The following is a 72,089-nucleotide window of genomic DNA, read 5'->3' as shown; positions in this document are numbered from 1 at the left end:
CGATCACACCTCATGTACATCACGAAGATGAGGCCATTCTTGGATTATCCTGATCTTTTCAGGATCCATCTGAATCCCTTCAAAAGAGATGACATGCCCAAGGTAATTTATTTTATGCATGAAAAATTCACTCTTTTTACCATTTACCAAGAGTTGATTGTAGTAATTGTAGAACAATTTCCAAGTGTTGATGATGCTCCTCTTCATTCTTGCTAAAGACAAGAATATCATCAAAGAAAGTACCGACATATTGTCGATGCTCTCTAAAGATGTGCTCCATCATTCGATTAAAGGTGGTTGGTGCATTGGTTAATCCGAAAGGAACCACCAAGAATTCATAAAGACCGTATGAAGTGCGGAAAGCAGTTTTGTGTACATCTTGTGGTATTACCCTAATTTGATGATAACCACTCTTTAGATCAATGCGGCTGAAAACCTTTGAGCCTCCTAGACAATCCAAAATGTCGTCAATTCTGGGAATAGGAAACTGATTCTTCACGGTGATTTTGTTGAGGGCTCGATAATCAATGCACATCCTGAATGTGCCATCTTTCTTTTGAACAAGAAGAACCGGTGAACAAAATGGTGAGCTACTTGGCCTAATTAGCCCACGGTTGAGTAGGTCTTCGACTTGCTTTCTGATTTCTTCTTGTTGAGGACGGCTCACACGGTATGGTGCTATATTAGGAGGAGAACTGCCCGGGATAATATCAATATGATGGTCTTCAGGCCTTTCTGGGGGAAGCTGATAAGGAAGATCTTCCAAAAAACAATCTTTATACTTTTCCAAGAGCTAAAGTTGCTCTTGGTTTTCAGCATTCATATTATCTTTTACATCAGTGACATAAAGCAGACAACATTGAACACAATCCTTAATTGCTCTAGAGACTTGCATATGGCTTACCATAGGTATGGTGTCTCCAGAATCTCCAGCTTGGATCTCGTACTTCTTGCCTTTGTTGGTGAGTTCTACCTTCTTTTTCTGAGAGAAGATGGTTGAATCTACTCTATGATTCCAGGGCATGCCAAGAACCACATCGCAACCATCAAGGTCTCCGATACAGAAGGTATCTTCGTCACTGTAGCCTTGAATTTGAAACTTGAGCTTGCCAATGTAGGGTATCACAGTCTTCACTGTGTCACCTTCATCAGCATTTAAAGCTTGGCGAACTTCTGCCGGAGTGTCCATCTCTTCATTCTTTAATCCAAGCTCTTTAGCTAATTGCAAGGAAATAATATTTTCATTCGCCCCAATATCTATCAAGAATAGTGCTTGCTTACCTTGCAACTGTCCCCAAGCTTTTAATAATTTGCGCGTCTCTGGAGTGTGAGTTGTGTTTGCAACTACATCACTGATAGCATTGATTTTCATTGGCGACTTAGGCTTGTTGTCAGAAACCTTGCTTTGTCCCTTGTTTGGACATTGCTTCGCTATGTGGCCTGTTTGTCCACATTTAAAGCACTTCCCTTCTTTCATGAAGCGTTGCTTTTCTTCTTCGGAAAATTGCTTTGCTTGTGGATATAGATTGGAGCGAAATTGAGGAGCATTAGGAGATGCATAGGGCTTCATCTTCTTTTGATTTGATGGTGGCTGCTTTTGCCACTGTTTTTGTCCTTCATTTGGGGCTGAATACTCCTCATCATCAGCTACTCTCTTCTTATCATTCTTTTGGAATGATTTGTTGCCATTGTGCTCCATTTCCCATGTCTCAGCATGGTCAATGAGTTCCCTGAGACTAGAACAATGATAATGATTAAGAGCAGTACGAAGTTTAAAATGCAAACCTCCTTGAAACTTCCTAAGCTTTTCCGAACTGCTGATCTTCTTGAAATGTTGGACCTTCAAAAGTAGCTCCCAAAATCTCTTGGTATAGTCACCAAGTGACTCATTTTTCCTTTGCCAAAGCCGATCCCATTCCATTTTTACATCTCTTTTGAAATGAACAGGAAGAAATTGGCTTTGTATCAGGCGAACAAAGGACCGCCATGATTTTGGGGCAGCATGATCATATTCCAACCCCGTCCACCAAGTATGGGCTAAGTCGGTTAAATGTAAAGCTGCAAACTTAATCTTTTCTTTTTCTTTATACTTGTCACGACCATACAAAATTTGAAATTGACGAATAAACTTCAGAAGAAGATCAGGATTTCGGGAACCATCATACATACTAAACTTGATCTTCTTTTCAAGTTGAGATAGTGACTTAGTCTTCTTCTTCTTCTTATGCCTTCGTCCATGCTCGGATATTGAGGTTGAAGATGATGAAGTGCTTGATGGGGATGAAGATGGAGACGAGGGTGAAGAATGTCGACGCCTTTGACGATGATGAGGTCTTCCACGAGAAGGGTGTGACTCTTCATTACTAGAAGAGGATCCATCAGAATAGGCGCCAGATGACTTTGAAGAAGAGGATGAGCTTCGACGCGATCTCTTTCTTGAAGTAGAATGGGACTGCCTCTTAGAAGTAGTTGGACTTCTTGATCGGCTCCTTTCATTGGTATGGCTTTGTTTCCTTGAAGTAGATGGGCTTCTTTCCTTGAATTCTTTGGGATTCTCAACTTTTTCTAGTTTGAGAAGTTGCTCACGAATTTGCTGATTCTCCTCTCTAAGACTTTGAATGGCTTGAAGGATAGCACTCGATTGATCCATTGAGACTAAAGAAAAAAAATATGCTCAAGCACTCAATGCAAGGGCTGAAAACAAACAAACTTATAGTTGTAAGCACTAGTAGTGTTGGGGGTGAGGACCGAGCCAAAGCTCTGATACCACTGTAAACGCCCCGAACAACGTAGTATGCTTAACAATTATGATATTTGCTTGTTTTCGAGATTTAATATAAAAGAGAATGAACACTTAAAGCTGAAAATGAAAATTACTCACAAAATTACAGCCATGAAAATGTAAAAGTAATGGAGACAAGATTGAGGGTTGAAGATGGGCAACCCCCCCGAAGGAATGTATTTCTGCTCAACCCAAGTCCCTTAGGGAAGAGCTCAGTTACAATCAACCTGAGAGTGAGAAGAAGTAATTCTCACTCTCACAAGATCATGCAAAGATGTACAAACACACATGCATTATCTATTATGCAATGATAAGAACTGATTTCTTTACAGTATGAGAGAAGAAAAAGGGGAATTCAGCCTTTCTCTATCGTTGATCAGCAGTACATGGATAGAGCTTGCTTCTTGTAGCTAAAATGGAAGAAAGAGCTCAAGAAGGAGGTGCTATAATGAATTTACAGGCTTGCTGTCTTGTAAAACAACAGTGATAGAAGAGGGAATATGGAGGAATTTGATAATGGAGAAGTGGGGGATGATGATGGGGATGGATGGGGCCAGTTTCTGGCTATCTGTGGGTGCTGTACATGAGTTTACAGCAAAGAAAAATTATGTTGAATGAAGAAAAACGAGCTCTTATTTATAGGAGAGGGGAGAGCTAGTACAAAAGGGGAAAGTAGAGTAGCACAAGACAAGTGTCCAGCCACATGTCATGAGATGTGACAAGTGGTGGGACACTTGGAAACTTGTGTGACAAGTGTCTTGACACTTGTCTCTTCTCTATGGCCTTCCTTTTTGGGGTTGAATACTGTCAAGAATAGAAACAACCAAATTTAGTAAGCACAGTCAAAGTACAGAACTTACTATTTTTAGAATGACATCCCTATTTTTTAGGACTAGTATTTTTAGGCTAATTCGAGGCTCCTAAAATTTAGGGACCTCCTAAAATTTAGGGATCTCCTAAAATTTAGGGACCCCCCAATATGGGTATCATATGAAAGCTTTTTCCATGTACATCGCAAAAATGGTATCCGAATCTTCATGTGACTTTCCTATGCAAAGAAATGTGCATTTCAAGCTTTCAGCCCACACATGCACATTATACAAGCATTTCATGATCATGCCATCTTGTTGATTGTAACTGTCTGTTCTGGTGGATCTAGCCCACACTTCAAGGCATTAATCCTTTCTGTGTGCGAGTCTAACCCTGATATGCGTGAGTTCTAGTCACAGGCGCCCAATCGGGTCATATAGGTGGAAGTGTGAACTATCTTTTCTCTAACCCACCGTGTGGGTCCACCATAACCTGTGACCACTCATCAGTGGCCAGCTCCAATGCACTTTTCTTTATATCTAATTAGTGCAAAGGAAATAAATTTAATAAATCATTATATAGACAAATTAATGAAAAAGGATACAAATTCTGTTTCTATAGAGTTGTGACAAATGGGTAATTTTTACATGATTATGAGCAATGGATGACATGATAATAGCATTGGAAGATAGTTATCGAGATGGTGGTCGAGTGACTGGCTAGTCAATGACATGATATAAGAGATTATGTGGATAAATTTGGATTCAAAGATCACTATAAATTACTATTTGTTTATTGAATATTTTCTAATTTTGGCTAATTTAGTGGTAATTCGACACAACCAAGCGTGTTGGATAAGTATTGCAATAAACTAGCTAGGTTGGAGCATAACTAGCTAATCTATTATAAGCTAACCATGCTTTTTATGTGTGAATATATGTGTCCAAAATGATTTTGCAGCCAAAGAAGGTCAAGACCTACTATACTTGGAGTTTTGGAGGGAATTATGCACGAAGAATATGTGGTAATATTGCATTGGGTACTTGTAGTGTGATCATAGAGCTTGACTAGCTCATATCTTACCAACATTCCTTAGATTGTTTGGGGATTAAAAGAGCCATATTGATTGAGGAGTTGTGTGGCCATGATGTACGAGTTTCTAGACTAAATATTTACTGTTTTTTTTCTTGATGCTCATGGGTTTTTAATAGGAAAGAACTCAAAATTATGTAATCTTTTAATTGAAATATTTAGTGTTTCTATGAGTTTTGCTATTCCATACATCCACTAAGTCAAGGGCTATTAAGTTGGAGGCTACCTTGAGTCCTCAAGTCGCCACCCCAAGTATTGAATTTGTTGAATCACCCCGAGTCCACCCTTTGCATGCCACTTAGAGCATACAAAGGGTGTGGACTTACAAGCGCAAGGACATTGTATGCTCCTATGTGCAATTTATGTATTTGTATGTCAGTACCTTGCAAGGCCTAGAGGGCTTGCTTATGATTTTGTAAACCTTAAAATAGATTTAATAGAATAGGAGTTGGAAAATAGTAGGACAAAAGCAAGATATTCATGCAAAGAAAGAAAGAGCCTCAAAAGGGGATGCATTTTAACGATTTCTGAGCACAAAAATGTTACTACAAATCCATAAAACATGCATGGGGGAGATGCTCACCCATGCATGGGGGGAGATTGTGCTCAATCTTGTGTTGTGCATGCTCTTTGTATTTTCTTCTCTCTTGCAATTAGGCGTTCTTTCAATTTTCTTGTTAATAACTAATAATTCTTAGTGTATGACGAAGGTCCTCAACACATAGGCATGCTCACACACATAGGTGTACACTCACAAACATAGGCACACACTCGTTGACATAGCACACTCCTGCACACAAACCTAGGCATGCATACATAGGCTGTGTGAGAAGGAAATTGGAAAAATTAAAATGTTACTTTCGTAGCCTAAAAAGTTGTGCCCAGGCATTGTTGCTGACCAATATAGCAGGTCTTACACGTGGTGAATTGGAAGTGAACATCACTGGGCAAGCATCTCACGGATGGCAGAGAAAGGTTCGTGGTTGTGAACCAGATTGCGCACTCCAGCACATGTGAACGAGTGGGTTGGATATGGAGTTTGCGAACCCCACCGTGGTGTGGTGGGAACAGGTCCGCAATAATCTTGTTTCTTACTCGCGTGGTTTTGCTGAGTTGAATGGGGTGGTGGACACCGGATATTGGGTGGGAGACATCGCTAGAAAATCGCTCGGTGGCCAAATGTTCAGCCTTTTCCGGGCATGCATGGACGACGTTGCGCAGAGATCCCACATGCGCAAAGGGCCAGTGAAGCGTGCTAGAGAAGGAAAATGGTAGGGTATATGAGGCCTTCTCGTGGCCACGGTGTCTCAGGAAGCTGCGTGTTGGGCACAGAGCGAACTACTCTTTCGCCTTTTACTAAAGAATACCGTGTGCCCGGCACAGACAAGCAGCATATCCCAATTTTTGGAGTGCCCCCTCGCTAGTTCTGGGGGGGACGTTACAACGTCGAATGCTAAAGTAGTTGCTCTCCTTCGAACACCAGCAGCGCCCGCGCGCTCTCCTCGCAATTGTGCTTCTGGCGGGAATTTACGGAGCCGGCGTCCTCACAGCCCGCTCCGTGAGGCCTTGTGGAAGGCCTGGACGCCAATTCTACGCTCTCCGGCTGGTTGCGATTAACATCTCTTGACGCGCACGCGCCGACCAGCGCGCTCCCCTGAGGCTGTGCAATCGAAAACACCTCGTTGAATCGGAAACACCTCGCCTACAAAGGCCTTTCTTCTAGCCACACCACCCTCGATTGTGGACAAGGGTTGAAGAAAGCCTTAGTTTGACAACCAAACCGCTGGTAATTGAGAAACTTCATAGGTGACGTAGTATGAAAAGCACGTGCATTAGAGAAAATGGCACCCGAACATGCTTGATCGTCGAAAATTCTCAAAGTAATGCGTAGCATACAATAGCAAGAATGTGCAACATACAAACTTTTAAGGTGACCCTAGTACTGTTATATTTGGTCAAAGCGGTAGAAAATTGAAGTTCCTTTTGGGGTATACTTCAACAAAAAAAATTATGGAATGTAAAGTTGAAGGCCTGTGAAGGAGGAGGAGGAGTTCGATCTCCATAGGCAATTCTACAATGAACCCCGGTAAACAAGGAAGGAAAAAAAGTTGAAAATAAGAGTAAGTTAAGTAATAGAACTTGGCCATTATGATGCGCAACAAATGCCACCAACCTATATTATAGTTACATTAAGTAGGACGTGAGAATTCGCCGTGAAAATCTCATGTAGGGGTTAGTGCTTTTCACCACCAAGATAAATCCACGGAGGGGTTAAGCATACTCATTGATAGGAACGCGGAGACGTGAAGAGTGTTAAAACTAAAGCGTTCCTACGCTATTTTATGTTTTACCTGGCTTTGAGGATGTTATGAAAGAGACGTTTCTTGGCATGCAATTCAAGGTACAAATGCGACTCCAACATGGACTATGGATAACAAAGAGGTCATTTGAACTTGCCAAGGGCTATGGTTTTAGTATAACCTTGAGAACTAGAAACCACATCAACCAAGTGCAAGAGTAGAGCACTAAGAAAGCTCCCCATAGCTTTCAACCTAGTTCTTCAAGTAGCAAGGTGACAAAGACTACAATGCTTCCAACATTGCAAGACTATTTGTCAAGGAAATCTTTAGACTCCATGGGTTGCCAAAAAAGATTGTTAGTGTCGAGTCTCTTTATCACTTCTTGATTTTGGAAGAGACAATTTGAGGCCCTTAGAAATGCAACTATACTTCAGTACAACTTACATCCCAGAATTGATGGTTAGACAAAGCAGGTCGATCAAGTCATTGAAGACAGTATATACTAAGGGCATATTGTTGGACAAAACCTAAGTGATGGATGCAATATCTACCCTTAGTAGAGTTTACCAACAATTCCTCTTATCATCAAAGTATCAAGATGACCCCTTTCTAGGGTTTTTACTGGCAAGAGTGCCTTACCATGCTTAACTTCTTTGATCCAATCCTAACTGTGGAAGCCTCCAAGAAGAGTTTGGTCGAGTAGGTTAAAGCAATAAGGCAAGATGTTCAAGTAGCTAAGGATTACCAAAAGGCCTATGTTTATCTTGGAAGACTATAGCTATGGGAGTTCTGTTCATAATATAGAGAGCAATATGAACAACTTCAAACCAAAAAAAAAAAAAAAAGCATATTCTTTCCAATCGTCAATGCCCGTGCAACTTCTACAATATATATATTTTTCCTTTCTACAACCCCATTTTGCTATGGGATATACCTGCAAGTAAACTATTCCTTTATCCCATGAGACCTCAAAAAATCACTAAACTCATTAGAGAATACTCTCCCTCTCCATCTGATCTCAAGTACTTAACTTTCAAACCTGTTTTTGTTTCAACAATAGCTTTGAAAGTTTTGAAGTGCTCAAATACATCACTCTTCTCCTTCATAAAATATATCCACAATTTCGTTGAACAATTATCAATTAAAATAACAAAATATTTGTTGCCACTAATAGAGATATTTTGTGTACATCCCCAAACATCTGTATATACAACACCAAGTATATTTCTGCTCACATCTCTATCATAAGAAAAAGGTTGTCTTGCATGCTTACCAAATTAACATGCTTCACATACTTTATGAAATTTTGCAACTCTAAAAGCAGGCAACCATGTAACCAATCATTTAGATTGCATTAATTTCAGTCTTTGTGCATTTGCATGTCCAATATGTTTGTGCCATATTTCAATGTCTACAACTACTCCTTTTCCTTTTGCATACATGGCAGCATTCATGCTAGCATCTAAGGTGAACATGCGGCCAACTCTACTTCCTTTTGTGACCAACTTGCACTTTCATCTGCAGTCGCAGGGTCACTCAACTTTGGCTCCTTTTCTTCACCTGAAATGAACCCATAAATGTCTTTTTCAATAAGGAAGTTTATCATACAAAACTTTCATGATGGATAATTATTCTTGTCCAGCTTCTCAATGATGGGGTTTCCATTCTTCTCTCTTATTGTCACATTTAATACAAAACAGCAAGCAAGTCTTCTACAACCTTTCACAACAATTACACAATAATACACCAGGCAACCCTTTTCATTGATGACTACTCAATGACACATATAATCTATAACATGTTTGTAGATAAAACTTGTGTTTGATTCCTCAAAAACACCTCAAAACTTATGGATTTGAAATCTGTAACCTATATACCCACTTTTGATTGACACACTTGAAATTGTAGCATTTCTTGAAATTGTTGTTCATAACCTTGCGGGTCTAAAACAAGGCCCAAAATGGTCTTAGATGGCCAAAAAAGCAGCAACTTGAGAGAATGATATGAGATTTAGCAAAGGAACATACAAAAGAGCTTTAGAGGATGTAGATGCATGGTGAGAATGAAGCCCATAATTTGAGGAAGATCTCTTGTAAAGCAAGAATTACAAATAAGTAAAAGTATCATAGATTCTGTAACTATCCAATCAAGATAGTTGGAAGGAAAATGCCATAACTTGGGATATTCATGTCCAAATCGAGCAAGTAGCTATCATTAGAAATTAGATACCATGTAGAAGCTTTTGCATCCATAAAGATGACATTTTGACTAAGTTAACACACTTTGATTTGTGGCATAAATTTATTATAACAAGCTAACCTATTCAAAAATTCACTATTCTTCATGTAAAAACCAAGGAAAAGAATCAAGATATGAGGATGGTTGCCAAGTAGACTCTTCAAGAGGTAAACCCTACCATTTAATAAGATATTCGATCAACGCTCAGTTTCTCAAAACTCTTTCTTACTTTCCAATGACTTTTTTAGGCTCACAGATGATAAGACCATCTTCATCCATGGAGGTAATTCTTCCAAGACTTGAAATGGTTGGACCCACATACTTGTTTAATTAAGAAATATAAAAGATATCATGAATTTGAATTGAAGAAGGAAACTCAAGCTTGTAAGAAATTTCTCCAACTCTCTTAAGGATTTGATAAGGCCATAAATTGACTTGATCTCACAACCTAACCTCTAAGGCTTGAATCCTTGCATTCCAAGGAGTAGATTGAGTATCACATTGACTAAGTTTGAGGCTAGTATTGCAATGAGGATTAGTAGGATCCATCAATGTTATAACTTTGCACAACCAAAAAAAAAAACATGCAAGCATGGGCTTTTTGTTGCAAGATTTGCCATGGCTCAAGGCTTCAAAGTGATGTTTAAGCACTCTAGAATGAAGCTTCATCAAGTTTAGCTCTTGTCTTCATGCGTGAGAGAGTAGATTTGAATATTTCCCTTCTTCCATGGTTGGTTATTTCAGGATAGCAGCAATATCTCTTAGATTGAAGACTTTACAAGCATCGAATACTTGATTCCCAGATATTCGAGCTTCTTTGAGCCACATTGAAGGCTAGACTTCTCCATTGAAGCATTGTTCTCCTCTATTATTGTTGTTATCACAGGGAAGCCGTGGTTTATGAACTGAATCTTCATGTATTCTTACTCCATTGAAGGAGCTTTTATTCAAGAAGCATATCTTTAGTATCTCAAAGCATAATGTGATAATAATTGTTGCAATCTTTCAAGAATGGTGGTATTCTTACAATCTTGAAGACCCTAGATAGTAGTAGGGCCTAAAATCTCTTCCATTTTAATCAATTCAGAGGGCCTTTCATCATCCATTTTCTTCAAGAATTGTACTTTAGGATTGAGGACAATCTCTTCAGTGGCATTGAACCTTCAAAAGCTTGTAGAGAAGAAAAGTGTGAAGGCTTGGTTCCAAAAGTAAAGGTCCTCTTAGTTGTCTCTAACTTTTGTTCCCCTCTCTTTTATCCAATAGAACTCCAAAGTAGCTTCACATTTGATGACAACCTACTAAATCAGTGAAGCCACTACCATTCTTGTGCCAATAAACTTTTTCAATGGCTCCAAATGTAACCATGGTTAGCTGTAGAAGTTTGCCCTTGCCAAACTGGATACAGCAACCAAGATTGTAACTATAATTACCCATCCTAATCATTAACACCATATCTAGAGCTTAAAAACTACCCATTGGTTGGATCTAACTATTGCTCTAATACCAAAGTAATAAATCTAGTTTCTCACAACAAATAGATACATGAAATATTCAAGGAATTTGGAATGCCAGCATCAAGATAATCATAGCCAAGATCAAATTAATATGCTGAAGCATTACATCAAAGAAAAATAAATATGATAGCAAGATATCCACTTGTTACAATGGTGGAGCAAGGTACTCACCCCTTCGCTAAGGTGGGAAATCCAAAAGTTAGGAGTCCTCAAGATAAATTTGATTGATGTTAAAAAGATAATGTGCATTGTTACATCTCAGTCTTTTATACTCTTTGCTAAACCTATGCTTCATTGCAATATAATCAAGCAAGTTTCTCACAACAAAGAAATACATGAAATATTCAAGAAATTTGGAATGCCATGATCAAGATAACCATAGTCAAGATCAAATTAATATGCTAAAGCATTACATCAAAGGAAAATAGGTATGAAAGTAAGATATCCACCTCCTACAATGGTGGAGCAAGGTACTCACCCCTTAGCTATGGTGGGAGGTACAAAACTTAGGAGTCCCTAATATAAAATTGATTAATGTCAAAAAGATAATAAGAATTGTTACATCTCAGTATTTATACTCTTTCCTAAACCTATGCTTCACTACAAGCCTACCTGGCCTAAAGAAACTTTGTCCTCAAAGCTTGGAAATAATATTAGATTTTACAAGGGAATAATATACAAAATAGCTTTAGAGGATGTAGATCCATGTTGAGAATGAAGCCCATAATCTGAAGAAGGTCTTGCGTGAAGCAAGAATTACAAAGAAGTGAAAGTACTACAGACTGCTACAATTGTCCAATCAAGGTGGTCGAAAGGAAAATGCCATAACTTGGGATATTCATGTCCAAATCGAGCAAGTGAGCTATCATTAGAAAATAGGCATCATATAGAAGCTTTTCCATCCATAAAGATGAAATTTTGACCTAATTAGAGCAATTGAATTTGCAATAGAAACTTAATACAACAAGTTGCCCTGTTCAAAAATTCATTGTCCTTCATGTAGAAGCCAAGGAAAGGAATCAAGATATGAAGAGACTCTTCAAGAGATAAACCCTGTCATTTAATAAGATATTCCATTAATGCTCAAGTCCTCAAAACTTTCTTTCGCTTTTCAATTACTTTTTAGGCTCGTAAATGATAAGACCATCTTCATCCATTGAATAAGATATTCCATTAATGCTCAATTCCTCAAAACTTTCTCTCGCTTTTCAATGACTTTTAGGCTTGTAGATGATAAGACCATCTTCATCCATGGGAGCCATTTCTTCCAAGACTTGAGTGGCTAGACCTACATACTTCTTTAATTGAGAAACATGAAAGATATCGTGAATGTGTATTGAAGAAGGAATCTCAAGCTTATAAGCAAACTCTCTAACTCTCTTGATGATTTGATAAGGACTATAAAACTGATGAGCTAGCTTGTTATGGCCTTTTTTTAATTATGCATACTTAGACGTAGAAACCTTGAGAAAAACCCAATCACCTTCTTTGAATTTTAATGGTCTTCTCTTCTCATCCTCATAAGCCTTCGTGACATCTTGGGCTTTGAGGATATTTTTCTTACATTGACTCATCAAAGCTTTCATATTCTCAAGTTCAGCCTTAGCTTGTGGATTCACTTCATCATTGAAAAGAGTCTAGGGAATTTGCACCTTATACCCATAGAGAGCTTCAAATGGTGACATGCCAATACACATATGATGAGTGTTATTATAGCAAAATTCAGTCAAATGTAACCATTGGTCCCAAGAAGCTTGAGTATAATGGCAAAACTGGCAAAAATAGACTTCTAGCCACTTTTGACGTGCTCCGTTTGCCCATCCATTTGGGGGTGATATGCTATGCTAGGAGTCAATTTAGTAACCATAGAAGAGAATAGACTCCGCCAAAAATTCCCATAAATTTAGTGTCATGATCGGATATTATTTCAATGGCATCTTATGAAACTTGAACGTACTCTCTATAAACTAATCAACTACTTGTTTAGCAAAAACTTGGACCTTACTTGGGATGAAATGGGCTGATTTTGTGAGCCAGTCAACAACCATATAAACGATATTCCATCCATGCTTCATTGTACACAATTACATGATAAAATCCATACTTATATTACTCCACTTTGCTTAAGAAATAGGTAATGGTTGAAACAATCCATGGGGTAGAAGCCTGGAGCCTTTATTTGTTGATGTAATAAACATTGCATGACATAATCTTTAACATCCTATTACCAAATGCCCTTTCAATAAAAGCTTCTATAGACACTGTCAAATGTCTTGAATAGCCCATGGTGAATTGCCAAAGGTGAGGAATGCATTTATTTTGCAAGATATGATGCTTGAAGGATATTTGGGGCATCAAATAAACCCTTTCTTTATACCATAATAGCCTATTATGACATGAAAATTTAGGATACTCTTTACCTCTTCTTTGTTGGAATGCTCTCATCATAATGGCTACATTTTCATCAAGCAACTACTCTTCTTATATGTCATGGATCTAATCTATATATAGTTTAGAGATGGAAGAATTGACAAAGCATCCACCACAACATTATCTTTACCTACCATGAAACAAATATCAAAATCATAGCCTTGAAGTGGACAACCACCTTCATTACTTAGGAGATAAATTGGATTGAGAAAAGAAATATTTCAACATACAATGATTGCTCTTGACCTTGAAATGGTTGCCATAGATGTGATGATGCCACTTTATCATTGCATGAAGAATGGTGAGTATTTCTTAGTCATAGACATAGACTTGACATTCCTTATCATCCAATTTTTTGCTCTCATAAGTAATAACTCGATGATCTTGATATAAAATAGCCTCGACACCTCTTCCACTAGCATCCTTGCATGTAGTGGATTCCTTAGAAATATATAGACATACTAAAATTGGTACTAAAATTAGGAGTGATTTTAGCTCATTGAAGTTTTGGTCCACTATGGAATCCCCCAAAAAGCCTATTTCTTCAATCAATTAATCAATGAAGCCACAACATGTGCATAATTTTTAATGAACCACTAATAGAAAGAGGATTATCCAAGAAAACCTCTCAAAGATGTGGAATTAGTAGGGGTAGACCAATTCTTGACACATTGCACCTTCTTTGGGTCCAGTCTAATCCCACTCTCGTCGACTATGTAGCCTAAATATTCTACCTTATCCTCCATAAAAGAACACTTTGATTCCTTTTGCAAAGAGTTTGTGTTTTCTTAATGTGTTGAGAACCTCCCGTACATGCCTTAAATGACCCTCCTTGGATTTGTTATATATGAGAATGGCATTAAATAAAACAATGAATATTTTGAACAAGAAGAGCTATAAAATCTTATTCATAATTACATGAAAAGTGGCTAGGGTGTTTAATAATAGATTGTTCAAGAAAGTTGTGGGTATATTTCATAAAATAAAAGAGTGATGTATTTGAGCACTTCAAAACTTTCAAGGCTACTGTTGAAATAGAAACAAGCTTGAAAGCTAAGTCCTTAGGGTCAAATGGAGGAGAAGAGTATCTCTATAATGAGTTTAGTGACTTTTTGAGATCTCATGGGATAAAGAGATAGTTTACATGCAAGTATACCCCACAGAAAAATGGGTTTGCAAAAAGGAAAAATAGACATATTACAAAAGTTGCATGGGCATTGATGGTTGAAAAGAATATACCAAAATACTTTTGGTCTAAAGCTCTTCATATAATGTTGTCTATATTATGAATAGAACTCCCACAACTGTAGTTCATCCCGAAGAATGTTTTACAAGTAAGAAGCCCAATGTATCACACTTGAAAGTGTTTTGTTATATTGCATATGTTTATGTGCCAAATGAGCTACAAAAGAAGCTTAATCCAAAGGCTGAAAAATGTATGTTTATTAGATACTCTTTAGAGAAGAAAGGGTATCATTGTTATAGCCCTATCACGAGTGAGTTTAGAGTGAGTAGGGATGTTATTTTTTATGAGACGAGCAATTGATATGCATCTAGTGGTGATGCATTAGATGATGATCATGAGCATGATAGTTATATGCAAAAAGAAAAGCAAGAATCACGGAGCCTTAGTGAATGAGAAATATCATCTAGTACTATATCTACAGTTAGTCCTTGATCTGAGAGACAAAGAAGTAGCCCTAAATCTTCAAGTGCATCTACAAATGTTGCATGTAACGACAAAGGGAAGAAGAAAGTGTCGGATGGTGATGATGCACCTACTAGTCATTTGGGATTTGATGGAGATTCTTTGGTTCAAAGAGTTTGGATGATGAGCTTGGTATTCCTTCAATTAGGAAACCAAACATACAGAGAGCACATGGTAATGTAAAGGCTTCACTAAATGATCTAGTGGTATGCAGGTCTAGTAGGGCTAAATACCCTATTAAAAGATTTGGTTTTGAAGGTTATGCAGCTCATCATTATGATGATATGGTAAAGGTGATTGAGGCTATTGAGCTTACTTATTTTGAGAATATTGTTGGTCATGCTCATTAGGATGCAGCAATGGATGAGGAGGTGATTGCATTATAAGCCAATAAGACTTGGGATCTAGTATCATTGCCTAAGGGCAAGAAAGCTATTGGTTGTAAGTGGGTTTACAAAATCAAGCATAACAAAGATGATTTTGTTAGCAAGGTATAAGGGTAGGCTAGTTGCAAAAGTCTATGCTAAAACATATGGCATAGATTACTAGAATGGCAACTATTAGATGTGTGATTGCTTTAGTAGCAGCCAAAGGTTGGAGTTTGTAGTAAATGGATGTCAAGAATGCCTTCTTACATAGTGAATTACAAGAAGAGGTGTATATGGAGTAGGTAGCAAGTTATGAGGATCCAGAGCATCCCACATATGTGTGTAGCTTAAAGAAGGTGCTTTATGGATTGAAGCAAGCACCTAGAGCATGTCTGACAAGATAGATCAAAGAGTATCTTGTCAACATTGGTTTTTATATTTCTGATGCTGGTCACTCACTTTATGTGAGAAATGGAGATGCAAGTTTGGTTATCATAATCATCTATGGATGACTTGATTATTACATGTGATAGTGACTATGGGATTGCTAAAGTTAAGAACTTTTGAGATGAAGGATTTAGGTGAGCTAAGGTACTTCCTTGGTATTGAGGTGATTAGATGTAATGATGGTACATGGATGCTCTCCCAAAGGCAGTATGGCTTGGATATGTTAACCAAGTATGGTATGACAACGTGTAACCCTCTTTCAATGCCATTGGAGGAAAGTGTGAAGTTGAGTGCTAATGTTGGGGATGAGACAGAAGACCCTACTATGTTATATACATGTTTGGATACACAGATGTAGATTGGGCTAGTAGCATGTTTGACAGAAAATCTACTAACAAATTATAATTTCCCTTGGTAGTGTAAAAATTACATGGAGCAACAAAAAGCAACATACAATTGCTTTATTGAGTATAGAGGCTAAATATAGAGGTGATGTGATGACAACACAAGCAGCATACAGTTATCTAGCAACCCAGTGTTTCATGCTAGGATAAAACACATTGAGATGCACTACCACTTTGTGAGAGAGAATGTACTTGCAAGAGAGATTGACTTGGTATATGTTAGCACACAAGATCATATATCTGACATTCTTACAAAGGCATTGGATGTAGAGAAGGTTTGAAAATTTCGAAGCTTACTTGGAGTTACAGAGATCAGTTGAGCTTGAGGGGGAGTGTTGAGATGGCAAGCTCAACATGTGCAGACATTGATGGTGGACCACCTGGCTAGATGGGTCTGCACATCTACACTTGTCATGTAGGTGGTCATTATCATCCTAACATGGCCATTGACTTATCACTTACTATATTTATCTTGTTGTACCTACCTACAGTTGGCATAGTTATAGTGTCAATCAATTAGTATAGTCAATTATGCATTGTTTGACTTGGTAGGCCACTTTTATTTGTGTTGTATCTTATCTATACTTTGTGTACATTGTATTGCGTAAGAGAAGAAGAAGAAACCCACAAGAAAATGTTTTTGCCTCCATCTCTCTTCTTGTGTTCTTGAGTTATCTTTGTCTTGTGTATCTGGTGTGTGTTTGGCGCAATAGCTCAAGCAAGTCCCCCCACCACTCGTTTCATGACAAGTTCTTCATTGGCAACAAACACTCCAATATCGAGGCTTATGCTTCAAGCTTCTTAGCACAATACTCATCTAATCTAAAAGCCAAGATATCCATCATGATTAACTTCTCAATCATTAATGTTTTATGAATTTCCAATCAAGTTGGAAGCCTCATTGTATGACAATTGTACATTTATTCAAAAAATAAAAAAAAGGAAATAAATATGTAAACATAATCATGGCACCACACCTAGGAGCCCTCAAGTTAGGTATGCTGAGTGGTCTTGACCAATTGGCTCTTTCTCTATTTATCCCTTAGACCTTGTCCCAATTCCTCCACCTTTACTTAAGGCACAACAAGGGCAAGACATATCTAGTGAGCTTAAATCACATATGATTAGGAATATCCCTTTGAGTCCCTTGCACCTTCTCTCTCTACCTCCCTCTGCTTCTCCTCAACCTCAATGTGCCATCAACTCAACATGGAAGTAAGGTAGAAAAGGCACTCAAAAAATAAATAAACCCATGTGACTTCACTCACAGTTTGCAGCCATGGGAGAGCGAGCCATACACCAATCATCCAATGTTGTCTCAGTATGATTTTCTTCAAGTACTCGCTCCTTAAAAATGACAATTCATTTTAGCCTTGAGGTTCCTTGCTTCATTGACCAAGTCATTACAAAGAATGAATAGAGTCATCTTTTAGCTATGTACATACGTAAGTGTGCACTTGCACTCACGTAAGTATTTGCATAAGAACCTATACATGCTTTGGGTCCTCAAGGGTGGGACAACTCTATAGGAATTCTTGGAGTTCAACCCATCACCCAAATCATTAAAATATGTCCCGCATAAAAAAATTAAACTAGCACTTCCCCTAGGGAGAGAATGCATGAGAGGTTTTCTATTGCATGTATAGAAAACTAAAGATTCTTGTGCCCTCATTGACGCTTCAATCTTGACTCTTCTATCTTCCATAATCTATAATTCTATTCCCATGCTCATTGAAATCTATCTAACCAAAGGGACTACCAATCAAGGGTACAACCAGCAACCACAAGCTCTTAAGAAATTGTTTCATTGACCACACCATTGCCAACTATCAAGTACAACTTTAGCAAAATGAATTACTAGTCATGGGTACAATCAACAACTACAAGCTCTCAACAACATTGTCATGTCAACCGCCATCACCAACTATCAAGTACCAACACCACTTCTCATTAATGATTATCACCAGTCCTCGCAAGCCAATAATTAGGTGTTCCAAGAAGTCCATGTCTTTGATGCAACTACTTATGATGGTAAGTGCCATGGAATTGGCACTTATTTAGGAGGGGGCAATGTTAGCCCCAAATGGTGAAGGATGCAATTCAAGAGAAAGTGCAATGTCTCTTGGTATTAAGCTAGGAAGAATTGTATTTTTTAGTTTGTATTATATTATTCTAGGCATTGTTGCCCAAAAGCCAAACATAGCTTATAAGAAGGTTTCCTTCTTGGCCATGCCTCTTTCAATGACTTTTCCATCTAATGGCTTGTTAATTGATCTACTATTCAGAAGAACTATTGTTTTGACAACTTCAACTCAAGTGCATATCAAAGATATATGTTAGATAGCATGATCTAACTCCTTTATTATATGGTTCTATTTATATTTTCTATGACCCCACTTTGAGCTTGATTATCTGGAGGAGTCATCTCCCTCTTGATACCACACATTTCACAAAAATTACGCAATCCATGAGAAGTGTACTCTCTACCATTATCAGTACACGAGTATGTGAGCTTTTTGCACGAGTGATACTCTACATATGCCAAGAACATTTGAAATGTATCAAAGGTATCGTCGTTCTTTCATGTAGCATCATCAATAACCATGACAAAGTATGATGCTCCTCCCAACAACATGATAGGCATAGGTCCACACACATCACTATGAACCGGCTCCAATGGTTCAAACCTCTTCTTACTCAAAGTCTTCTTATGTGACAACCTTATCAAGTTGCCATATATGCAATGCTCACATATATCCAAATCTGAAAATCTAGATGAAAGGACATAATGCAAATGAGAAAGGATATTTATTCCTATTGTACTATCACAACATGAGCAATGGACCCTAATTCTCAATCTTGATCCAACTACGATGCATCTTAAAATACAAGCAGGTGTTGTGTATAAACACAAAGGCTAATGTGTGCAAAAAGGGTCTTCTGAAGATGAAAAGACCTTAATAATTAAACTATGGCAAAATCCCTATAATAAATGCTTTAAAATAAAGCCACTCTAACAACTAATCATTCTCTTCTTTCCATAGTTAATTATCAAGAGGGATCCAACAAGAAGGCTCGCCATAATCTATGACCATAGCATATTCTAGATATGGATTACATCTATTTGGTAGTCTAGGAACCTTCGTAGGTCTACATTAAATTGGCTCAATAGGAGCCTCTAGCTTTTCTACCTATCTATCCTATAAGACATGAGGCTATTCATCATCCCACCTTAGCATTTGCTAGTTGCCTAAGCCATGGATCATGTGGAAGATGTTTTACAATCTACTTGTGTGTGTTATTTGCACATCCTCTTGAAATACCACTCTGCAATCCCAATCATTTTGATCAGCTACTTATGCATCTTACCCTCATTAAAGACGATATCATGGTTGCATACTATCTTCTTTGATTTAGGATCCCACAAGCTACATCCCATTTCACTTGATTCTCCATAGCTAAGAAAATTTTATTTCTTAGACTTTAGATTAAGATTACTTCAGTTATCCCTAGGTATATGTATAAATGCCTCATTGCCAAAAGTACACAAGTGATTATCACTAGGTTTCTTGCCAGACCATAAGTCCTCGTGGTATTTTTTCCATTCAATGGCTTGATAGAAGATCTGTTAGTCAAATGCACTACTATCTTTACAACTTTAGCCCAAAATCCATTAATGATATGAGCATTAGAGAGCATACTATAAATCCTTTCTTGAATGGTCGTGATCATCTTCTTAGCCACACCATTTAGAGTAGGATTCTTAGGATTTGTCAACTCTATCTTGATAGCACAACTTGCACAAAGGTTTGTAAAGGCATGCAAGGTGTACTCTCCACCATTAACAATGCTCAAGCTTCTAAGCTTCTTGCTTGATAGATTATTTGCAAATGCCAAGAACTTTTGAAATGCATCCAATACATCACTCTGTAAAGATTGTTCAAAAAACACAAAGCTTTTATTCCAATGAGACTGACATATGTTCCAATCATCAAGCTACATTGTATTGACCAAAATCATTGTAAAGTTTAGAATATGTAGTACATTTCACAAGACAAAAGAAGAATCATTTGGTAATGACAGATATATATCCCCAATTCCAACAATGATGCGTGCGTAATTGTTTCCAAGACAGATGTATCCTCTCTTTCTAGTTGTGAGACATGCCATTATCCATGGCAACCAAGAATGCATCACGAAAAGAGGATACAAAAAAAAAATCACCATCATCTTGTCCATATGTATTATTTTATTCAATCTTTACCTTGTTTTCTTCTTTGCCATTATCCTCATTTTCCTTCTTATATTTTTACTTATTCTTTCATTTGAAGTAGTCATTTTTTACATTCTCTTCTTGTCTTTTTGCTTATTCTTCCATTTGAAGTAGATCCTTTTTTATGTGCCCCTTCTTGTTACAAAAGTAAAATTCTACATCATTTTTATTACGCGACTTGCTTCTTAACTTGTCTCTCTCATGAGAGTCTCCCATGGCATTTGATCTTTCTCTCACCATAAGTGCATTGGAGCTCTTTGACCCTTCATGGTCTCTTCTATTCACCTCCTCAATGAAGTGTTTGGTTGTATTGCATATGTTCATATGCCTAACAAGTTAACGAATAAATTGAACCCCAAGGGTGAAATATGCATTTTCATTAAATACTATATTGAGTAAAAAGGGTATTGTTGTTATGACCCCATTACTGGTGAGTTTCAAGTAAGCAGCAAGGATGTTATTTTTTATGAGATGAGCAGTTGGTATGCATCTAGTGCAGATATATTAAATGATATTGATGATCATGATAGTCATGTGCAGATAGAAAGGCAAAAATCATAGACTCTTAATGAACCAAAGACATCATTTGATAGTAGATCTACAATTAATTCTTGGTCTGGGAGACTAAGGAGCAGTCCCACATCTTCGAGTGTATCTACTAGTATTGCAAGTAATAACAAAGGAAAGAAGAAAGTGTCAAATGGTAATAATGCATCTCCTAGTCATGCAGTGCTTGATGGAGACTCTAGTGGCTCAAAGAGCTTGGATGATGAGCTTGGTATTCCTTCAATCAAGATACCAAGGATACAAAGAGTAAATGGCAATATGAGGGCTCTATTGAGTGATTCAATGGTATGCAAGTCTAGCAAGGTGAGATACCATGTTAAAAGATTTGGTTTTAAGGGTTATGAAACTCACCATTATGCATATATGGTAAATGTACTTAAGAATGTTGAGCCCATTTCTTTTTAGGAGGCTATTGGTCATGCTCACTAAGATGTAGCAATGGATGAGAATATGGCTATATTAGAGGCCAACAAGATTTGGAATCTAGTACCATTGCTCAAAGGCAAGAAAGCTATTGGTTGTAAGTGGATCTATAAAGCATAATGTAGATTGTTCTATTAGTAGATATAAGCCTATGTTGATTATAAAAGGCTATGCACAAACATATAGAATTGATTATGAAAAGATATTCAATCAAGTTGCTAGGACGACTTTCGAATTTGCAATTGCTTTGGTAGTAGGCAAAAGGTGGAGTTTACAACAAATGGATGTGAAGAATGCCTTCTTGCATGGTGATTTGCAAAAAGAGGTATATATAGAGCAACCAACATGTTATGAGGATTTAGAGCATTCTACATATATGAGCAAATTTAAAAAGATGCTCTATGGGCTGAAACAAGCACCTATAGCATGGTTTAACAAGATCGGAGAGTATCTTGTCAACATTGGCTTTTATGTTTTAGATATAGATCACTCACTTTATTTAAAAAAGGGTAATACAAGTTTGATTGTCATAGTTATCTATGTGAATGACTTGATTATTACAAGTGATAAGTGACAATGGAATTACTAATGTCAAGGGCCTTTTAAAGCAAAAGTTTGAGATAAAAAATTTGGGTGAGTTGAGATACTTTCTTGACATTGAGATGATTAGATGTGCAAATGATATATTGCTATCCCAAAGGCAGTATGACTTGGATATATTATCCAATTATAGTTATGACAACATGTAAGCCTCTTTTAGTGCCATTGGAGCAAAACATAAAGGTAAATATTAATATTGGGATTGACATAGAAAACCCTACTATGTTTGTGATTTATATGATAATTAGAAGGCCAAATGTGACTATGTTATTGGACTTGTGAGTTAGTTTTTCTTTAGGAGATCAATTGCATCCTTTAAACTTTTCATCAATATTCATCTTGATTTCTATGTTTTTTGTCATAATACTCATTATTAGTGTGTTTGCATGATCCATAAATCAGTGCTCTATTTTGAGATTAATTTTGAATTTGTTGAGCATATTCTAGATATTCTCTCTTTTTTATCCTAAGCATTCTTTGAATTAGCCTTCCAATTTCTAACATGAATTAGATTGTCCCAAGATAGACCAATACCCGAGAGAGTTTGGTTTCCCTTTTTAACCATACTTTGGATGCATCATCCTCTTTCCCATGCACTACCTCTCACAACTTTATTCATGAGCAATTGCATTTTCCCATACAAATCAACAACATCATGGCCATTTGGAGGATCTTACTAAGATAAGCTTATGATTATACTAATTTAGTATATACATTTTCATCCGTTTCAAGACATACATTTGCACATTTCCATAAGGATTAGAGCACACATTTAATTTAAAGATTCATGTGCATTTTCCTGATAATAAGTAGAAGAATAGCAATCTTAATCATGAATAAGACTAATTCAACTCGCATTCACGAAGAGAAATAGTAAATATCAATCATGAGTAAGATTTCCTTCAACTCCATACATCAAAAGGAACAGAGAACATATAAAATGAACCTTAAGAGAGAAGCTGAGTGTGAAACAAAACTTAGGATTCTGAAGGTTTTAAACTATAGCTAACCTAAGAAAGTGCTTTTGGTTCCCAAGGTCTTCAACTTTTAGTTACAGTTTGTTTAAAACCTTAAGAAAGCTAAAAGACATTATGGTTTGATTAACGTTTGACTACCTTCACCATACTTATGTTTTAAAACGCCTAGCTTTTGAACCAAATAATATAGATCTTTAGTACCAAAAGCTCAAAAATCAAGAAGCCTTTTTGCTCTTTAATATGTTCAAAAACAAGGGCCTTATGCAGAGGGTTTGATAGGCTAAAGTGTTAAGCAAGGGCTTGAGAAAGGCAAAAAGTGCAAGCTCAAGGCCAAGATGCAGAGTTAGAAAATGGAAACTTGAAGTCACCGAAGGTTGTTTGGCTACGACACCACAAGTCTCTTACCAATAGTGTAAGAACACGAGTGCAAAGAGTGGGGGAGCAATCCCTTCCAGAAAGAAGATGGAGAGAGCTCATGGTGAAGAGGAAGAGCAAAAGAGCATAGAGTCAAGACATGCATGCACCCCTCAACAACAAACCTTCCATCGCCATCAACATAGAAGCCCTAAATCTGCACAACTAGCAAAAAATTCCCTTTCTCTGCAACTCTCTCCTGGACAGTGAATAACTTCTTGTCAGAACAATGCTTGGCTAAAAAGAGATTGATGAAAGCATCTTCATCACCATTTTAGTGAGCCTTTGGCTCTCTGTTCTGACGTTTCTTCATGTGTAGTATGGAATGCAGTCAACGTACTTTGATGTACCACTTGTATATGGTGTGGAATAATACACGGCCAAGGAGAGGAGGGAATGTTGGGCTGTAATTGAAAAAAAAAGCCACTCCTACAAATTTTCAGCAATAATCAAATATCATGTTCCAGTGCACTCGGTAACTGGAAACAAGGACATCCTCACAAAATGCTCACATGTGTACTTCTTGTTGAGGAACTACAGCCTGTTGAAGGGTTCTCCACAGGTCCAAGTTCTGCACTTGAATTTAAATAACAACTTTCAAATATCAACATAAAGATTTTTTAGTACTCGTGTGTTATCAGCTTATTTAATGAGAACACTCTGAGACACTTGAGAAACTGTATACGAGAATCAGCAACATTGATTATATAGCTTTCTGATATTGAGATTACATGGGGTAAAATTTTCACCCCTTTAATGATGGAAGATTAGCCATCACTTTTGATTTGGGATTTGTTTTCAACCAACATTAGTGAACTTCTAACTTGAAGTTAGCACATCATCACTTTGAATCCAACCCATTTGAAGCAGCAGATTGTAGACACAATCCACTTTCCTCACATCTACTTTGAGCAACTGATAAGCATCCGATCGCTTGATCTGACCGCTCTTCAGACTCTCTAACAAAAGCACTTCCTTCATCTTGAGATAGGTTGCAGGGAATATAGTATTTTGACAGCACAGCTGTTGCTCCTGTAAATATGGGTCACATGTTCAAGACCGCAAAGAAATCAATGTTTAAAATCTTATGTCAGTACATGAGAAAATGGAATACTGATGATCTAAAGAGAACCAGTTGACAATAAAAATAGTCATGTGATATGTAACGGATAGGAAAAGCCAAAGACAGTCACAGAAATATAAAATACTCTATTCACAACAGTAGGACTGAAAAAAATGAAGGGAGATTGAGATGTGGGGGGTGGGTGGGGTGTTTTAGCTCTTACAGTATGGGATAGCAGACTTGTTCCAGGCAGACCCGTGATATCAAAGGTACCAAGCTTTAATGGATCTTTGCAGGAGCCGCCAAGCGCACCTGATCCAACTCTTGCTTTTTGGCTCTCTGCCTGATTGCCTGAGGTGTCAACATCAGCATCATTCTTCTCTTTGCCAGAGTTTTTACTGCCACGTGGAAGGCTCTTTCCAGCTGTAGACTGTGTTGGATTCTCCTTGCCTTTCCGCAAACCTGCTTCCTCTCGTTTCTTTTTCTCCATTTTATATTGTTCAGCCTCAGCTAATGTGCGGCAACCCGCCGACCGATATTCCTAAGCATTTCCTTCCAAAAATAAGTCAATTTATTACTAGATGTTACTGGTGACTGCATTTTACTGAATAATTGAAACTTTTCTACCAGAAGTTCCAAAATAACTCACTATGGTTGTGCGAAATTGTCTTAATACAGCCAACCTAACAAGATGCATGCATAGATAGAAAGGTCACAAAAACTCATTATTCAGCTCAACACACCAAGTCCCTTTTAAATTGCCACATTGACAGCTGTCATTCTTTTTTCATGAATGCCCAAGACTCAGACTGTGGCCCCCAAGAAAGAAAGAATGGCCTAGGTTTAACTAATGGCAGATGCCAATGGGTCTATTATAGCTTCAGGTTGCATAAAACACCTTGGGAGGTACCAAATGAAAATCTGACTGAGTACTGCTAATTACCTGCAAATCCATGATGCGTTGCCTAATCTTCCGCTCCAGGCTCAACCCCTCAAGTAAAGCCTCATGCTCCTCTGTAGTATGATATCGCATAAATACCCGAGCTCGTTGGTAAAGTTCACGATCGTCTTTTGACCTTTTGCTGTCTAATTCTTGCTGCCTCTTTACATCTAGAAGGCCCCTTTCTAGAATAAAGTTCTTGCGCCGCTTTCTTTCATCCAATCTGACCAAAAAACATTCTCACAATGTTGATGTCAGTGGATCATTAGTTCAAACTTCCAAACAAGAAATCTTGAAGTCTCACTGTAAGGGCTAGCACAAGCTCAGATTGAGGGACTTCAAAGTCTCAAATTAAACTAAAATGAAAAGTTTCAAGCATCCTGAACCCTTCAAGGATATAAACCATCTGCCACCACTTGATTGTAACAATGCTGATGTCTCTTAATCTTTAGGTTAAACTTGCAAACAGAAATCTTGAAGTCTCACTGCACGGCCTAGCACAAGCTCGGATTCAGGGACTTCAAAGTCTCAAATTCAACTACAACCAGAAGTTTCACGACTCCTGAACCCTTCAAGGATGTAAACCACCTCCCATCACTTGGTTGTAACATCCCTTGTATGTCTGCAACTCTTTAGGCTTTTCAAAAAGATGACTAAACTTCATTCCCGTTTATGATACACCAGACCACTACATAAAAATGTTTTCCCATATATGCAGAGGTTATGTGCCCATTTGTAACCGTTGAGAGAAACATTCACACAAAGTTCCATTGGCATGAAGCAGAGCTCTGCTTGTAATGAAGCTATCAAGCACCCAAAAGCTCCCCCTCTTTTTAGCATGCACCTGAATATGCACTCTGCTTTCATGGGGGTCTTTTTTCCCATCAATGAAGAAAAGGAAGAAATACATTCGTTCTTAGGCCAATCAAAAACCAAGTTTTCCCAATGATGATGAATTAGCAAGCAATGCACACTGTGATGAGACTTGCCACAGGAGAGGATACTTGCTGAGAGATATCTGTACTACCACAACAAGGTCCCCTTTAAAATTTTCTATTCACTATAAATCTTACATTAACATGTAGAGTATGTTTCAGCTATGAACTCAAAGTCACGGAACATGTGCAAAGGTATTACCTTTAAAAGACTAGAAATCCAAGCAATTAGAACTTTTTTTAACTAGATAATTCATTTGATAGCTCTGTGCAACCCCATCAGCTACCTCACACAACTAACCTGGACAAATAGACGTGTAACATGCGAAGCTTAAGCTCACGGTCTGTCTCTGTGTCATTTTCTTTGAACTCCATTTCTGCCAGAGGAATCTCAGCATCATTGTCGTATTCAGTATCAAACTCGTGCCTTTTTGGATTGAAGCCACTTTGTTCCAAATAATTAGTCCCAGAATTACTATCGTCCAATAATGGTTTGGGTTTTTTCCCACCAATGCTACGATTAGTTGGTCCTCCATCTGTCGGCATTTGATAGATAAGAACACATACATGATTTCTTTGAACAAAGATTGTCTATAATGCTTCACACTATACATCCACACTTAACTAACTCGCTTAGCATTAATCACTGAATTGATGTGAGCATACTATTATCTAAAGTAGTTCCACATAAAAACATGGAAAATGTCAGCAATCATCTGAAGTGCTTGAATTACTAGGAGTACTGTGAAGCAGAACAATAAGAACTAAGGAACGTATCTAAACACCTATTTAATGTTATGTACTCTGTACTAAAGCACCTTGAATTAATTCAGAATTCACATACATCCAGATTATTTTTGTAACAAGTTCCAAATCAATGCCAAGTCAGAGCAACCAAACAAAATAAAACAAAATCAAGCACTTTTGTCATGATGATGACAATAAGACACAGACAGCACTCTACCTTCACCTCCAACTGCAGCAGACTCAGAGTTTTCCTTGTCTTGTGCACCTACAATAGGCTTTTTATCTATGCCTGCCACATTACTGGTCGCATTTAAAGATTTGCCTCCAAATGCTCTTCCATCACCCTTCTCTCCCTCTGTTCCAGAACCTGGCAAGTATCATGTTAAACAAGAGATCACAAATGGTCGGGGTTTTGGGCTGTATGAGCATGTTATATAGTGAACTAGCCATTTTTCAGAAACTACGACGTTAATCTTCTTCTTGGACCCATATTGTAGCAATTTGATTAAAAAGATTTGTTGTATCATGCACCACACTTAGCATATAATTCAATGAGTAAAAACTTGTATTTCCATATGCCAGCACATGGGAAGGATGGATAGCGGATGAACTAACAACAGCCAGAAATGCCGATGTAGAAGAAAAAGATTTGAAGAAAGGTACCAATGTATAATGATCCTTTTTGACCAACTAACATACGCCACCCCTTGCATGTGATTATAGGAGTTAAATTTTGTACTTCCATACGAATAAAAGAGAAGAATGTGAACAAACAGCAGTCATACAGCTGGAGATGTAGAAGAAAAAAGATTTGAAGGGAGCTACCAATGTATGTTAACCCTTTTCAACCCATTAGAGATGATCGTCACAAACATTTCTTTATGAGAAAATGCTCATGTCACATCAATCAAAACAACTAGTTGGATTCGAGCATGCTGCTAAATCAATCACAAGAAGTAGGCATTTGATTCAAGCGTGGTGTAGAAAACAGATGACTTGAATGTGTAGCACAGAAAATAGCCTATAGATGTGATCACATACCAACAGAGAAACCAGATGGAGATCGGGTGTCCCTCTCTTCCATTCTGTCAAGTCAAAAGGCCACTAATTTAGATATAGTGCAAATAAAGAGCATTAAGTTACTTCATGACATCAAAAAGAAATCAGTCAGTCAACCTCAAGTTCAACATGTATCATTGATATTATGTCCACAACTACACTTCACAGAATGTGGTTTTACACAAACATTGCAGTACTAATGTTTAATGTTTGACAAAACGACTCAACCCACCTACTTACTTGCACACCCCTACCTTCCGCCGCCCCCCATGCAGTTACATCCGGATGGGCACTAGTAGCATTAGTCACAATGATCATAGAGTGTCTTAGTGCAAATGCACTAAGGGCACTTCAGGATTAGGGCAGCCCAGCCCCATTTATAGGACTCAAGGCCCTATAGTGCACATTCACTATGTGATCACCACTCCTGGACTCTTGGCTTGTTGGCACTCTCCCCCACAACCTACCCCCCAACCCACTCACCCCTCCCTCCTCCCCCCAAGGAGTGAAAACCGAAAAGCGAACAGATTTCCAGCAAGGCTTCTCCACCCTTGATCACACCACTCTCTCATGCATCATCAAGGTGGGCATCGAGAGAGCAGCCTTGATGGAGGGGTACAGATCTATTTCAGGAGAAACCCTGCCACATGAAGAACGTGTTGTGTCTCCCCAAAGTGCGGAGGAAATTATCTGAGCTCCTGCAGGTGATTAGAGTTGCCCTATAGCTAACCCTAGCACCTCTTAACAACAAAGTCTCTATGAAGGTGGCATAAAATGAGAAGTGATCACCATTAAGTCAGTGTGGTACTTGGCTAGCACAAATGTAACAGGACAGGTTTTGTCAAAGATGCACGAGGCAATGTGTGAAGAGACATTGAAGTATTCATTGGCTTTGTCCAGAAGTTCGACTAGAGCATAAGTCAACCACTGCAAAGTCGAGCTCACAGCAGACCAACTGTCCTGGAGGCCAAGGACAGAGACCCAATTGGTCCAAAGAGGGACCTAAATGATTCTTCATGGACAGCACCAAGTCTGGGTTGTATCAACTGGGGCTTTTTGCTGCTGTCCATCAGCCAAGGGTGCCCGTTGCTTGAGGCTGGGATGCAAGTAATGATATTCATCATTGAGGTTGGGCCATTGGAAGCAGGTGTTTGATGGCTTTCTCCAGCTGACAGGTCCTTAACCTCGTGGTGTCCCACTTAGAGATTTGCCCAAATTATCAGCAGCCTCACAAGTGCCATATAGGGAAGGCTTGCTGCCAAATGGTGAACACCATCCTCTCCACTGACATAAGGCACTTCCAGAAGGCACACTTGAAAAGGCTCTATATGTCAGTGTGCATGCAAAACTTGAACACGATGAGAGAGAAAGAAGACAAAGCAAAGAAGAACACAACCTGAAGCGAATGCTGAAAATGATGACTGCATACAAGGAGTGGAGACCCTGCACAAGTGTAGCAATGACCAGACTGAGGGAGCAGGACTGGGCAGCAGAGGGAAGAGATGTGCTGACAACAGCAGACGAAGAAAGCTAACAATAAACCAAGTGAATGAGAGAATGAATACCCAGCTGCCTAGATAGGCAATGGCCAGCAAAACCAGCCAACCTAATCTACAGGTCTGACACATGCAACCTGATGAAAATGGACCTGTGATGCTGGGAAAAATGGTCACTGCAGGAAAAATCGGGGAAGCATGATGCTGGGCCTGGAGTGACAGACTGGACAAAAATGACTCAGACAGAGAGTGCCAAGACTCCAAATGTCCCCATCTCACCCAGAGTGGAATCACAACCAGGAGATCACACAAAGGAATGAACGAATAAAAATCATAACTGCTAACACTATAATGCCATGCTCTGCCCAAATGTTTGCTCCTCATCCTCTTGTATCAATGGAAGAGACACACACAAACCTCAGAGATGAAGAAGGCTAGCCAACACCACTCTCTCAGGTCCCAATCCAAAGGGCAATCTAGCTCATCCAAGGCTCGATCCTCTTACATCCAAGCTGCCACTCATGGAAACTCCTACTGTTTGATAACAGGGTCCAGCTGCTAGGCTGACACCCTTATCCTCCTTCAAGATAGTTCTAAGAAGCGTATCACCCCACCCACCCTAGATAATAGGTTGTTTGCCAATCTGTGCACACATGCATGTGGATTCTCTGTTTGGTTTTTTTTCTTTTTTTAATAAAGCAGAGAGAAGAAAAAGGCTGCTTGTGGCTGCCATTGGTCGTATTGAAACGACTTGGTGGTTAATTTCTATGGAAGCCTGTGCAATGTGCATGTCATTTATCATGTTGAAACCACTTGGTGGTTAGTTTCTATGAATGCCTGTGCAATGTGCTTGTCAAAGAAAAGCCTGCACTCGATGAAACAAAGCCTCACTTGGCTTGTGGTGGCTTGTGTCATAAGGGTTTTATCTACAGTCCTTAACAAATACATAAACAAAGAATTAAAAGTTTAAAGTGCTTCTTCAAACATTCTAATAAGCACTGCCATGTGCAAAAAGGAGGTATGTGGATGTGTGTGTGAGACAGCAAGAGAAGCAAAGAGTCCATACTTTACTCTAGCAGGTGAGACTGAAGGCTCTTGTTTTGGCAGCTTCAACACTGTTCCTTCCCCAATCAGACCTACACGTCCATAAAACAAGTTCACATTTCAAAAAAGGCAATACTTTATAATAGTTAAAGCACACTCAAAAGCAGCTACAAATAAGGCCTCCCCCTCAAGTACAGATCATCCCCTGTTAAGAAACACTTCTACACCATGTCTTTGTCCTCCCTCCCCCTCTTTCCCTCCTAAATTTACAATGAAATGAAATGATAATTTTTTAACACCATAAATGCATTACAGTTTAGTGTGGTGTATACACTAAGTTTTGTTGTACATGTAAAACTCTAGTAAGAGCAGTGAATCACAAAACCTAACCTGCAAATTATGTTATGACACCAAGTATGATATGATGTAAGAGATCATAGATGCCATGCACTATGTATGCATAGGTAAAATGCAGGATAGCTCTTGCCTGTTCTCTTGGCTAGTATTTGGAGGGGTGTGAGCTTTAACAAGATGTGTTGTTAGAGAGTTGGCTATGCCAACCATGTGAAAAAGTAAGAAAGTTGACTGGAAGGATGCCGGAATAAGATTTCCATGAAGCCATAATAGAAAATACAAATTCTTGATTATGGGTTTTATTTACTATTGTGTGTAATTGCAGGACTTTAATGAGATTTACTTTCTATCTATAGGCCTTGAAGCTAGCCTCTCTAAGGAAAAACTTGTTTCGTGTAATACATACATTTAGCATGTTTGAGACCTGCAAGTGGCAAATGTTTATTAAGACTTTTGTAGGTATGATAGAATACCCTAGCCCTGAGGAATAAGGTCAAGTGTAACATTGCTCCATTTACTTAAACAGTATCACTTAAGCAGAATTTGCGCCAGAGAGAGTTACAAGCACAGTATTTTGAGAACCTCCTAGTGACATCAATGCATCTGCCATGTGGCAATTAAAAGAGAGGTGGTGGAGATTACAACCACTATGCATATGCACATGGTGGTGAACTGGAGGAACAAATTTGCATGTAGGCACAGCTTATATATATGTCATTACCAAATTGGGTGACCAAGTAACTTGATCCCTAAAACTGAGCTGATTATCTATAAACCTAAGTATATGACTTCACTAAATTATGAACCTTAATTCTAAAAAATGTTTTATGCAATAAACTCAATTAAAACCAGGGGGTGAATAAAATTGGAAACCCCAGCTCGTTTTTGCTCATCCTTGGACATCCAAATACTTCTTCTGTCATTGAAGGTCTGCCAAAAAAAACTAGGGTGGTGTTGCTTGTCACAGTTAGCTTCAAAAGTCATGCAATTTCCTATGGGAGTCTGATGCCAAGCTTGGAGCTTAATTGCTCTTCTTATCTTGTTTTAACTAATAAACCTACGAAAAAGTCATATACTGATTAGTTGCTGTTGGTGCAGGCTCTCTAGGCCATTTTGTCATTGCTTCTGTTATTATAATGTATATGGATACTGTGAATATCATACATATGGAATGGCAGAGATGATCACAATTAACTGATTTAATAATAAAATCAGTGATAAGTGTGCTACATCTTGTGACCAGGGTCATGGGTCATGAGTCTACTAAAGGCCTCGAGTATATGCATGATTAGCACTCACACTTGTTCGCTAACTATACATAAGTATATGAGGAAGTGTGTGGGATACCACTAGTCCAAACCTGACATGTGGTAGACATAACCCCCTCATTGTCAAGGGGTGGTAACTATTTCCTACTTTGCAAGGCAAGCCCTTCTCGTCCAATTTTATAAAAGCCCTTGGCAATATGCCTAATTCTCGTGTAACACTTGTTTTCTTCTCACAGCTTGTGTCTCCTCTTTGGCAGCTGAAAAAGTTTCCCGTTACTGGTGCATTTTACACATACCTCTATCCATGGGTCTTACAGCACTACTGTGGGTACAATGACCAGCCTTCTATCACTCCCACTTCTCACATGTGGAGGCCAACTCCATGGCCCGCTCCAAGAAAGCTGGCCGAAATAGCCAAACTTGAAACATTAGTAACAAGAGAGAAAGGAAAGATTCGTAGATTTTTTATGAAGCAAGTGAAAAAAAGCATCTGCATCCTCCTTTTGCCTGTGACACAAGGATTTCCACCTCCCCTTTGCTGTAAATTGCAGTTTGCAGAAGCAAAATGTTAGAGAATGGCAAGGGTGCTATCCATCTCCTTGACCCTACTACAAGAAAGCCTCCCGTCCTATTTGTTACACTTCCAGATGGTAGGTTTCTTGCAATTACTGTTTGTTCCTCCTTGATAGCGAGACTTGGAGCCCACTGAACAAGTAGGGTTGCCTACCTTTATTGGTACTGAGTAAGAGAGACCACCTTCCCGAAAGACTAAGGCAACTGTGGGATGGAATTCCTAGATGTTTGATGCTGCCCCAAGGAACACACTAGCCAGGGAAAATGTGGTGAGAGAGAGCAGAAAAGATGGGTGAATATGTTAAGCAACAGGCAAGCTTTCCCATTCACAGTTGAACAATCTCCAGGCACACTAGAAAACTGCCTGACATTTCCTAGGGCTCTCTCACTGCTAGACACCCTTAAACCACTGCCCAAGGGCATAAAAACTTTGTCCCATTGCCATCAATCGCTCCAAGCAATCTAGCCGTTGCTATCACACATCTCCCAATGTCAGCATCAATCTTGAAGAGGTCATGGGCTTTGTGGAAGATTGGGCTCTTAATGGAAAACTCCCGCCCCCATGCATGTCCCTCTTGCACTGCAAGCACTTCATACAAGGTGGTGGTTACATCCTTGGACATCTAGATGGGCGCTAGTAGAATTGTTCACACTTTTCACACTAAATCACTTCATAACCACTGCAAGACACCCTTAAACCACTGCCCAAGGGCATAAAAACTTTGTCCCATTGCCATCAATCGCTCCAAGCAATCTAGCCGTTGCTATCACACCTCTCCCAATGTCAGCATCAATCTTGAAGAGGTCATGGGCTTTGTGGAAGCTTGGGCTCTTAATGGAAAACTGCCGCCCCCATGCATGTCCCTCTTGCACTGCAAGCACTTCATACAAGGTGGTGGTTACATCCTTGGACATCTAGATGGGCGCCAGTAGAATTGTTCACACTTTTCACACTAAATCACTTCATAACCACTGCTAGACACCCTTAAACCACTGCCCAAGGGTGTAAAAACTTTGTCCCATTGCCATCAATCGCTCCAAGCAATCTAGCCGTTCCTATCACACGTCTCCCAATGTCAACATCAATCGTGAAGAGGTCATGGGCTTTGTGGAAGAGTGGGCTCTTAATGGAAAACTGCTGCCCCCATGCATGTCCCTCTTGCACTGCAAGCACTTCATACAAGGTGGTGGTTACATCCTCGGACATCTAGATGGGCCCTAGTAGAATTGTTCACACTTTTCACACTAAACCACTTCATAACCACTGTGACCAATGCTACTAGCGTCAATTCAAATGTCCAAGGATGTAACAGTGATTACGATGAGAAATCCTTCAGCCCTCAAGAGTCATACTATTGTTTCTACACAGAGGCAAACCAAGGTTATTTGAATCTATCTCTTCTCTCGTCAACACATTTTCCCCATCAAGATTGCATGATGAAGCCAAGTACCCCAAGTTGAGGACATGATGAACCCCCCCTCATAACTATGCCACTGCTGAATATCACATCATCTTCGTTATCTTCTCCCTCTGCTGTCAGTCATCCAGCCCCTTTGTGTTTCTCTCTCCTCTCTTTCTGATTTGTCCCTCTGCTCCCTCAAGAGACGTCGGCTCAAGAGACACCGGCTGTTGGACAGCCCTTCACTCCTTGAGAATCCATTGTATCATACCTCACACACTCCGCTTCTTCATTGAGTTCATATATTTTTTCAATTCCCATGCCATCTCTGAGTTCAGTTGTTAGTCATGTAGTTGTTCATACACAAACTGAGCCCTTCACTCCTCAAGCATCCATTGTATCACACCTCACACATTCTGCTTCCTCATTGAGTTCATTTATTTTTTAAATCTCATTCCATCTCTGAGTTCATACATGAACTTGGGAATACCTATAGGCCTCACACCATGATCCCAAACACTGCTCCTACTACGACCACATATTCATTCTGCCATGCTATTTTCTTAGCAGCCAGATTGACATGTCTTTGCTCCACCCCCACCCTATTTAATGCAAACAAACCAAATCAAATGACAAAGATTTAATAGAAACAAAATCACAGACCACCTTTTTTCCCCTCAGGATGTGTCTTTGCCATGGCTAAAAGCTCTGCTCTTGATTTTCCATGTGCACGTACCATGTCCTAAGATCAAAGACCCAGAAAATAGATGAGACAATCTTGAATATGTACATGTTGCACCCATGTAGTGACGAATGAAACTTGGTAAGTATGATACTCATCCAAGATACCGGAAGTGGTGAGTATGGAGAATTCATGTAGGATGTCATGTAGTGATCATAGCAGTGAGCTTTTGTTTTTGTTGCCACATGTTCTGCAACCTCTGCCCAGTTACCTAAACCATACATCTCTACTCCCTGCACATCAACAAAGTTTAGCAACACCACTTCCAAATACATCTTAACACACATTTATTCCCAAAGCAATCTTGATGCAAATGTAACCACCTCAAGCAATAGTATTTCCTCATCTGCATTCCAATCTGGGTGGATAAGGGGGAAGCATAAGTTGTCCTGTCAACATTTCAAAGATGGCAATGCAAAAGATGTAAATTTTCCAATTTTGTTGGTTATGTGTTTGAAAAATGCACAATGAAGCAATTGAGAAGTTATGTTTGTCATCAGAACAAATAATTGCTTCCAAAACAAGACAAATAAAAAGTTCAACCAACATAAAAATGCAATCATAGGCACACACAAAAGAGTTTGGGGCCAAGCAATCACACACATCACACATGCTATCCTTGGGTAAGAGCCTTGCTACATTAAGGAAGGCTGTACCATCTATGGTCCAACCTAGCAAAGGATAGAAGCAAACTAGAAAAGACGAGACATCCAAACTAGAAAGGAAGAAGGTGCCCCAAGACATGGTGCCTAGTACCAGTCGGTATCATTTGCAAATCAAGAGTAATTGTAATGGATAGACCCAATAAGATGACAATCACTATCCAAGAGAAAACCTGTGCATGGACTTGAAAATCTCCTATTTACTAATAGAAATGTTAACCCACTTCAATGTTTGATATTTGGTAGAAGTTGTCCATTCTATTAACTAGCAATTGCTCAAGATACATACTAACCCCTCTTTTTAACAATTATTTGACTTGAAGATACACTTTGATACAAAGTGTTGCGAGATTGAGTTGGGGTAAAAAAAAGATTAGGTTCTACCCATGAGTAGGTCACACGATACCTTTGCTTCCAAAACAAGCGACTACTACTTCAAATAACTAGAACAACAATTAACCCTTATTACTATTAATTCTGGGTGAGATTTTTGAGTTGGAACTTGGAACAACCCTCACAAATGGTTAATACTGATTGGTCTAATATCCATTGAATCAAGGATCAAGCGTCATCATTACCTGGGATCAGTATGTCCATGAGATACGGATCACGATCCATATCAACGACGCAAATTGTGAGAATACCTAGAATGGTACATTCCTAAAGGGCAATTGATTGCTCGTGTTGATCAGTGATTATCATGCTATTAGGCAAGTCTAACATATATTGAATGCCACTTAGATACTTGTCTAACCAAACCAATTCTCTCTTTGAGATCAAGGCCTATTTCTTCGGGAGTCCAAACTCTCCTGTATCTTCGCTATCTTGCAGATCTCTAAATCTATGAAGATGCATTTCTGTATTGGACCAATTCAGTTTTGTACCGCTGAGCCATTTTTTGCTCATGAAGTGATGTCAAGATATCTTGCATCCAATGTTACTAGATCAGCCACTTGACATTTAGTACCTACCATCGGAAACTCTTTCCCCTCCATTGTTGCATCACAAAGAAAGTCACAAGCTTGAGATATGAGACTAGCTGCCTGAATTAGATTAATAATATGAATAACTTTGCATTCTGTAAAAATGTGGGGTGACATGTTGGGGATCCACCTATGAGTCTAGTGACCAAAATGAACTTCCGCACCTATCATCCCTTCCAAATCAATATTCCAATTTTTTCGTTGCATCTTTTCCTTGGGTATGAAGAACTTCGGATTGGTTTCATTCTAACAAGAGTTCTAAAACTGTTGCAATCTACTGATCAATATTGTTAATTGAAATAATCAACAAATCTATTCTCGTTTTAATTGCCAATAAGAATAGATGAAATTAATTCATCGGATCTTAAAACAAAAAAAAGAATGCTTTAATTCTTTGTAAATCCTAATGTTATGCTGAAAACCTGGTTCCTCTAGAAAAGCAGGGATAATCTGTTTATCAGCTTCATTTTCAAAAGTATTTAAATTTGTTCTATTGGAATATAGTGCTTTTTGTTTATTGACAACCATTCAACCAAGAATCTCTTGAGTACTTTTCCAATGGGAACAGCATCACCAAGAATAACTTGAACCAACCTTCAAAAATAATCCGAAGGGCAATGATCAATAACTTGCACAAACATGAAATAGATTAGCAAATAAACAAAAGACTCGCTAAACAAGAGAGCTAAAACGCTCTTGCATGGTAGACAACACACAATAGGCCCCAAAGGTTGGCACCCCTTTTGGTATTTCTTTATCATTATTCAAAGCTTGCACAAATCATAAGTAACTTGCCATCCGGAACTAGCACTCTCTTGATTCTAGTAATTCCCATGTGCCTTGCTCTTGAATTAGCCCAAACTTATCTCCAACTAGTGTCCTCAATTGCTCTCACCAACCTCGACCAAATGCGTAACAAATCTACCCATTCATACTCTAACAAGTGTAAGCATTTGAATACATGCTACCCTCAATCCAATTGACTCTCAAAAGTAACATTAGAGGTAAAAATCTAGCCCCACATTGCCCACTGCAAACAATGTGTGATATATGCAAATTTTCATTCCAAACCGATCCGATATGCTTTACGAAGCCTCAGCCTTGTTCATGCATCAATCCCAGTGCTTCGCTCTTATCTTTGCACACCCAATTTACTATCAAACTGAGTAAATTCAGACTTGCACTTCGGATCTGCATAACTGCCATAGCAAACCAACATCAATTCATGTCCAAAAACAAAGGGCAATTGCTCTTATCCCTACCGAGAGAGTTCAGTGGAAACCCTCAAACAGGGAGCGGTTCAAGAGAGTTCAGTGGAAACCTTTACTTTGGGGCGCCCTTCCACATCTATAAATACACAGGCTGCCCCCATTCAGCCATTATTCCGTCTGTGCAGGTTTCTCACTACACGTGCAGATTTCAGCCATCAGCCTCCTCCCACGTGGCTGTCCAGCCCTCAAGACTGATGCCACTCCATCCGTGTTTGCTCTTGCTGCTAGCGCCTTCATCCATGCTAGCATCAGCTGCTGGTGACATCATCATCTGCTGCGATTTAATCATCCAGTCATCACCAGTCACATCAGACACTGTTTCAGCCTGCTGTTTACAGCAGATTGTGCATAGTTTCCAACCTCCGATCGGCGGTACACTGCTGCGTTTTGGTGACCAACCTGCTGCCATTCGCTATTCAGCACTCCTGCACTTCGACTGGTGGTCACAGACTTGGGATCCATCTCCGGTGGACGTCACACTCCGACATTGCTCTGCCCTTGAGCACATTGTACACTCTTACATTCATTTACAGCATTCATTCACTTCAGAGTTGTGTTTTCTCTCTCCCTTCTTCTGTTTGTGTTTGAGTTTTGAGTTTTGCATTTAGGGTTTGAGTTTTGCCCTCTGTGTCTGTGTCTGTGTCTGTCTCTTTGTGTTTTTGTCGTGGTCATACACTCTGTGTGTCCTTAGTGCAAACCCTAGCAGTTTTCTTCACATGGTATCACAGCCGGTGCTCTTGTAAAGAGTATCCTGTGGATATTGTGGAGAGCTAGTCTTTGTGCGAGGCACACAATACGACTCGTAACCGAATCACAATGTCCCAAACGCCTTCTCCAGTTCCTATGATGTCTCAACAGGCTTCTCCATCATTGGAGACCCTGAGACGGCATTATGGACTCGATGAGAAGGACGACACTCCACCTTCACTAGATTTCACTAACATGACAGAGGACTTTGAGGAGTACTATCGCAACAAGTAAGGTGATGTTTTCACCCCTCCTACCAGTTTTGCTACCACATTCGGACGGGTTGGTGAGGCTCGCCACATCTCTGATCATGGAGGATATACGGCATTCGAAACGTCCGGCGATCCATCTTCATCATCTCAGCCAGGTCCAATGTCAGTTTTGTACAATTCTTTTGTGTTGTATGAATCAAAACCCTCACCTATTTCTTCTTTTGAGGTACAAGATCCGGATGGCTTTGCATATGTGAACTTCAATAGAAGGGGCTCAGGAAGCAGACGGAATTCAGGTACATCTACAGCTTTTGTTTCATTTGAGCATATCACACACACTTCTCACTTCCCTCCCATCTCACCCTCTTCTAGATCACACCTCGATCACCTCTCATCATCTTTCTAAAACCTTGGATTATACTCCACATCTGCATCACACACCCTAGGGGTTGGATCTTCCATCTCCGCTCCTAGCACCTTTTCCTTCTCCATCCCATTCTCTACCTCTTTGCACCATGGTACTTCGTTAGGGGGAATGCCACCCTTTAACACAGTGCCTCTCACCTTTCAGCAAATGAGCACACCCATAACTCATGGGTCGACTGTGATGGGCATCCCCCTCGCTATCCCCAGCTTCACATCTCACATGCCCACTCATACGCAGGGGTTTCCATCCTCAGCTTATGGTGCGTCTTTACACTCTCCTTGGGTTACACCTACGCAAGGATTCCATCTGCTTCCTGTGTCCCCATCCCACCTCCTTGGGTTTCTCATGTGGCTACCATGCCCATGCCTAATCAGGCCATCTCTACCTATGGATCCACCTTGCACACTACTCGCATGCCTGGTGGATACTCTGGGGCCCATTCCCAAGTGTACTCTACTCCCCCATCCTACCCACACTATACTTTTACACACTATCCATATCCGAGCACTACCACTCCTATTGCAACGGCCAAGAATGCCTTCACGGATAAGACCCTTTTAACAGGTCAAATTTCACCACTTGGTCTAATTTCATGCAACGAGTGCTTGAGTCTTGGGGTCTTTGGGACCTCGTCGTTGGTCTAGAGCCTATGCCGGACCCTCAACTAGCTCACCTTGACTACATCGGTCAATGGAGAGCCCGCAATGCCACAGCCAATGTTGAGCTGATGCAGGGGTTGCTTCCTCAGTTTCACTCTCAGTTGCAACACTTCCCGCTCACATCAGAGCATTGGAGTCACCTTCTCGACCACTATGCGGCTCGTGATCATACTCGGCGTATCAATCTCTACTTTGAGCTTTAAGAGTTCTCTATTAAGGAAGGGGATGATCTAAAAATCAAGCTAGCTGAATATAGGCGGTTACTTGCCGAGTTCGCCACTACTAGCTCTCCAAAGTCAAATGACGATCGGGTTACATTCTTCCTGAATAAGGTGCCCGAAAAATACTTTCATTTCATTCAACACATCATCTCCCAACCTCGATTGCCAACCTTCTACGAGTTTGAGTGCTAGTTCTTGCGTTACGCAAGGCTGCATGATCAAGTCCACAAGAAATCCTCATCACAGCCTTATTCTGAGCAGAGGGGGTTGGTTGTGTCACAGGGACGTGAAATTTTGAGATGCTTTAATCTTGCTAGTAACATTTGATTAAGTTATTAATCAAATGTGCAAGGTTGTTTAGCACATGTGATGCACATGGCAATAATTTCATGGGAACGGGCCAAGGACCCCGAGGATGCAATGGGTGTTAAAGGTAAAAGTTGTGTTAAGTTATGCTAACTAGGTTTTGGTGGTCAGTCGCTGCCAAGTTGGACCCTAGGACAATTGTTTGGCCATTAAGTGTCAGTGGTGACACTAGGGACTAGCATTAATTAATTAAGTAATACTAGTCTAAGGGTCAACAGAGGTTGGGAACCACTCCAAGTTGTAAATGACCTAGCCAATTTCATCACAGATGGGCGTGTTTAATTTTGGGCGGGGTTAAAAGGACTGAAATTAATTTTCAGAATTAATTAATTCTGAAAAATTAATTTAATGGCTGAAAATGCATTAGGAAGGGTGCCACTTGGCAAAACTTCCCCATGCAACTAGGGAGAAGGCTGTTGGAGGGTGGTGGAAGCTGAATTGCAGCCATTTTGAGCTTGGTGGAGGGAGAGGAGGTGATCAAATTTGGCTCTGAGAGGCGACGACGACTGATCGCGCGCCGCAACAGGACAGGGAGCAGCAGGTTTTCTCTTCCGCCTCAAGAGAGGCGGCGGTAGAAGAGGAGGGCTCGCCAGCCAAGCTAGTGTTTTACCCCCCTTTTGAAGTTGTTGGTGCCATCAGATTTGTCATCAGAGCTACGAATCAAAAGATACATTTCAGCTGATTTTCTCTCTCTCTATAGCATTCTCTCATCTCCTCCAGTCTATGCTCAAGCATTCTCACTAATTCTCAGCCATTGGTAGCAAAGTACAGCCAAATTTGGTGGACAACAGAGAGTTTACTGCTGTAAACCCTAAATTACAGCAGTAATTAGGGTTTAGCAGCCACTTTGGGACCCGTGCCATCAGTCAAAGGCATTGTACACTGAAATCAGCACCGGAAATTCGTGGAATTGTGAGGATTTTAGATGCCAGCCCATCTATTGTGAATTTGGGGCATCATTTGACCAGTTGGGGTTCCATTAGAGCAAGTCCTGGGTAAAAATCAAGGGGCAATTTGCCCGAATGCTTTGCTAATTATTGGAACAGCAAGGGGCTTTTGAATCAGCCAAGGAGATTATGAAATCTCGGCTTGTAATTTATCCATTAGCAATTGAAATTAAAGAAATACCGAAAGGGGCGCCAGTTTTGGGGCCAACAGGGTGTCCACTGTCCTAGTTTATGAAGGTAAAGTGCGCATTTCAGTTTATGTTCATTTGCTGATTGCTGTAATTAAGTGCTTAATCAGGTTAAACCACCCTATCCGAGAAGGAAGGCTGGTTTCATCTTGAGTGAAGAAAGACTAATGAGGTTGGAGTAGTCATTGCTCCTAAAGGCTTGGAATCCTTCTTCCAAGTCTCCTTATCATCCTCCTTGTCCTTATCCAAGCAATTATTCTTCTTCTAAGGCTTGTCTTGCTAGACTTGCATCAGTTTTGGCACTGACAATGTTCCGGATTGGCTTCGCTCGACAATGTATACCATGTCCCCCAACTTGGGGTGAACTTGTTATTTGTTCAGCAACTTTGCCAGTTGGGGCGAGCAGTTTTCTTTACAACAACCACAATCGAGATCCTTGACTCTCAGACTAGTTTAGTGATTGCTCGCAGTAAGGCACACCCTAATGGCCTTCACCACATGACTCACTTTTTGACCGAGCCGTCAGCCAAGAGCTCCATGTTCCACAGCTTCCAAGCATTAGCCACATCTTGGGAGCCTATGAACAATGAGCGTCTTTGGCACTTTCGCTTAGGGCATATTGGTTATGACTCTCTTTATGAGTTATCCCGCCGTGAGCTAGTTAAGGGCCTTCCCCGCCTAAAACTAGCTCGTGATGTCTGTAAAGCTTGTCAGCTCGAAAAGCAACACCGTACCCCATTCCCTCAACAGTCCACACATCGTGTTGAGGAGCCTCTTAGATTGATTCATGTTGATCTTTGTGGACCAACATCCACTGCCGCCTTGAATGGTGTGCTATACTTCTTTTTTATAGTGGATAATCATTCTAGATACATATGGGTGTACTTCCTCAAGCATAAGTCAAATGCTTTCATCTATTTTTCTGCTTGAGTGCTGTTGGTTCATAACCAAACTGGACATCATGTTGGTTACATGAGGAGTGATAGCAATGTTGAGTTTATCTCCCACGAGTTTTCCGAGTTTCTACTGAAGCATGGCATCTCTCGCCAGCTCACCTCTACTAACTCCCCCTCTCAGAATGGAGTCACAGAGCGTAGGAACCGGACAGTCATGGAAATGGCACACTCTATGTTGTTCGCAACAGAGCTTCCTGAGCGCCTTTGGGTCGAGGTTGTTAACACTTCGGTGTACATCCTCAATCGGTGCCTGACTCCGCCTCTTCTTCAAAAGACCCCGTATAAGGCATTTTTTGGCTCTCGGCTTGTCATTTCTCACTTCAAAGTCTTCGGGTGTCGTGCCTACACACACACGCCTGATGATAAGATAGGAAATCTTACTATCCACTTGTCGAAGAATACCCTAAGACAGCCCTTCGATGCACATACCTATCGCTCTGTTGTAGGAAAACTTCTTTGGTTAATTCATACTAGGCCAAATTTAGCTTACTCACTTAGCATACTCAGTCAGTATTTCACAGCACCTACGATGTCACATTTGTTAGCAGTCATGTTTGTCATGCCTTGTCATCTCCTGCCTGTGAGCCTCAGTCTGAGTCAGACGAGGACTTTAGGAGCTCTAACTTGTCTATCACTTGTTTTGACAGAGGAGGTAGCTCATTCTAGAGCACTCAGTTTATTGCATTTCAGTGCATTTTCTCCTCCAGTCGGGATTTTATGTGCATTTCCCGAAGCAATTTCTGCATTCTTCAGCCTGCCTCACCTGTCGGACATTGTCCACCCTTTCTGGGATTTTTCTGAGCATTCCTGGCATTTTTACCAACATTAAATGCTGGTCGGACATATTTATGGCCTCAAATTTCAGGTCGGCCAGTTTTTGGGTTTTTTGGCTATTTATAGCCATTTCCCACTTGGCAGTTAGTTGTATTATCATCTTCCCTCCTTCTTTGGCAAGTGCACACTCCGACTCCGTCATCTTCCTCCGTCTTCGGTGCTGCTGTCATCATCAGCCTGATCTGGTGCTCTCACTGACACTTCGAGCTGCGTGCAGGGACTGATCAGTCCATTTCAATGTATTCAGCATTCATTTCAGTCAGTGCAGATTTTCTTCCTTCATTTTCTGCTTTCTCTCTCTCTCCCTCTGTGTTCGTGTTTCTTCTTCCGTTGCGCACTCTCACATGGTATCAGAGCCTAACTGAGAGCACAGAGGAGAGCTTCCATTGCAGAGGACACCACCAAGTGCAGCCTTTCTTCCCTCCTTTCCAGCCCTTGGCGGTGCTGTCCAGGCTGAAACACAGCCTTCCATACCTGCGTTTTGTTGTTTTGCAGTATCAGGAGGAGTAGGCAACAATTTTCTAGGTGTTTGCAGCTTGCGTTTGCATCAAACGCAGCCAACAGGAGGTGGTCAACATCAGCAGAGGAGATGGCGTCATCATTTGGAGGATAGGCGACAGTTTTTTTCTCCAAGCGGCAGCATTTTCTCTCTCCTCTTGTAGGCGACAGCATCTTCTGGGTCTTTTCTGACATAGGCGGCTCCATCTTGACTGCCTGTTGGTTGCAGATTGTTTGGTGATTGCAGATATATACGAAGATGTCTTATCACCAGTTCTTTGTTGATTCAGAGAATGAGGTCTCTATTCCTTCCTCTGAGAGACGGAGAGACTTCCGTGCTAGTTCACGCCACGACCGGAGGTCACCTAGCCCATTTGACCGAGATCCCTCTATTTCCCGTTCTCTCCATGTTTCACAGAAGGCTCGTTCTGCTGGCCTTCATATGCCTTCCATGGCACCCTCTATACAGGTGCCTGTACTCCCTTCTTTGCCCAAAGAAGACCGGCTTGATGGTTCCAACTACTCGCTTTGGTCGTGTAAGGTGGAGTGTATCCTTGATACCTTCGATCTTTGGGAGTTTGTTACCCACCCTATTTCCCATCCAGTGGAGGATCCCACCGTTGGATCATTGATGGATCGTGCGGCCTTATGGGATCGGCTCAACTCACGAGCTCGATCTTTCCTCTTTATGAGCTTACAGGATTCTGTCCTAGTGCATGTGCGCAAGTTGCGGAAAGCAGCGGAAGTGTGGACAAAGCTTGCTTCTTTGTACCATCAAAAGACTTTTGCCCATCGGATTACTCTCGAGAAGAAATTACGGATGCTCGTTGTTGATGATTCTTCTTCCATGAAGGATCATATCAACAGGTTGGAGGACATGAGGGATGAGCTTGCATCCCTTGGCAGGATGATCTCTTCCGAGGATATGGCCATGATTCTGTTGACTAAGCTGCCATCTCCCCGTTTTGATGTCTTCTACACCAGCCTTCTTACCCCGAGGACCCGTGAGAAGCTTTTATGGGAGGAGCTTGCCCCGCTTGTTTTGGAGCATGATGAGCGCGCCAAAGAGGTAGCCAGTGGATCCACCTCCATCACAACTTTTGTTGCAAGTTCAAGAGGGGGGACACAAAAGAAAGGAAAGTCACTGGCTAAAAGACAGGAGAGTTCTTCAGGTTCTGACTCTAACTTGGAGAAGCCTAAATGCCCATACTGTGGGAAGGGGACACATCCAGAGGAGAAATGTTGGAAGAAGTACCCTCACCTTCATCCAGGAGCGAAGGATGGAGCTAAAACATCTGAGCCTTCTACCTCTACTTCAGCGGTTACCCATGAGTCAGTGTTCCTTCATATTGTTGACTTGGAGGAGCCTTCTTCAGTGGTTGCCTCATCTCCTGAGAGGCCTTGGCTGGTTGATATTGGAGCTTCTAGTCATATGACTCCCCGAGGTGATTTGTTGCAGGATCTATGCCCTTTTGAGGGTTCAGTCACTGTTGGTGACATTGTTTCGGTGCCTATTTGTGGTATTGGCACTTTGCCTTTATTTCCCGACCGCGCGTCGAGCTCCCTTTCCCAGGCTCTTTATGTTCCTGACTTGAGCTTTCCACTCTTCTCAGTCTATGGCCTTACTAGGCTTGGTACCCGGGTTGCCTTCACTGAGCAGGCCATTTGTATTGAGGATTCTTCTACAGGGGCTGTTATTGTGACAGGTTGGCAGGAGAGCGGACTTTATAGGCTCCATTCCCCTTCTCTTACGTAGGGACCCCCGAGGCAGTTATCTATTGCTACACCCATTTCCACTTGTGCACCCTCTTTTCCACAGGTTCCTTCCCATCCCCCACCCTCTCCTCCGGTGGTTCCCTCGTACCCCCCATCCCTTTCAAAGGGGGACGATCTTGGTGATGCGGCTGTGGATTTCCTCGCCCCTACTATTTTAGAGGGGGCTTCCCAAGATGGCGAGGAGTTTCTTCATCGACGGACTTCATCGACCTTGGCATTCCTCTTGCCACCCCAAGATTCGTTTCTCTCTTGGCCTTCCACCACATCCAAGATCTGAGAGGGGGTGTTAGCAGTCATGTTTGTCATGCCTTGTCATCTCCTGCCTGTGAGCCTCAGTCTGAGTCAGACGAGGACTTTAGGAGCTCCGGCTTGTCTATCACTCGTTTTGACAGAGGAGGTAGCTCATTCTAGAGCACTCAGTTTATTGCATTTCAGTGCATTTTCTCCTCTAGTCGGGATTTTATGTGCATTTCCCGGGGCAATTTCTGCATTCTTCAGCCTGCCTCACCTACCGTACATTGTCCACCCTTTTTGGGATTTTTCTGAGCATTCCTCGCATTTTACCAGTATTAAATGCTGGTCGGACATATTTATGGCCTCAAATTTCAGGTCGGCCAGTTTTTGGGTTTTTTGGCTATTTATAGTCATTTCCCACTTGGCAGTTAGCTGTATTATCATCTTCCCTCCTTCTTTGGCAAGTGCACACTCCGACTCCGTCATCTTCCTCCATCTTCAGTGCTGCCGTCATCATCAGCCTGATCTGGTGCCCTCACTGACGCTTCGGGCTGCGTGCAGGGACTGATCAGTCCATTTCAGTGTATTCAGCATTCATTTCAGTCAGTGCAGATTTTCTTCCTTCATTTTCTGCTTTCTCTCTCTCCCTCTGTGTTCGTGTTTACTCTTCCGTTGCGCACTCTCACAACATTGGATTGCATATCTTTGTGTGTTGCATTATTTACAATGTACTTATTCTTATAGCCTGACATATGGTTCTGGTTTATGTTTGCAGGGGTACACTGATTCTGATTGGGCAGGAGATCCCGATACCCGGCATTCTCATAGCAGCTACCTCTTTAACCTTGGGCACGGCTCCCATTTCTTGGTCAAGCCATAAGCAGGAGACGGTGGCGGCTTCCACAGCCAAGGCTGAGTACCAAGCTCTCTTCAATGGCACCACCGAGACCATCTACTTGAGGAGTTTACTAGTAGCACTTCATTTCCCATGCAACTCTCCCACCGTTGTCTACTACGACAACCAGAGTGTCATTGCCCTTGTGGACTATGCGATCATTACACCACTGACGCGGGACGCGGGAGTCCACTTCCATTTTTCCAAAGAGCAGGTTAAGCTAGGCACTATCCGCCTAGAGTTTGTGCTTATATCCGACAATTTTGCAAATATTTTGACCAAAGCGGTCAACTGGCCAGTTCTTCAGTACCTATTACCCAGGATCGGTTTGGGTACACCCTCCCCTACTTCTTCAGCTTGACAGGGAGAGGATGCTTCCCTCTTGCTTTCCCTTCCAGTTTGAGAGGAGGTGGCTTCTACTCTTGATAGTGACAATGATGATGCTTACCGTTTTTTAGACATTCATTTATTTATTATATTACGGACTTTTGTAACTTCATCCGCACTATCAAGGTAATAGGATTGTAAAAGGACACTAGGGCAAGTGAACAATTCCCCTGCGAGGGCACTGTCCAAGTGACACCATTGCATTGCATCTTGCGTGAGCATGCATCTTGTATCACCCTTTGCATTACCCCATATGCATTGGCATTCTGTTCATGTAAACATGCATCTGTGCGAATTTATCCCTTTTCGGTCTTTTGGAGTGGTCAACTCTAGATCCACCATATTCGTGGCATTTCCCATGGCAGTCTCCAAGGCAGTTTTTTTCCTTAGCTTGCTTGCTTGCTTTGCTCGTCTTGCTTGCTTCACATATTTTCTATACCAACAACCATTTTCCTTCTTCACTGACACCCAATAATGGTAGGGATAGTATGCTTCTTTTGTGAAGGTCTTGGGTCTGACCATCTTTTATCATTCTCTCGTTTGGGGCATGGATACTCAATAGGACAAAAGTTGATTTGAACCCCCACTTAATGCTAAATCAATCATCCAAAAAAAAAAAAGCCCTTAAAAGCAAAAAAAAAAAAAAAGCAGTCCATAGTTGATTCTATCCGCCTTTGTAGGGCTTGGTTGGCCACTGGGCAACCAACGTGCACCTTTTTTCCGATGCCCTGTCCTCTCTAGGGTGATCACTTGGGCTCCCTTGATAGGATACCCATTGCCTCTGTAGTCTTAGTAGGCCACTGGGCAGCTGCTTTGGGATGGAACGCCTTGGCATAAAAGATTTTTCTCGTGGCACCATTGTTGGGTCTAAGAGGGAATGTTGAGCTAAAAATGCATTAGCTTTACTTAAACAACCCCAAAACTTGCTTAATTAATAAAGAAACCTTGTTTATTTAAAAGAAACGCAATCCTATAGAGTTTTTGTATCCCATAAGCTCAAACTCACTTGGGAGGGCCCAAACTTTCTATAAATACGTATGCTACCTTCCATTCAACCCACAATCTCGTTTTTGCAAATTTCAGGTGTTTCAGATTGCTGCCCACACCCTGTTCGCGAAGGACATCTCAATCAAAGCTGTCCATTGCTGTCTACATCAATTGGCACCTGATTTTTAGCCCTCTTCTCGCAATTTGCAGCTGATCCCAGCCAGGCAACTGCTGTTCCTGCACAAATCTGCTGCTGTACTGTCTGCCACGTCATCTACAGCCTGTGTTTGGCAGTTTTCTCTCCTCCAATTGTCTCCCAGCTTCTGCAAGCTGTCGCCAAGCTGTCTAGCCTGCGTTTGGCAGTTTTCTCTCTCCTATGTTTAGCAGTTTTCTCTCTCCTACGTTTCGCTGTCTAGTCTGCATTTGGCAATTTTCTCTCTCCTGCAAGCTGTCCAACCTACTTTTTTAGTCTTTCACTCTCCTACAACCTGCTTTTAGAGTATTTCTCTCTTCTCACTGCCGTCCACATCAGATCCACCTTCTCACTGCTGCATTTGCTGGTGTTCGACGTCCGAAGACTGCCTTGCTGCGATTCGGGATCCGTTCGGAGTACGACACAATCTCCAGCTCATTGCCCTGCCTTGATCCTTGAGATACAGGAGTTCGAGGTTCAGTATCCATTCATTGCATAGTGTGTTTGTTGCATGAGCATTGTATATTCAGAAATTATATCACTTTAGTTATTTTCTGTGTTCATTGTCTCTGAGTTACCCTAACCCTAACTGTGTTCTTTTATCAGTCTGTGCTTTGTCGTACGATTGTTATTTGTGCTTCTGTGTCAAGAGTATTTCTTTACAGGGGTGTGAGGGTAGTGGAGAGGCTGGAGAGAAGAGATGACGGATTGAATGAATCAACCATACGGAATGAATGAGAGTGGCCTATAAATAGGCACAAGCAATCTAGGGTGGCGCTCCTTTTTGGGGCTGCAAACCCTAAACACAAAATGCAAAAACGCAAAAACGCAAACTGCGGGTGAAGGGTGAAGGGTTTCTCAACACCTTCATGGATGCAAACTTGTTGGGATTTATACCTTCAAATATGGTTTTTTGGTGCATTGCTGAAAAATGGCCACTAATGCTTCTAGCAGGAGTGACACTAAATCTCTCTTTGAAATCAAGAGGTTTAATGCTTCTCAAGGACTATGATCATGCTCTCTTGGAAACTAAACCTATAGCTATGCCACATGTTGATTTGGCTAAACTCAACAAGAAGGCCATTGCATACATTAAGATGGTTGTGTATGATGATGTACTTACAGACATTAAGCGTCTTGATAGGGTTATGGTATATGGAAAAAGTTAAAGGAGGCTTATGAAAATACAACTCCAATGAATCATGTGCAAGTTTGTGAACATGGAGTTGGATGAGTCTAAGCCAACATCTGCGCATTTGAGTGCCTTCACAGGGATTTTGAGTCAGTTGCAGGACTTTGGTTTGCCAGCCTTCAATGATAAACTAAAGGCTATTTTCTTGTTGATGACTTTGCCTCATAGCTAGGATTCTTTGGTTGTTTCACTTAACAACAACCCTGCTTTAACCTTTGATGGTATTAGGGGCTCTATACTCAATGAGGAGGTCAAAAAAAAGTCCAATGGAGAAAGCAATGGTTCAGCCTATCATCTTAGAGGCAGGTCAGAGAAGAGGGGAAATGCAACAAATAAAGGCAAACGTAGGAGTAAAAGCAAGGGCAAACAGCAAGATGTTACTTGCTATTAGTGTGGGAGTAAAAGGTATAAAAAGCCCGATTGCCAATACTACAAGAAAGAGCAAGAAAGAAAGAAATAGCACAGAAAGAAAAAGAAGGATGAAAAGAAAGACGATAGCAGCTCTTCCTCAAAAGAAGTTGCAAAGGCAAATGTTGCATCTAGTGTGGTCATTGAAGAGCTTCCTGAAACTAAAGAGATACTTGTTACAGCCTCATGCAATGATGTAGATATTATGGCAACAACAAGTGATATGCACATCACCAAAAAGGAGGTAATTGATGCCTTACTTTCAACTCATGATGGGCTGTCCCAATCATGGATAGTGGACAGCGGTGCCTCTTTTCATGTTACTCCCTCTTTCGAGTCATTTTCTGAATACATTGCAAGTTACCTAGGCAAGGTTTACTTGGGCAACAACTATGCATGTGAGATAGAGGATGTAGGTGCCATTCACTTGACCCTTGAAAACGGCCAAGAGTTGATTTTACAAGATGTCAGATATGTACCTAGCATATAGAAAAGTCTACTATCAGTTGGGCAACTTGATGCAAGAGGGTATTTTACTACCTTTGGTGGTGGATCTTGGAAGGTCCACAAGGGCTCTATGCTAATTGTAAAGGGAGCAAAAGGGGGACTTTGTATTATTTGCATTGTAAAGCATTACCTGGCAAGTTCTTGGCTATGGCTGAAGTTCATTCACAAATGGAACTTTGGCACAAAAGACTTGGCCATATGAGTCACACCTAGATACATTGAGCCTTGCACACCATGCATTGATTGCTACATACCATAAGGAGTTGTACCATACATCCCCATATGTGGTCCCTAACCCATCACAGCATGGAAACTAGTGCCACTACCAAAGTAATTTGGTGGCCCCATAATTGCATGCATGCCTTGTTATCCAAAAAACATTGTTGGTACTTCCAAGTTGGCCTTGCATATACATCAATTGCTCCACGTGCATCATTTGCTTATACTCACTACCCACATTTGGAATATCATGCTGTTGTATTGGCTCTTCCTTTGGTGCATCTTGCTGTTTCGAAGCTCTTGAAGATGATTCCCTCTTCTTGCCTTTGCTGCCCAAGCGCATGAATTAAGTATCATTTGGCAATTGCATAAACATTTCAGCTATTGTCCTCAGCCGATCTTTAAATTGGTCATTAAATTCCTCAGTTGATCTTTAAATTGGTCATTAAATTCCTCTTACTCCTGCTAGTCATCAGCTTTGAGAGACCTAGAAGGACCCACCTCTTGTCAAATTCCCCCATTCTCAGCTTGCTACCCATGCTTTGTGCCTTGTCCAAGATCACGCATTGCATTTTCCCCAACACTTCGTGAATTTTCAGATTGAGAGGCATCATCCTTGCTTGATCCCATCTCACTATCTTAAGACGTTCTTGCTATAATACTTAGCTGACTACAATTTCAGCCATAGAGCAAAGCTTCTAACCTTCAATCAGGTGCCTCAAGCCCACCAATTCGAGGCAATTGATGGTATTCCAATGATGGAACCATGAAACCAGCCTTCCTTCTCGGATAGGCTAGTAAATAACCTAATTAATCACTAATTACAACAAGCATAAAATTCGCGTAAACTGAAAATGCACACTTACCACTTTAATCTTGGACATTGGACACCCTGTTGGCCCCAAAACTGGCGCCTCTTGCAATATTTGTTTATCTTATATTGCAAATGAAAAAGTACAACTCAAATCCTCTAATCTCCACTGCTAATCCAAGTGCCTCCTATTGTCAAAACTGACCAATAAGTCTCCAAACCAATTTACCCGTTAGTTTGCTTGGGAATTGGCCCTCACCCTGCTACTTAAAAGACAAATTCAACCCCAAATCTCACATTGGCTTGCTGCCCTCTTGAATCTCCCTGAAATTCCTAGGCCCTCAATTCTGAGCATGCATCTCGAGATGATTGTCAAACCCTAATTTCTGCTGTAAATTAAGGTTTACAACAAAGATTGACTAAAATCTCTTCCTCTGATGGCTCAAACCGCTGAAAAATACTGAGATAACTTGAGAGATGGTTGGAGAATGAGAGAGAAGGTTGTAGAAAGAGAAATTTCAAAGTTTCATTGTAAGAAATGCCAAAAAATTGTTGCTGCCCTACTCAAACAGCCATGGAAGCAGTTCCCCACAACAGGGGACCGCCAAAAAAATTATTGTCTCCTCATATATTCTATCATTTGCACCAAAAGAACCTTGGGATGCTACCACCTACTCCTAGAGGGCTCCAAACTACTATCACATGCTATAGGACTAATCTGTAGTGGCTGCAAATCACATTAGCAACCTCTCCTTGCTCTCTAACAACCTCCTCCTCCCCCACAATGGCTAGAATACAATTCCACCAGCCCCTAAAAACGTTTTTCCCACTTACATGCGCAAGTTTCGCCAAGTGGTAGCCTTCTAATCCCATTTTCCAGCATTATCGAACTTATTAAATTAATTTTCAGAATATCAATTCTAAAAATTGATTTAATAATTATTCTAGTACTCGAAAATTTAATTTTACCAGTCAATAATTAAATTGGTTGGGACAATTTGTCTTTCAAGTATCCCTAAGCAATTATTGACCCTTAGACTGGCAATAATTAATTAATTAATGCCTAATCTCTAATGTCACCACTAAAATTAGTGGGCTAATAAATTGGTCTAGGCCAAAATCTGACATCGGGTACCACCTAGTACCTATCAGACATAACTTATTACAACTTTTGCCTTTGGCACCAATTGATATCTCAAGGTCCTGGGTCCCACACTTTGAAATAATTGGCTTGCACCTCACATGTGCAAGCCACATTAACACATTTAATTAACTTTTCATCAAATGATGAGCAAAGTAATAAAATTTCACATCCTCATAACATTGACGCTTTGGGCTGGTGCAAGGACTAATTGGTCCATCATTGTATTCAACATTCATTTCACATTCAGTGCAAATTTCTCCTCTTCCTAATGTGTCTCTCTTCTCTTTCCTCTCCATGTTTGTGTCTCTCTTCCATTGCGCACTCTCACATGATATCATCACCTAAGCAAGGACACAAGTTCCAACCGAAGGAGACCACTGCTGTTGAAAACGTAGATTTTCAGCATGCTGCTTACTGCAGAAAACGCAGATTTTTGCATCGCTAAGGTGCTTTTCATAAAGGCACAACAACAACCACTATACTTTTACAAGTGTAGCTATTTATTCTCTCAATTCACGCTCTTCTACACCAAAACACAACAGATTTAGTGTGTTTGCAGGTCTACAAAGATGACTCAGATGAGGAGTCTATTGGGCTTTCATTACTACCCCCATTCCTCATCTCGTGGAGGATCCCACAATTGGTCCTACTATGGATTGTGCAGCCCTTTGGGGTCGGCTCAACTCTCGAGCCCAATCCTCTCTCTTTATGAGCTTATAGGACTCTATCCTTGTTCATGTACACATACTGCGGACAGCGGCAGAAGTGTGGACAAAACTTTCTGCCCTCCAACATCAAAAGACTTTTTCCCACCGTATCACCTTGAAGAAGAAGCATTGAATGCTCTCTATTGATGACTCTCCTTCTATGAAGGATCTGTGAGAGTGCACAATGGAAGAGAATCATGAACACCAAGAGAAAAGGAGAAGAGAAGAGAAAGAAGGAAGAGAAAGAAGGAAGAGAAGAATGATCTGCACTGAACAAAGACTAAAGCTGAATACAATGAGGGCTGGTCAATCCCAGCACGCGACCCAAGACTGATGTAAGGGCACCGAATTAGGCTAAATAGTGATGACATCACCTTCAACAGTGAAGGGGATGGTGATGGTGATGGAGACGGTGACGATGATGGAGTCGGAGAGTATGCAGCCTCCTACCCGCACCGGAGACAGAGAAGACTGCAGCCACCTAACGAAGCACCTATGAGATAGAAGAGTGAGAGGTCTGCCCAGCCAAGTGTGTCGCCTATAAATGGTTGAAAACCACCAAAACTGGCTGAACTGATCTGGCCAACCTGCCCCTAACTGGGCCAACTGCAATAAAAAACTGTGCAAATGTTGAGATGGCAGTCCTAGAGCAGTTGCAAGCTAGCAGGGGGCTGGAAACTAACTAGGAGGGTAGCAAATGCTCTAAAATGTCAGACAAACCTAAGAAATTCACACAAGAGTCTGAAGACCCAACAATCTCATGTGATGAAGCACAAACACCTAGGGTAAAAGGCATCGTGAAGAGATCTGCCGCATTGTCCACCATAGGACAATAGACCACTACTAACTCACAATCCACGATATACTCCTGTACATAATGGTACTGAACCTTGATGTGCTTCGTGCGACATGAAACACGAGGTTCTTGGTCAAAGCTAAGGCACTTTGGTTATCCACACGCAACTGACTAGGACCTGCCTACAAAAAGCCAATCTTTACCAACATCCAACAGAGCCAAACTGCCTCCATAGCTATGGAACAAAGGGCACAATACTCAGCCTCTGTAGAAGAAAGTGTTATAGTAGGCTGCTTCTTACTACTCCATGAGATAGCTCCCGATCCAAGGGAGAAAGCATAACTTATAGCAGATTGTCTCAAATCCACATTACCAACCCAATTTGAGTCGCTCCATCTAGAAAGAGTGGCCCTCTCTCCTTACATGATCCCATAGGATCAAGTCCCCTATAAATAGCATAGAATGTGCAAAGTAGCTCTCCAATGAGCCTAAGTAGGAGTCTTCATTAAAAAAGACAATGATGCCACCACAAAGGAAATGTCCGGGCAAGTGTGAATAAGCCACATCAATGAACCAACAAGGCACTTGAAACGGGTAGCATCTAGAAGGGGATCTCCAAACATCAAAAGCTTGGACTCTCATTTCATGGGACAAGAAAAAGGCCAATACTCGGCCATACCGAACTCCAAAAAGTAACTCGAAGATGTACCTATGCTAAGATATGAAAATGCCATGTGCCATCTAATAGATCTCCAAGCCAATGAAGAAGTTAGGATCACTAGGCCGCAAGAAGTTAGACCCGCATCTTGCTTGGTCAAACATTCATAGAGTGCCAAGCATAGCTATGGGAGTAGAGCTTTGGATGAGCTAGATTATTGCAACCGAGGGGACTAGAGCCAACAAGCCTCTTCAATTTCACATATTTTAATGAGTTTCTTCACCTACATGGCACAAATTGATGCCATATAGTGATGTGGGATTATATGGAGTGGGCCCCCCTGGCAACCAATATCAGGGAAATCAAAGCAACACAAAGCCATTATGAACCTTCTAGAGGCATCTTTGGGATAGCAAATAGCTGCAAGGTGTCCTTTGTCTAGCCAACAATCCATGGGGGTCTTGCAACGAGCAACTAGTGTAAAATATGCTAGGGTTTGCACTAAGGAAACAGCAAGTACAACCAAGACTGAAACACAAAAACTCAAACAGAGACAAGTAAAACTCAAACCCTAAACGCAAAACGCAAAAATTCAAAACTTGAACACAAAGACAAACACATAGAGAAGAAACTTTGAAGTGAATGCATGTTGTAAATGAATGTAAAAGTGTATAAAATGCCCAATGGCAGCACAATGCAATGTCGGAGAGTGGCATCCACCGAAGACAGATTCCAAGTGCAATAACCACCAGTCAACGATAAGAGAGTGCAAAATAATGAAGGGCAGTAAGCTGGTCACCAAAATGCAGCAGCCAAAGGCTAAAATCTAGTAAACGCAACAATGTACCACCAAAGAAAGGCTGAAAACTGATCACCCGAGGAAAAGAAATTGTGACAACAAGAGAGGAGTTTGCTGATCTAGACAGCCTATTGGACAACATAACGTACGTACTGCAACAGTCACCTGGTGGGAGAGATGGTAGCAGCTTGTCGCCTGGCACCAGATGCTAAAAACGCAGGCTGATCATGTGCTATGATGACCAGCATATGGAGACCCCCAAATAGCAGGGCGATGGCTGAAAACAAGCTGCCTAGAACTAGATAGTGATGGCCTGCAATCAATGATGGCTGGACAACGGATGGTAGGTGGCTGATGGCTGAAATCTACACGATAGAGTGAGAAACCCGCACAAAAGAATAAGGCTGAATGGTGGGTAGCCCGTCTATTTATAGATGTTGAAGGGTGCTCCAAAAAATTAGGGTTTTGGGGGCCACTGAAACTCTCTCGAACCGCACACAAATTTGTGTTTTTCATTAATTAAGCATGTTTTGGGGCTATTTAAAAATGCTAATCAATTGTAAAGCATGTTTTAGCTCAACATCCCCTCTTACGCCCAAAACTGAACCTGAAAGGAAAGGCCGGCTGTCACAAGACTGTGACAACTATTACCTTTTTTGCTGATTTCTTTATTACATATTTTATTTGGTTTTTCTTTTTGGAAGAATCCCTCTTGAAATCTAAACGCCTGAGTTGCATGGCCAGTATGTGAAACGGACAGGAATGTCTAGTGAGTCAAGACTGGACAGTTAAGGTCCAGTACAAGTCTGGAAGAGACTGATGGTACTGTAGATTGACAAGCCTGGAAGAGACTTGTGAAAGTGTATATGGACAAGTGTGTTGAAGAACTAGCTTGGAAGAGACTAGTTCAAAGTGAAGATGGACAAATCTTCAAGAGATTAGTCCATGTGGGGTCATCAATGGAAATTCACTTTCAGTTGAGCTACATTACAAATTTGGATGTAGCCATAGTCTGCAAAGATGGTCAAAAGACTAGTGGGATGCAATGGAAGCAACTCCTTAAATTTAGGGAGTTACTATTTTTGGACCTCAGAATCTGTTCGCGTCATTATCTTCGTTTTTGCACGAGGACTAATCCTCTAGTCTGTGCCGAGGTCAAATTTTGAACCGAGGATGGAGAATTTTAAACCCGAAGGTTAGAACGGGAAATATCTTACAGTGCTGCCATTTGGCACAAATTGGTGCGCTTACCTCTTTAAAGAGGGCTGGCGTGCAGTTTTTGGGCTTAGAAGGGCTCATTTGAGAAGGACAGTTGCTGATGGAGAGCTCTTGCGAGCTGGTCTACCTTATTTATGATGCATAGAGGGCTAAGCTTGCTTCCTACTCTCTCTCTTTCTCTCCCTGACAGTATGGTTATGCTGCAGAATCAAGGGCCTTTCTTCTGATTCAGGTACAGCTGCGTGGAATATGCTGTTTTTGCATGAGGCAAGAGCCTCCTTTCTCCAGGAACAGGAGCAGTTGTTTGCTGCCCACGAGCAGGAACAGGTGAGGGTGGTAACCTCACCAAGCAAGTGCCTAAAACAGCACTAAACCAGTACTGATTCTGGACTGTTCAGAGGTTATTTCAGAGCCCAATTGATGTCAGAATCAAGGGGCACTTGGCACTGATGATGCAGGACAGTGCAGGGAACAATATGAGCTGAAAACAGGTTTCAGAACAGGTCTGAACCAGTAATTACAGTGGGCTGAACAGTACAGGGAACAGTATGAGTTGAAAACAGGTCTCAGAACAGGTCTGAACCAGTAATTACAGCAGACTGAAATGGTCAATTCTGCACTCCAACCCGAAGTTTCAGACTTGGGCAGAGTTTCCCCTCCTGGTCAACTTGATTTGGGTCAGTAATTGTACTGTTATGCTGTCAAATTTCACCCAGAATAGGTGAAAGACAGCCCATTGTACTTTCTCTTTTTAAAAATAAAGAAATACCGCAAGGGGCGCCTAACTTAGGGGCCAACAGGGTGTACGTGTTGCAACAGGAGCATTCTAGCTTCATGTTTTTCTTCTTGATTCTGTGTCTTTAAATTCAGGTAAAGTGGGCGACTCTAAATTGGGTGAAAGTATTTATATATTTTGGTTGTACACTACCGCCCTTCCCAGTGAACAGGCCGGTTACACCGGCAATGTTTACCCCAAGGCGTCCCACCCCGAAGCAGCCAGGGCATCAAACAAAGAGTGCATGTCGACTCCCCAGTGGCCCACCAAGACTACAGAGGCGATGGTTATCTTACCAAGGGAGTCCAAGTAGTCACCCTCGAGAGGACAGGACATCAAACAAAGGGTGCTCATTGGCTGCCCACTGGCCTACCAAGCCCTACAAAGGCAAATGGAACCACATTGAATCTTTTTCCTTTTTGGATGGAAAGTTAATTTTAGGGATCATGGCCAATTAAATAGCAATGACCTAGAAGGTAAGAGTGGGGATGTTACACCCAACACATCACAAAACAGTACAAGAATACCCAACCACTAGAGGATATCGATGATGATGAGGAAAAGGTGATAAAGTATCATGGGAAGAAGGATGATGGTATAATCCACCAATGGACACAGCTTAGGATCCGTCCAATGGTGCTCTACACAATGGGATGCATAGTACCTGAACATGATGCACAAGTACTCCTCAAACTCTTCATTTGTAAGATAACCAAAACAATAAGAAGACAATAAAGATGAAGGTATGTCTACCTCCTCCTTGAGACCATGATGCTTTCTCAAAGCCTCCAACGATGGAGAAGTCTAATAGAGCGTTGTAGGATCCCTAGAAGAAGATGCCTAAGGCATTGAGTCTGAATCAAGTTGCATGTGAGTCTTGCACAAAGACTAGCCTCCACAATCACCGTAGGATACTCTTTCGAAGAGCACCGGCTCTAATACCATATGAAGATATGCTAGGGTTTACACTAAGGAAACACATGTACGACCAAGACTCAAACAGAGACAAGCAAAACTCAAACCCTAAACGCAAAATGCAAAAACGCAAAACTCAAACATAGAGAGGAGAAACCCTAAAATGAAAGAATACGATACATGAATGTAAGAGTATACAAAATGCCCAAGGGCAAAGCAATGCAGTGTTGGAGAGTGACATCCATCAAAGATGGATCCCAAGTGCAGTAACCACCAGCCGGAGATGAGAGAGTGCTGAATAATGAAAGGCAGCAGGCTAGTCACCAAAATACATCAGTTGGAGACTAAAATCTAGTAAACGCATTAGTGTACCATCAAAGAAAGGCTGAAAACTGATCACCCAAGGCAAAGAACTGTTAGGCCACCACAAGAGAGGTGTTTGCTGATCTAGACGGCCTGTTGGACAACAAAAACACAAGTACTGCATTAGTCACCCGATGTGTGACATTAATGTGACATTAAAAGTGAGCACTGGAGGCTAGTTTAACTTTGGGGCCCAAAGCATATAAGTGGTGGCGAACTTTAAAGGAGGCGAATAAAATACCTGAAACCTGGGCTCAATTTGAATCCGTCTTTTTGAAAGAATTTCTTCCTGAAAATGAAATGGAAAGAAATTGGGAAGATTGGGATTATGTCACACAAAGTGACATTTAATGTAACGTTAAGGTAAATCTAGGGGAACATGCACGAGAATGACCGTCCGGGCTTTTGGGCGCCCGAACGGGGTTAAGGGGAGCCTAGAGAGTCAGAGAGTCCAAGAATAGTAGGACTCACCAAAAGTGGACGGCTGGCAGAGGAAACGGGGAGGGAGATGCCAGCACTTATCTAGGCGTGGTTGGGAGGAGAATAATCACTCGTGCTCACTGATTGGGACTAAAAAATAAAATTTCTCTTCTGGTTCTCATCGTTTTCTGTCTTTGCCGGAGTCATCTTTCATTAATCACTCGTGCTCACCGATTGGGACTAAAAAAAAAAAAATTCTCTTCTGGTTCTCATCGTTTTCTGTATTTGCCGGAGTCATCTTTCATTGGTATCAGAGCCTATGGTTCAACGGCCAGATCCGTCGTTCGCTAGGTCGTCAGTCGTTCGCCAGGTCGTCAGTCGTCCGCCAGGTCGTCAGTCCTTCGCAAGGTCGCGTGTCACTCGTCATTAATGAGTTCTGGCCGAAAAAAGACGCCGTGAAAGCGTGACGGGCCGTGAAGAAAAAAAAAAGTGAGACGTGCCACATCACGTAAAAAGTGACGTTACGGGCAGAAGGAAGGTTCAGACGAAACGACCAGGCGTGTGGTCGTGAGGTGAAACGCGACAACGTGTCACGACTGCTGTGAGACGGAGGCAAAACGTGAAACGTGACACGACTGTTGTCACGACTGCTGTGAGACGGACAGAAAAATGTCATGGAACTGACAGAAAATGTCATACACGACTGAAGTCAGGAAATTGAATTTCCAGCATGACTGCTTCATTGCTCTAGTCTGGGAAGATAAAATTTGTTCCTTACTCTTCGGGTTTCTTTCCAAACCAGCAACCACCGCCTGCCATTAAAATCAGGTAAGTACTTTACTTTGTATGCAAATTTCTTATCTTTGCTTTCCAATTCCAGTGTATTAATGGCAGAAAAAGGGAAAGAAAGGGTAATGGAAAGCTCTAGTTCTGGGGACCAACCTATGGTAGATCCCCATGAACCAGAAATACAAGAAGAACAATGGGAAGAATTTTTTGCTACACGAGAGCAATTCGATGATCTTACTGCTCGTGTGCAAACTCAGGGGGTTCAAATGGAATTTTTAACTCAAACACTCACTGAAATAAAATCTCAATTAACTTTATTGTTGGAAAGAGATAAAAATAAGATAGAATCCTCAGATGTCCCATCTTCATCGAAAGATTTAGATGTGACTATGCGAGATCCTAAGGAACCCTAACCTTACCATAAATTGAGGGATAATCCAGTTCTAAAGGATATGAAACCACCTCAATTTTACGGGGAGGAAAAAGATAGGAATAAAGACACAATCTTTAATTTCCTCCAAAAATGGGAAGATTTACATAAATTAAAAAATACCCCACCACATCTCCAAGCACTGGAGGCTAGTTTAACTTTGGGGCCCAAAGCATATAAGTGGTGGCGAACTTTAAAGGAGGTGAATAAAATACCTGAAACCTGGGCTCAATTTGAATCCGTCTTTTTGAAAGAATTTCTTCCTGAAAATGAAATGGAAAGAAATTGGGAAGATTGGGATTATGTCAGACAAAAGGGACGACCCCTGCTGACATATCTGGAGGAATATCGTGAGATAATCCTCAAATTGGAAGGAATAGATGAATTCCAAAAAACAAGAGGATTCATTAGGGGACTAGATAAAGCTTGTAAAAAGGAAGTAAAACGGAGTTTACCTAAGACGCTGGAAGAGGCAATTAAATTTGCATTAATTCATGAAGATAGTATGCGTCCAGGTACACTCACTAGTCTCACTGATACGGAGCCCAAGTCTAAGGAATTGGAAACCTCAAAATTTGTGGGCAAATTTAAAAGGAAAATGCCATTTTTTAAGGGTAAAAAACAACCTTTTGAAAAGAAACCATATATGAGGCCAAAGTTAAGTCCTGATGACTTTGATAAGGCCAAAAAAGAAAAGTTGTGTTTCAATTGCCTATCCCCTAACCATGCTGCTTGGAATTGCCCTCAAAAGAAAAATGGGGAAGACAAAGGAAAGGATAAGGACAAGGGCAAGGGAAAAGAAAAACAAATCCATGTAGTGCAGACCTTAGAATTAAAGGGCCATGAAAAGTACAAATCTTTAGAGGTCTTGCACATGGATGTACAACATAAGTGTTGTATGTCAACTTCTATGTGGCAGCCTACTTTTGGGCCACATGATTTACTTAGAGTACATGGATTGATAGCTGGAAAAAGGGTTAGAGTCATGATTGATGACTCTGCCACACATAATTTTATAAATTATGCACTTGTCAAAAAATTGAAACTTCCCCAACAAAAAAGTGGGCATCAATATGTTGTTCGTATGATGCAAGGCCAAGACAATAAAATATGGGATACAATGGTATCCAATTTGGAAATTGAGATTCAAGGATATAAAGATAAACTTGATTTCCAAATAATGAACATGGAAAGAGCTGATATTGCTCTAGGGAGGGAGTGGCTATGGGGATTGGAACCATCCTTAAAACGTAGTTATCACCATAATACACTGGAATTTGAAAGGGATGGTAAGACTTTTGTTATTCAAGATGAACATGAAGTATCTGATAATCCTTTGCTGTGTTCTACTGAAGTTCAGAAGCTGATAAAGAAGGAAGTTTGTGAGGTATATATGCTATGGTCTCTTCCTGTACAGAATACTTTTACTTTCTGTAATATAAAGCAACAATTTTCTTATGTTTGTGAATTGAATGTTAATAATGAATTGAGTAGTTTGTTAGATGATTTTAAAGATGTGTTTCCTTCTGATTTACCAAGTGGCCTTCCACCAGATAGGGGTGATATAAATCACCCAATTGATATAAATAAGGATACACACCCTATTTCAAAACCACCGTATAGGTTAACTGAAACACAGCATCAAGAAGTTGAAAGACAAATTAAGGATTATCTGGATAAAGGGTTTATTCAACCCAGTAATTCACCTTGGGCTTCACCAATTTTATTGGTAAAGAAAAAAGATGGTTCTATGCGACTTTGTGTTGACTATAGAGCACTTAATAAAATAACGGTGAAGAATAAATTTCCATGCCCAGAATGGAAGATCTTTTTGATCAATTACAAGGGGCAAAATTCTTCACAAAGATAGATTTAAGATCAGGCTATCACCAAGTAAGAATTAAGGCACAAGATGTTCCCAAGACGGCATTTCGTACTAGATACGGGCATTATGATTTTTTGGTGATGTTGGCCTCACTAATGCACCAGCTACCTTTATGAAGCTGATGAATAGTGTTTTACGGCCCTATCTAGGACATTTTGTAGTAGTCTTTTTGGATGATATCTTGATCTTTAGTAAATCAAGATAAGAACATTTGAAACACTTACAATTAGTATTCCAACTGTTAAGAACACATTCCCTTTATGCGAAGAAAACTAAATGTGAATTCTTTGCACAAGAGGTCAAATATTTGGGGCATATTATCTCGAAAGAGGAAATCAACATGGATCCAGAAAAAGTAAGGGCAATTATTGAATGGCCACCTCCAAGAAACCTGGAAGAGCTGCAGATCTTCCTAGGTTTATCTGGATTTTATCGTAGATTCATTCGAGATTATGCCAAAATAGCTGTTCCAATGACAGACCAACTTAAAGGGAAAGGGAAAAGTTTTAATTGGGGAACAGACCAAAATGAAAGTTTTCAAAAACTTAAGGTAGCTATTGCTACAGCTCCAGTACTATTAATAGTGGATCCCAATAAACCATTTGTGGTTGAAGTTGATGCCAGTGATAAGGCGATAGGCGCGGTCTTATTACAAGAAGGTCGACCAGTTGCTTTTGAAAGCAAGAAATTAGATCGTGCAAAACAGAATTATTCTGTTTATGAGAGGGAGCTGTATGCAATAGTACATGCAATGAAGAAATGGAGGCACTATTTGTATGGTGCCAAACTTTTGATTTTATCGAATCATGAAAGCATTAAGTGGCTTAATGATCAACCGGATTTACACGAGCGTAAAGCCAGATGGGCCAAACTCCTTCAAGAGTTCGACTATGAGATAAGATATAGAAAAGGAAAATATAATATAGTAGCTGATGCACTCAGTAGAATGCCCATCATTAATGAATTGAGTTTTACTCAGTTCACTTCCAACTTGCTTGAATCTTTAAAAGGGAAATGCCAGGTTGATCCGGCATATTCCAACATATGGGAAGCAATAAAAAATGGGGATCCAAATGAAAGTGCTTCTACTGAGGAAGGAATATCTGAGGATGTTCAACAAGGAAATGGAGCATCAAGGGTTGCTCAAATTGGATTCAAGTGGAAGAATTTTACCATTGATAATGGTTATTTACTCTACAAGGGTAGGGTATGTGTCCCGAAAGATACAGAAATAAGGCGCCAAATACTCTTTGAGTGTCATGATATCCCTAGTGCGGGACATCCAGGAGTTAATAAGACTTATAGTCTTATTAAAAGGCAGTTCTATTGGCCTGGAATGAATAAGGACGTCCTTGACTATGTGGTCAAATGTAATAAATGCCAGGTTAATAAAGCTAAAAGATTAAAAATGGGAGGACTTCTCCATCCATTAGAAATTCCTTCGGGAAAATGGGAGAGTATCTCCATGGACTTTATTGTTGCTTTACCTAGAACACAGAGGGGGCACGACTCTGTGTGGGTGATTGTGGATAGGTTAACCAAAATGGCTAGGTTCATTCCAACTTCAACTGATGTTAAAACACCAGAATTGGCTAGATTGTTCGTAGAGAACATATACCGATTGTATGGCCTTCCGGCAAATATAGTTTCTGATCGGGATAGAAAATTTGATAGCCATTTTTTGCGTGCGGTATTTAGGAAATTGGATACTAAACTTAGCATGAGTACGGCAGATCATCCGCAAACAGATGGGCAAACTGAAAGGGTTAACCAAATTCTTGAAGATATGCTTAGGGCATATGTAACTAAAAGGCAAACTAATTGGGAAGAGTATTTACCGATAGCACAGTTTGCATATAACAGTGCCAAGCACTCTTCCACTGGATATAGTCCATTTATGTTAATGTACGGGTTTCAGCCCAGAGCTCCTTTTGCAGTAGGACTGCACAAGGAAAAGGTTCAGGCAGCTAAAGACTTTTTGGAGGATATGAATAGTATGTTAAAATTTGCTCAAGAAAATATTAAAAAAGCTCAAAATCAAGCTAGAGCATATGCAGATCCTCACCGAAGAGACATCTCCTTTGAAGAAGGAGAATTGGTCTATCTTAAGGTGCCTGAACAAACTAAAACTATGAAAAAGGGACAATGTCCAAAGCTTTCGCCAAGGTATTGTGGTCCTTTCATAATACTTAAAAAGGTGGGAGAATTGGCTTACAAGCTCCAACTACCTGTTGGTAGTAAAATACATTCAATTTTTCATGTAAGTAAATTAAGGAAGAAGCTGGGTGATTTGGATAATCTAATCTTAAATGATGATATTGAGGAGCTATTCAATGACCAATCTAATCCACATGAACCAGAAAAAATATTAAATGTTCGTAATAGACGAACAAGGAATACTATTTATCAAGAATGTTTGGTTAAGTGGAAAGATTGTTCAGAAGAAAGCTCAACATGGGAGCGAGTAAGTACTTTAAAGAAAAGGTTTCCCGATTTACAGTTAGACCTTCCAAGTATCGTTTTCGAGGATGAAACCGATTCTTAAGGGGAAGGAAATGTGACATTAATGTGACATTTAATGTAACGTTAAGGTAAATCTAGGGGAACATGCACGAGAATGACCGTCCGGGCTTTTGGGCGCCCGAACGGGGTTAAGGGGAGCCTAGAGAGTCACAGAGTCCAAGAATAGTAGGACTCACCAAAAGTGGACGGCTGGCAGAGGAAACGGGGAGGGAGATGCCAGCACTTATCTAGGCGTGGTTGGGAAGAGAATAATCACTCGTGCTCACCGATTGGGACTTTTAAAAAAAAAAATTCTCTTCTGGTTCTCATCGTTTTCTGTCTTTGCCGGAGTCATCTTTCACGATGGAAGAGATGTCAGCAGCCCGTTGCTTGGCACCAAATGCTAAAAATGCAGACTGATCAGGTGCTATGATGACACAGCAAATGGAGACCTCCAAACAGCAGGCAATGGCTGAAAACAGGCTGCCTAGGGCTGGATAGTGATGGGCTGTAGTTAGTGATGGCTGGACAACAGATGGTAGGTGGCTGATAGCTGAAATCTGCACGATAGATTGAGAAACCTATACAAAAGGATAAGGCTAAATAGTGGGCAACCCATCTATTTGTAGATGTTGAAAGGTGCCCCAAAAAATTAGGGCTTTAGGGACCACTAAAACTCTCTCCAACCACGTAGCAAATTTGTGTTTTTCATTAATTAAGGTGTTTTGGGGCTGTTTAAAAATGCTAATTAGCTCTAAAGCGTGTTTTAGCTCAACAACTAATTGATACCAATATAGCAAGATGGCATTCACCAATGGTTCATATGCTATGGTACTGGTTTTGGATGCCTTGCCCTACCAATTGAAGGTGTGGGAGCTTATTGGGAACCTCATAAGGTACAAGATTTGGAAGCCACACTCCACTTGATCTTCAACGAAGAGCCGTTCATGTATGACTAGACAATTGTTCTTTCACACTTGATGTCACCATAGCATGTTTTTCACATCATGAAAATGGCAACCCCAATGGTGTTACGCAACCCCACCTTGGTTTATCTCCCAAATTCCCCCTAGACTACTAAAAGAAGCCTTGTACTCGTAGGATTTAGAATTTTAGTTGTAGCTAGGCTATCGAGCACTTTTACTTCTTTGAGTTTCTCCAGGTTTTTTTTTTCTTTTTCTTTTTTCCTTTTTGCAAAATGTAACATGTTAATTGGAGCACACCATCCCTAAACCCTCAGCCAAATGAATTAGGTGATAAAAGGCCAAATTATCAAAAAATGCAATTGTCAGGTGCTCAACATTTCAAGCTTATAATTACACATACGGTCACTCACACAAAAACATCAACCCACTCTAAGCACTCGCTAAATGTCGTCACAATCTAGAGATTTTAAAACCTTCAAATGCTGATTCCTAAAATGATCCATAGTTGAGTAATATGTTTACATTCAAATTGCACAAAATGGAAATCCAACTAAAGCCCCCCGAGGCTAGACTATGTTGCCTCTCTTACTTGTAGATTATCCCACCTAACCATTTACTTGCAGGCCTCATTGTTGATTTTGACATATATTTGAAGAAAGCATCACTATGACATACAGCTCACACATAAGATATGGACTTGATGAGCTCAAAATCCTCATTCACGTGATTAACACATATGTGGTGGAAGTATCACTGCGACACCCACACAAGGCATTGATGAGCTAAGAATCCTTATTCACTTGCTATACTTAGCACATAGTTAGGAGGTCTTTCAAATAACTACACCCTCCTGCAATATAACTGCGAATATGGTCTTCCAAAGAACACCATTGAATTTTCTTATGACATTTGAAGCTTTAAGCCTTCATTACTAGTCATAACACCTCACTTACAAAGAACCTTTTTTAATCACAAGTAACACATCCTTGTGCAGTGGTGCAAAAATGCCTACAATGTGGACATCGCTAGAGTAGTTTGTACTCTTCACACTTCACAAAGTGTCTTTCTTTGATTGAAAGTGCAGTTTTACAGATATTCCAATTACATACTGTATGCCTAAGGATAACATAAACACAGACTTCCAAAGTCTCGAACTTGACCAACCCTTGTAAATCAATTTTAGCAACAACATGACTTTCCACTACGCACACGGTATCTTCCAAAAGAAACAATCTTCTAGTGTTTGAAGAGATTCTCAAGAAAAGCGGCTTACAAAAACTCTGTAAGGATGGTTGGACTTGTGAGGAGTGACTTCTGCCCCAATAGAGAAGCATTCCACACATAGATCAAAATCAGGACACTTGGCACATTTGATGCGAATGATGCCAGAAATATCCTTGTTGCAGTAATTGCAGTGGTACAGTGCTTTCTTAGCTTCATGGCTGCCTGCAAGCACAAAAATCAACTGCTTCTTCAACATGGGCACACAAACAACAATGCTTTCATCGAGTACTCCACTCTGGGTGGTTATCCTATGAACCGAAAAAAAGATTCAACAGTTTCTTGACTCTGCATTTTTGAGGTAGATGAACCCTGGAGTATTGTTCTAAAGCCTGAAGCTAACTGGATAAGTAAGCATATAAGGACAACAGTTTCTATGATCATTGTGTTTCATGTAAAAGAAATACCTTTGCAAACACTAATGGTATTTTATTACAAAAGGTGGTCCAAAGACCATGACCTTTATGCATCTGGCGTACAAAACATAACTTTACTTAATCAACACAAAAACAGTTGTTTCAAAATGACACATCTGACTACCTTTGAACATACCAATTTGCTGAAAGAATGTGCTAATGGGCACTATATATGCAAAGATGTCTGATGTAACTTTCCCATAAGTGACAAAAAAAAACTTTGAAGCTTGGTAGACGAACGAACATGGACCATGGGATTTAAGGTCAAATGCACAAGCAACTAGCATGCCATGTACTTGTTTGAAATACTCTCCACAGCATGAAACTGTCTACATGGAAAACCTAACAGACTAACCTGTTGCTCCTGACTCCACATTATCTCCACTCAACGCAAGGCGCCGTCTTTTTGACCTGTTAACACCCATTATAACTTTCATCTAGCAATTATAATCATGAAGCAATCTTAGTCAAACTCAAGAAAATTGAGATAATTCTCATCAAGTGTACGCCTGAGACATCCACGAGTCTTGCACTCACTTGTAGCAGGAGAAAGCAATTTTCACAAACAAATTTGCAAGACAAAGAGGTTAGAAAGATTATACCACAGAGATCATCCACATAAGAAATATCGGATGTGTCCCTCAAAAAGCTAGCATCTATAGTGTGCCTTCTTCTACTGCCTTCTGCATCTCTCATCAAAATCTTTGTGGGGAAGAAAAAACATCCTCAAAAATATCGCAGCACTTGATCCTAGCCTACAGCTGGTGACCCTCAGTCTCCATGCTTCTCTTATAAGGCATCTTGGGTGTGGCCCATGGCTTGTCATTGGGTGTATGAAAGATGGCTTAGGCTTCAAGACAACATGGTCCTCATCTTCAGCCTGCACTTCAACTTCTCCCATGAAGTTCATTACAGAGTTCAACCACATAGTAGGCTTATACTTCGACTTCTCACAATCTTCTTGTCTTCTAGGAATAGGAAAGCGAGGCCTAATCCATGGAACAAAATTGTGGCATCTTTGGCTTTTACTTCTAGTATAATGCACTTTAAGAACAGGGCCAGCACTTGTTCAACTAATGTAATTACTTAACACAAATATGCTTGTATCTGCATATCAATATCCTGATACAAGCATTCTTAAGACGTGAGGTTCATTGATAATGTATGAAAGCCATATTCTAAACACGCAATTTGCTACAAGAACCTATCCTGGTGTACTCTAAGCTGTTCAAGAAGCACTAATTTGAAATTCCTAGCCATGCAAAGTAAATTTGGAGGTATTGCTGTATATTAACTGCAAGGCTGGAAAGGTGTAATCAAGAGGACTGTAATTGATCAGAGTGTGCACTGAAGTGTAAACTGGCAGCTTCAATGGCTATATAATTGGCTGCCATGCCTACATGGATGAGTGGCTGTTCATACAGCAGTCATTGGTGTGATAGAATATAAATTAGCCACCTCCTTAATGTGGGGCATGTAAAATGAGCCGGCATTGCCTGAGTTAATTAATGATATAGACCCAGGTATTCACAATGTCAATCTCAAGTCAGCTTATTTCACTGCAGATTTTCTCTATGTAAAGTAGTCATGCAGACAGCCTCCAATTTTCAATGCCTTAAATTTTTCATATTAGGGATGTTAGTACAGGACTAATTGCTTTGTATATGGGCTTCCTCTGTGAGATTTTGCTTTGCTGGTGATCATGCACGAGAAGCTTTTTACTTTTGCCCATGTAGGAAAGGGACTGTTCTCTCTTGTTTTTCTCTATAATGTTCATCATCGGTGAGCGTTTGCTCTGGAGGCACTGGATAACTAGCTGGGTGCAGTTGGGGGGCAGGGGCTGCTCCTCGCAGAAGCTCATGACGTTGTCGTGGTTCACAATATGGCAAATATAGTGGGAATTTGTCTAAAACTCCTTGTGATTATGTTGACAGTTCGCGTAAGGTTGCATGTCAATACATGCGAGATGGACATTTTTCTGGAAGTGCAAGGCGATCTTCGTACAACGATGGAGGCAGCCATAGCATCCAACTCTTCAAGAAATGGGTTTTCGAAACAAAACAGGAACGCAGGAATTCGTGTGAGACGACTGTACCTGTTCTCTTCGGAGGTGGAGGCGGGAGCGCGGTATCTGCCCATGGCGCAATATCAGCTGCTGCTTCGATCGATCTACCTGCCTGTCTCCCCCCGCAGAGAATCGATTGCCCTGGCTGCCTGTGTGAGACTGACGACCAGACATGAGCAATGAGGACGTGTCATCCCAGTCAGCACCTCCGTGTCCCCGTCATCCCTTCATGTGTCTCTCCGCCTACAATCACTTCAGTAAAATTAACCAATAACCAATACAAAGACCTTCAGCACGTTTTCTCTTTTACTTGCACACATTTTTTATTATATTATAACTAAAATTGTCTCAATTTTTATCACTTAATCTTTTTTCCTTAGAAATCTTATTTTCTTTTTTGTATTCAATAATTTACTCGGCACTAAACCTTGGTTTTTTGTGAACACTACTAAACCCGTTTAGGTTCTCAATGTGAGTTTTTATTATTCATTTACGTACTAATTATATCATCTTGTTATTTATCTTATTTCTAAAGGGGAGATGTTAGTTTTCATATGTCTACAAACATGTGATTGACTGTGTAGTCTTTACATGAACAAACTTATTGCAGTAAAAATTTTCTTTTAATTATAAGCTTCCATTTGTGTCCTTTTCTCTACTTTCAAAGCTTTTCTTTAATTACAAATTCTTGATCGATGTAATGTGCTCTCTATTGTAGCTCACAAAAGAGAAACAACCATGCATAATAATAAAAACCGCAATATATGGATGCACACAGGTAGCTTCTATGTGTGTATGTGCACACGCACTCACGTGCACACACGCATGCACGCATATGTGTATGTATGAGCACCCACCATAGATATTTAATTGCATATAAGGTAACACACTATCCCCTCAATAAGCGTTATCAACGTAACCTAGTGAACAAGGTCTAAGTTAAGCCCAATCAAGACCTTCTCACCTTGACTAGTTTCAAAATGCTCAAAGCACTTAATTAGAGCACTATCTTGAAGAAGCTAACATAAGGACTGGTCACCTCGATTTCTAACATCAATGTTATATCATATCATTGGTCAAATTACGTATCGTAGAGGCAATCGCAACATACACTTAGCTCTTGAGGATAGTGAATATCTCCACTATTTGTTGAATGGTTAGTATCACCCCTTGAAGACATGCGCATAGATTTTATTCTAAACTATACGTATCAAATACTTAAATTGAGTATTCAAAATTTGTTCAACTAATCAAGCCCACCCACCATAGGAGGGTGCAACTTAGGAATGCCAACTACCCACTATCCTTTAAAAAACCTCAGTTGCTTAAACAAATCGTTCGACATTCAATGCAAGGTTCATTCTTTAGTTATCTTTCGCCGTTCCTTAATAGGATTAAACAACATGCTCAATAAACACCTAGTATGATGTATGTAAATTCTTGGTCAACTAGTTATTCATTGCATAATCCACATTACATAATTATTTTCCAATCATTTTGCCATACTAGTTCATAGGAATGATGTGATTATAAATGGTTATTAACCCTATCTTTCATCATGGTGCTTGTTCCTTGACCCTCAACTAAATACATCTTATAGTCAACCCATTGATTGATGTAGCTAGGCCCACCCATCTAACAATCTAGTCCTTCAATGACAACCCGATATTATTTTATCCCTACACGTCTATTTATCATGTGCTTTAGTGCACTTATATCTAGTGTAAGGCCCAAATCTTTCTCTCGCTATGCATCTTAGTTGCACTCCTATTAATTGGACACTAGCCATGCAAGTTGGGTGACTATATGTTTATAGGTTCAACATACATTCATCACTTTCCTCTAACCCCTTTTGGCAATTTTAAAAATGGTCCTTTCATAATTGACAATAAGCAATCATAACAATCCTATGATCGAGGTATACTTTTTTTAATAATATAATTGTATTATAAGAAAATATAAAATATGTACAACACCAATGAACGGATAGTGAAAGCTTACTCAAAGTATAATCAACTATTATTAAGATTGGATTACATGACTTTAGATCTCTCAACACAAGCTAGACATCTTTAAAACACCCCTCAAAGGCATTATCTATATGCTATCTACTATTTATCTCCATCATAAACTCTAATATTTTCGAATGCATAGACTCTCTTAATAATTACTCCTGTAATTATAGCCCATAATTTCTAGGATTCCACCATCGTGTCACCTCTATCCCCCAACAACACTTACTTCCACACTATTGAGCTATGAAGCCACCTTTAGCATCACCTTCTCAAACCTATGCCATATCCTCTTAATGAAAGTGCAACCCCAACACATTCACCTCCTTGCTACTACAAAAGGTGCAATAGGGATTAGTGTTATTGAACTTCTCCACCTTATTCTGGTAACTTCTAAGACAAAACTCTCCATATTAAAACATTGAGCCTATGTGAAGATG

The 72,089-nt window shown here is 40.5% G+C and overlaps 1 protein-coding gene and 1 non-coding gene across 3 annotated transcripts; one reads left to right on the top strand and one right to left on the bottom strand.

Annotated features, from left to right (window-relative positions):
- The first annotated feature begins 5,997 nt into the window (after positions 1-5,997).
- Positions 5,998-6,118, top strand: LOC148015916 (U5 spliceosomal RNA). Its single transcript, XR_015688193.1, has one exon. It is a non-coding gene; the product is annotated as a U5 spliceosomal RNA (small nuclear RNA).
- A 17,917-nt stretch (positions 6,119-24,035) lies between these two features.
- Positions 24,036-69,895, bottom strand: LOC148015915 (transcriptional adapter ADA2-like). Of its 2 annotated transcripts, XM_087664040.1 has the most exons (13): positions 69,668-69,895; positions 67,928-67,983; positions 67,149-67,321; positions 35,292-35,357; positions 35,076-35,201; positions 34,893-34,968; positions 30,654-30,723; positions 28,074-28,117; positions 27,250-27,399; positions 26,587-26,821; positions 25,354-25,573; positions 24,634-24,951; positions 24,036-24,379 (listed from the first exon to the last, which is right to left on the bottom strand). In XM_087664040.1, the coding sequence occupies exons 1-13, from the start codon at positions 69,709-69,711 to the stop codon at positions 24,167-24,169; spliced, it is 1,791 nt and encodes a 596-aa protein (XP_087520166.1). In that variant the 5' UTR covers positions 69,712-69,895; the 3' UTR covers positions 24,036-24,166. The 2 variants fall into 2 exon arrangements, with proteins under 2 accessions (XP_087520166.1, XP_087520167.1); XM_087664041.1 differs by lacking the exon at positions 24,036-24,379 and having other exon boundaries at positions 24,785-24,962.
- Positions 69,896-72,089: the final 2,194 nt, after the last annotated feature.

Source organism: Lygodium microphyllum, chromosome 23 (assembly GCF_053477565.2).
Source record: "Lygodium microphyllum isolate KBCC chromosome 23, Lygodium_microphyllum_v1.1.10, whole genome shotgun sequence".
NCBI lineage: Eukaryota > Viridiplantae > Streptophyta > Polypodiopsida > Schizaeales > Lygodiaceae > Lygodium > Lygodium microphyllum.
Note: the sequence above shows the minus strand (reverse complement) of the source record. Positions and strands in the feature narration are given on the sequence as shown.

Excerpts from the sequence above, each read along its gene's own strand:
- LOC148015915 (XM_087664040.1), bottom strand. The coding sequence starts at position 69,711 with ATGGGCAGATACCGCGCTCCCGCCTCCACCTCCGAAGAGAACAG. Across the intron at positions 27,400-28,073 it reads TCCATCTGGTTTCTCTGTTG|GTTCTGGAACAGAGGGAGAG; the intron begins GTATGTGATCAC and ends GATACTTGCCAG. Across the intron at positions 25,574-26,586 it reads TTACACGTCTATTTGTCCAG|ATTGGATGAAAGAAAGCGGC; the intron begins GTTAGTTGTGTG and ends TTTTTTGGTCAG.